General features: G+C 40.9%; 2 long non-coding RNA genes and 1 pseudogene across 2 annotated transcripts; 2 read left to right on the top strand and 1 right to left on the bottom strand.

Annotated features, from left to right (window-relative positions):
- Positions 1-5679: 5679 nt before the first annotated feature.
- LOC138915537 (uncharacterized) lies at positions 5680-8750 on the bottom strand. Its single transcript, XR_011421588.1, has 2 exons — positions 8561-8750; positions 5680-7750 (listed from the first exon to the last, which is right to left on the bottom strand). It is a non-coding gene; the product is annotated as an uncharacterized lncRNA (long non-coding RNA).
- Positions 8751-26527: 17777 nt separating this feature from the next.
- On the top strand, positions 26528-29096 carry LOC138915540 (uncharacterized). The gene is made up of 2 exons (XR_011421591.1): positions 26528-26735; positions 28851-29096. It is a non-coding gene; the product is annotated as an uncharacterized lncRNA (long non-coding RNA).
- A 28916-nt stretch (positions 29097-58012) lies between these two features.
- Positions 58013-60948, top strand: part of LOC138915531 (ligand-dependent nuclear receptor corepressor-like protein pseudogene) — a 5919-nt pseudogene continuing 2983 nt past the window's right edge.

The following is a 60948-nucleotide window of genomic DNA, read 5'->3' as shown; positions in this document are numbered from 1 at the left end:
AAATTTAAAAAAAAGAAGCTTGTTTATGATATAAAGGTGGAGTTGAGAACTGGGATATAATGCAGGTAAGTCATACCCAATGGAATTTACTGCAGAGCCGTGTGTTTTCATCCCGCCATTGACAAGGTGGACATTCACGCGGGTCCAAGTCAGGCTGAGTTTGCCTGGTGACCAGCTCTTTCTTCTGACCATCACCTCTGGGATGTGAGTTGCTGTCAGTGGCCCTGCTGTGGGGACCAGGGCCGGTCACAAGGTCTGCTGCAAGCCCAGGAGAGTCCCCAGTGATCCTGCTCCAGGGCCAGAACATCAGCATACCGGTGACTCCGTGTGGCTTTGTTTCCTGGGTGTATCTTGTAGGTAGCCTTGTAGACTCATCGGGTCATATTCTGATCCCTGGAATCTATGACCACGTGGCTCCTCTTACTGAAGAGGAAAAAAAAAATGTACGAAGCCATTGACCTGGACCTAGAAGAATACCGGAATAGCAGCCAGGTTAAGAAATTTCTGTTTGACACCAAGGTATGATCACAAGTTGATGGATAATCTGAACAAAGAATGATGGTAACAAATATTTTCCCAAGGCTTAATTTACTGTGTCCTGTTTATCTGCACATCTTAGAACTGAAAGCAGATGTTAATTCCAAGGGGGACTTTCACTTTCAAGGCCACTTCCCTGTGGTCTAGATCAAGCAGACCTTTATCTGGGGTCCCACTGGCACCGGACTCAGGCACCTAACCGTGGAGCAATTGCTCATTTCACAGATGCGTTTTTCCAAATCAGTTTTCTGGACTCAATCCCAAGCCGGCCTGCAGCCGGTGAGCTGGGCTCCCTAACTGTTTAAAGATTGAGGATAGTCTGAGGTTATTCCAGCTCCATGACCCTAATTGTTCATTTTTCTAGACAAAACCAAGAGACTTAGGGGCTAATCTGTAGACTGCCACGTCACTGCTGCCTTGGTGTAATAAGTAGACCCAAAGCCGAAAGCGTTACTGGCAAATTTAGATTTTTTCCTTTTCCCTTCTCCTCCTCCTCCTCCTCCTTTCTAAAACGCTTGCCTGCTAGGGTGTTTGCTAGCTATGGCTGGTTCCTGGGGGAACAGCCAAGAGAGGGAGAAGCATGCAGAAGAGAGCGATAGAGTTTCTTATCATGAAGTGTAGCTCTTCCTCAGACTAGCTCTACAGCGGCCATAGCAAGATTGAAAACTGGCTCAAACATCTGCAGAGTTCTTTGAAGCCTTCTGAAAAATAAAATACATTTAGCACACAAATTATCATCGCAATGACTGGGATAGAAATTTATAAATGAACCCAAGTTTCTGAAAGGGCCCCTTTGCCATCTAGTAACTGCAAACTTCAGTGACGAGGGGCCCTCGCCAATGGGAGTGGCTTGGGCAGGCGAAGGCAGCAGAGATCTCGTGTCCTGAGGGGAAAGTCCACTTGTACTGTTTGTCCAGACATATCTAAGTGAGGCGATAATTAGCTTGCCATTAACCGTGTCACAGATGTACAGAAATTGGTGATGCAAGCAATACAATTCAACTGAGTTTTAATTAAACATTCTTTCATATAATAAAATACTTTTATTTCAATTTAGGAGGAAATTCTAATGCACCTATGGAGGTACCCATCTCTTTCTATTCACGGGATTGAGGGCGCCTTTGAGGAGCCTGGAGCTAAAACAGTCATACCTGGCCGAGTTGTAGGAAAATTTTCAATCCGTCTAGTCCCTCACGTGAACATGTCCGTGGTGGAAACACAGGTAACAAACGTGCATTGTTCTTCTGTCCAGCAGCGCCGTTCCTGAGAGCCACATGCCACACAGTAGTGAGCAACTCAGTTGTTAGCATTGAAGTATCACTTTTTTCCAATACAGAAGGGACTGGAACAAATGTCAAGAAACCAACAGGATTTTTGTTCAGTAAAAATCTCTTCCCTCAATTATATGCAATTACAGTCATCAGACAAATAACCATTTGGAGTTGGAGTGATGGGAAATTTTTGAAAACTAAATGGTGCATAAAAAGGCAAGATGGGTTTTACACACAGACGGAGAAGCTACTTGTCTACGGCTGGACTGAGCCGGAAAATCTTTACCCCCAGCGTTGGTTTGTCCATGATGTCTGAAATGAACCCCCTGAAAGCAGCCACCTTAATGAAAATGTTTGTGTCTGGAAGGAGGTGCGTGCCTGAAGTATCGACCTATCATCAGTGTACCTCAAGTTGCACAGAAGGTAGACTCTGAAGAAGGGAGCTCAAGGAATACCTCGGCGCCCTCTCTCCATCCACTGTCCGCTTTTATCGTCGTCTTAGCGCTAATTACATTCTCAAAGATCCTCCTTCCCCTCTGCGTCCCTCCGTCTTTTTGTTTCCATCTTCCTCCCTCCTTCCCTTTCTGGATGGACTGTTCCTCCTCCTCACAGCACACACTTTACATGAGCGCAGGACGGTCTTCGTCTTGCTCACAACTATGTCCCAGCACCTAGAACAGTTCCTGCCACGTGACAGGTGTGCCTTAAATCTTTGTCGAAGGGATGAATATTTCAGAGTATGGAGTTTTTCTCTGGTGGATTTCCATAATGGCAACCGGAATGGAGCCCAGGGGAGAGAGAAAGATGCTGTCAATGAGCCTCCTTCACAGCTTAGCGTGAAATTGCTCCCACTTTTTGGAAATTTCCAAGTGTGTAATGTTCCCAAAATATTCCTTAAGATACTGATAAGTCCAAAAAGAGGGATATTCAAATTGAGAAGTTCTACTTGTATTGTGTTTCATAATTACCTCAAACATTCATCATATTTGTATTACCCACAATATCATTCAAGGTTTCATAATTACCCAAATTCATAATAAGCCGACATTAACAGTGAGACACTGTGGTCGGGGAGGGGTGGGGACGGGAGGGGGGATTGGGGGGTCTCGGGAGGGGTGGGAGTGAGAGCAAGCATTCCTCACACTGGGCGCAGCTCTCCGTCCTGGAGACCCGGCTCACTCCGCGTCCTCCCTCTGGAAGAGCTGAGGGAAAATCAGAACGCTTGAATGCGTCAGCTTGGGATTCCAATCAGTTTCTTGATACAAGGCTATGAGAGCTACTCAAAATTTTCTCTTACAACTGAAAATGTTACCTTTAGGTAAAGCAGCATCTTGAATATATATTTTCCCAAAGAAATCGTTCCAACCAGATGGTTGTTTTTATGGCACTAGGACTACACCCATGGATCGCAAATATTAAAGATAATCAGTATCTTGCAGCAAAAAGAGCCATCAAAACAGGTTAGACTTATGCTATTTTGATTGCTGGTTTACACTGGGAACAAGGGGTGGTACCCGGTGGGGCTGTAGATAAAGCAGACACTTTTAAAACTTCACTGTGGACTCTCCTTTTATATGGGCTGCATTACTGACGGTAAACGGTGTGGTTCAGGGCTCTTTACACACGCTGTCTCATGAATCCTCCCAACAGCCCTCCCCGGGGTGCAGATTAAGGCGAGAAGAGATTAAATAATTTGCTGGAGGGCACTCAGCTAGAAGTAGCAAAGCCAGGGTTCAAACTCACGTTCTGGAGACCTGAATTTGGGGGAAAATGATGGACTTGGAAACCTCCCAACCCTCCTTCTGCAAAACTCATGGAAATATTGGCCGATACATAAAAACTTTTAAAAGCACAGCTGAACTTGCACGAAAGTAAAGGAAGTCCTCTGGGGTTAAAAATGAAGAAGCTAAACTGTAGTGGAGCGAGCAAGCTGGCACCGGGCTGCCCTGTGGGGACTTGCTCTTCCCGGTCACAGAGCTCTGGGTTTAATGGCCTCCAGACCTCCTTGGAGCACTAACTCTCTGCGTCTATGAGTACAAGGGACACAGACATCAAAAATTAGAGGACAAGTCCAACACCGAGAGCCATACTTCTCTACACAATCATCCCCACTGCCCTCAATTGTAGCAGTATTTTACCAGTAAAATTTGGGGGTGAAGAAGAGTTAGGAAGTTAAATGGAATGCCAGCTGAAGAGAGATGTGTGATTGAAATGTCAAATTCAACAGTAAAGACATGAAATACAGGAAAATGCAGGAATGCATAAGGCACCTTTTTGTCTGTCTGTGTGCTAAACCAGTCCTGCCAACAAAGGACAGTCGTCTGCCACATAATGAGTTTTTCGTCAACAACGGACTGCATGTATGACAGTGGTCCCATAAGATTAGCACCATATCACCTAGGCGTGTGGTAGGCTATACCACCTAGGTTTGTGTGAGTACACAACAATTAAACCATCTAACAATTAAATCACCTAACGATGCATTTCTCAGAATGTATCCTGTCGTTAAGCAATGCACGAGTGTACATCATCTTTATTCACATTCACGCCTTGCTCTGTGGATCCAGAAGACACGGCATGTTCTCTTTTGTGTCTTCATTTATTTTTCATTCCCACTCCATCTCTGGCAACTTTCCCTATAGCCTAGAAGGTTTCAACTCATCTCTTTCTAGACCCCAGGATATCCATTAAAACTGTTTCCTGGGATACCTTGAAAGTTGAGTACAAACACTGCAACATTCAGGTGAAAGTTGAGTACAGCGATTTATTCATATGTTGGTTACAAAAGAAACACAAAACACCAAAGAAATGTGTTCCTAATATTTAATATTAGTGTTTCTAATACTTAATTCGTGAAGCAACCATAAAAGTAGGTAGGTACATCTTCTGTGGTACTCTGGCCAAAAACACATGACCTCTTCCAATCGTGAAAAAACGTCAGATAAACCCAAACTGAGGGACATTTTACAAAACAACTGATCAGTACTCTTCAGCAGGGTCAAGGTCATGAAAGACAAGGGAAGACTGAGAAACAGTCACAGACAAGAGGAGACTAAGGAGCAATGACAAAATGCCGTGTGGGATTCTGCATTGGATCCTGGTACAGCAGAAGGGAAAGAGTGAAATTCAAATAAAGGCTGAGTCTAGTTAATAATATTATCCAATGTTAATTTCCTATTCTTGATAATTGTACAATAGTTATGTAAGATGTTAACATTAGGGAAAGCAGAGTAAGGAATATATGAGAACTCTCTCTGTACTACTTTTGCAACTTTTCTGTACGTCTAACGTTAGTTTAAAATATTATTTAAAAATATTTTTTAAAAGTAGATAATAGTAAATAAGGCAACCACAGTTTTCTTCTTGACTCTATTGACTATTTTAGAATATAAATTGCATGATATCAGGACGCTTACTTATCCCAGCCACCAAATTTCATGGTGGGAAAAAAAAAAAAAAAGAAAGAAAGATAAAGTGAACACGACATTTGCGGAGATCACTGGGGGTAGTCTTCTCATTAATTTATTCAATGCCTTCTTTTCCTGTGTTTCAGTGTTTGGAACAGAACCAGATATGATCCGGGATGGATCAACCACACCAATTGCCAATATATTCCAGGATGTTATCCAAAAGAGTGTGATGATGCTCCCGCTGGGCACTGTGGACGATGGAGAGCACGCGCAGAAGGAGAAAATCAACAGTGAGCAGGTTCTTGAGGGGGCTGATCTCTCAGTGTGCAAACCACAGGGTGTCCACATCAGTAACCTTCCGACATGCTGCATATTTTAGATTGAATTTATGTCATCAAATCTTCCTGTTTAAATTGTAGACTACTTTTCCTCCATTATTTGAATGGAAATAACAGTTTCTCTTTATTTCTTCTTTTGTTAGGTGGAACTACATAGAAGGATCCCAATTATTTGCTGCCTTTTTCCTAGAGACGGCTAAGCTGCATTAACAACGACGGGAACCTTCCAGCTTACATCTGAGCTGCTGACATATCCCCTCTCTCACATCCCTGGACAGGAATAGAATCTAAATATCCAGAGAATTTCTGTCCAGTAAACAATATTTTCCCTCTTTAATACGTCTTTGGACATTTGGACCAGTAATAAACTATTTTAAAGGTAGAGACACTGGAAATGGCTTAATGTCTCTGTTGCACACCTCTCTAAAGTCACAGCTACCTTCAACAACTTGATTTCCCCAAGTCTGGCCCCAGTAGTCCCCGGACTGGACTCATTCTGCCCTTCCAGCACAAGGATGGTTCTTCGATTAGACTTCTCTTGCCATTTGATTGGTGGAATTGCTCTAGTTTGCTGTGTCCTGAGGTGCTCAGGACACATAATCATTCATCCACTGACTGTCAGTACTTATGTCACCGTTGCTTTCACCACACATTCCTTTTATATTGTTAATAAAAACATTGGTCTACCCCACCGACTACCATGATTTCCCTGGGGGTTCATTTTCAGATGAGTTATTGAAGCGTGATACATATTCACTTCTTGCCTCCCCTTCACTTTTTCCTTTCTTGAAAAGTTTTGAAACAGAAATGACCAATATTCACACTCTTATGCCATTTGGGATTCCTTGTGAGAAGATGCGTCTATCTTTATTCTAAGCCTCTTTACCTTTGCTGTGAGTGACGCCAGCCCACCGCCCCTCCTGCATCCTGTTCTGTCTCACTACCCCATCGGGAGAGGCCACTCTCCCTCTGACACCTGCGCACATGGAAATTCACCACAGCAGAATCAGCCCTGATGGAATTCTCTCACCCCGTTGGGATTTTACTCAGTGACTACATCTAAATTGTTCAAAGCTTTAAATAGCATCAATTTTAGACAGAGAACTGATCAACCTGACATCAGTAACACATCCCAAATTTAAAGCTGTCAGCTCAGGTTGCATTCATCAGTCATTTCAGTCGACCATCTTGTTTGGCTTGATTGGATTTGATGGTGTAAACAAATAAACAAAAGCACGTAAGTTTTCTACAGCTAAGTATAAGTAAACAAATCACTTCAGTCTTTATGAATTCACTATTTAAATAGCATTAATGGAGAAGAAGTTAAGGGTTTATTAAAAATGTTTCTCTTATGATTCCAAATAAAAACAAAGTGCCACACATTCCATCTCTTTGTGGGTGCTTGAAATGTCAGTTTTAAAGCTTGCTGCGTCATGTCTAAAACGGCTGGATCATGGGGCCAGCTTACCCTGCCTCTTGTCACAGAAACGGGACCCACCTGTGGCATCAGCCTCGCTGAGGCATCCATAAGGAGCCACTTCTTCTCTGGTGCTGGACAACATCAAGTCCTCTTGGTTAAATATTCGCAGGTGTTTGGTACTCGTCACTATTTAAGCACAGTCCATGCTCGCCAGATTTGGTTGAATCTTGTGAGGTTTTCGGATTCCGTGGACCTACCTGATGTATTTGGCAGAGGTCCCAAGGACTAACTGTACACGAGGTTTCTGACGCCAATTTATATTTTAACAAGGGTGTTCATAGTAGTCAATTAACAAAAGTTGGTTGTAAAATATAACCATTTCTGAGCAAGGGAACATCAGTTTTACCAAGTCACTAAATAAGAAGATGTATTTGCTGATCTGCATTCCTGCTGAATCTCTGAGACCTGCAGTGTCTTGGTCAATTATTCAGCTGCCACCAGGTGAGGAGAGGAGGAGGACGAATGAGGTCATTGAATCTAGGAGATTCCAACCCTGGGATGCCTGAGTCCAGAGCCGTGGTTTTCTGCCTCCCCGGGTCATGATGGGTCTCCCCAGCTCTCATTGATGGGTCCACGTTTTCTACCCAAACCCAAGCCATGTGGCTACCTGGGTCTTGCTGTGGTTTGGGAGCCAGATAGGAAGTATTTTCCGGATAGATTACATTCAGAGGGATGACAGAAATCCGCCCAGTGATTAGCCAGAAGACCAATTAACTAGTAACAAGAAGACAAAGAGGTTGGGGATAGAGAAATTTAAGTATTTGCTTTAAAAAATTTTACCAAAGAAGCATATGCACATGGATAAAGATGACCACCCAGTATACTTATTGGGAGTATATAGTGACATGATCAGGAGGGGACGTCATCGTATTGAAGGAGGGCAACATGTCAGGTTTGGGACTGTCCAGGTTTGGACTGTCAGTTAGATTTGGTAGATGCTCTTATGGAAGATAACGAGGACTGGGAATGTTCTTGGTTTTATGTTGTATTCATAAAAATAAACCTTGTGTGAGTGTGTGCTGGACAGTGCAAGAGCCCTGTGGTGACACACGTTCTCTGCACTTGCAGCTGGAGGAAGGCAGTCGGCCACAGACACACAAAGAACCTGGTCTAGGCTTCTTCTCGCTCCACATGTTCATTCCAGCGCATCCCTCCCTCAGCCTCTGTGTTAGCCAGACACCAGCCCAGCCCAGCGCAGCCCAGCCCCCTCTTCTGAGAACTGGACCCCGATCCTCCTGCATTTTTCATTAGAACCCGTTAGAATCCGAATTCGGCTCGTGGCTTCCTAGGGTCTGCGACTCTGAGGACCCCTGCTAGGAGCATCCAGAGGCTGTTCTCCTAACCCGGAGGTGCGCACGCGCCTGGCACAGCAGGAAAACCTCGCTCCGTTAGAGGAGGCCTCAGAGGCGCCGGGCATCGCTTGGGCCGTTGGAGGCGGAGGCCGGCCGCCCGGCCCGCAGGCCTCCGGCTCCCGCCCGGCCCGGGCGCGTCCGTTTCTCCCGCACCGCCCTCGGGGTTCTTTACCGCGGGCGGGCGAGCGAAGGGGTGGAGTGAGGAGGGATGGAGAGGGAGGAGGCGGGATCGCCCGGGGGTTACCCGCTCGGGGAGCCGCTGGAAGTGCCAGGTGGCCTTCCCGGTCAGACGCCGCCAGGCTCTCAGCCTGACGCGCGTCTCCCCTTCCTTAGATTGACTCCTTCGGCTTTCCGTTTTCCTCTTGGGGAGGGGTGGGACTTCCGGTTTCATCACCGGAAGACGACGAGCCGGAGGAGTCCGTCAGAGGGGCCAGCAGGAGCGATTCCGTCGGCAAACGGGTAAGTTCTTCTCTGACCGGGCCGGGGGGGGGAGGTTTGGAGGCGGGGACCGTCCAGCGTCTGCGCGGGGCCTGGGGGCGGTGGCTTGAGGGCTCGGGCCGGGCAGCTGGGCGCCGGGAGTCCCGCCAGGGCCCTAGGCTTTTCCTCCTCCCTCCTCCCCCCGCCTCCGCCCCTCCCCCGCTCGCCGGTCCCTCCCGACGCCGCCCAGACTCGCCCGACACCCGCCCGCCGCCCGCGCGGCGTCGCAGCCGCCCTGCCCCCGCCGTCATCTGCTCGCTCCGCGAGCCGGGCTCCCGGGGACCCGGCGGGCCTCCGTTTCCCCGCGGGCCCGGGCTGTCGGCTCGGGAGCGGCTCCCCGGGCGCCCCACGCAGCCCTGCACGCAGTCGGGGCGCTTCCGACCGCCTGGCTTCTCCGACTGGAACGCGGGCGCCCAGGCGGGGAGCTGCCCGGTGTCGGTTTCTAGTCTGGGCGGTGGTGTGCGTGGCTGCCCGCCCACGCCCTGTTTTCCCCAGCGCACCGATGCGCTGCTGCCACCCGCGCCTCCTTCGGTTGAGGATGCTGGTGCCCGAGAGCACCACGCCTGGAAGTGGACGGTCCTGGCCACTCAGGGTCCAGCTGCTCTCAGCAACTAGCGGGAGACCCCAGGCTGCCGCACGTCGCTGTTGGCAGCAGCGGGATCGTCCCTGGAGATACCCACCTCTTCCTAGTGGGCGAGCACGGCCTGAGTGTGCGTGCCCGCTTTCTGGAGCTTAGTCGGGGGGAGGTGGGTGCCAGGAGCTGCTGACCCCTGCGCTTGCGTTGAGTTTTGAATAGCCTGTTTATTGGGTTGGGGGGTTCTGGACTAGGACATCTTGGCAGGGTTGGCATCTGTGGACACATATGTAGGATTATTTTCTAGGTAATCATAGCCCGAATGGTGATTGTGTCGGGACTTTACAGTCCGTGCCGGTGGAACTAGTTACAGTATGCACCTGGTTTGCGGTGAAGCGTTAGTCCAGATGCAACACTGCCTGGGGAAGGTCACTAACACGTATTGATTAGAACATCGTTAGGAGAGCTCATTTGATGTATACTCTGTAGACTTCATGTAGCACGGCAGCCGTGTAGGGTCCGAATTACTAGTCCCTTTTCACAAACTGAGACTAAAGTTAAACAGTTTGACCAAAGTTAAGGTCAGGATTAGCGTCTCAAGTGTTTGTTACTCATTGTTTTTCAAGTTTGCTACATGTAAGGTTACTGACTCCTGCTGGCACGTCTGAAAAACACTGAGGCAAGGCTCTCTAGTAGCTGGTGTCTTCTTGCGTGACATGTAAGGCAGGTGTGATTATTACTGATAATACAGTGGCTCCTGGTGCCTTTTTTAAAAAACCTGTTTATTTTGGAATAATCTCAGATTTGCAGAAAAGCTGTGAGATAGCACAGAGAGTTCCTCTTGTATTCAGCCAAGCAGAGTGGCTCCACTTGAGCAAACTGCTTCATGCCAGTCACCATTCTAGGTGCTGGAGAGAGTAACACGCTGCCCTAGATGATTTCAAGGTCTGGTGGAAGAGACAGATCCATAAGCAAGTATAGTGCCTTTTGCTCAGTGCTGAAATGGAGAAAGGGGAGCACAGAGTAATTTATGTCTGACTGCCTGGGAAGGAGTGGCGCGAGCTTGCAGGATACAGCATTTGAGTTAGGTCTCAAGGATTAGTGGGTATTCACTTGATTGATGGGACATTTCTGCCCACATTCGTGCTACCTAGGTTTGTGTTCGAAGAGAAAACTCTAACCTTTATAAAACGGACTCTTCTTATTTGATTCTCCTCTCTCCCTCTTTCTCACATCTCCTCTGAGAGGTTTTTGTCATAGTTTCCACAGGCTGTGAGAAGAATCGCGGTTTATAAATCCATGACTAGGAGATGAAATTAAGCTGTGTTTCTTAGTAATGGAAGTATCTAGATCTGTACGTTTTAAAATTCTTTCTCTTTCATAGTTGCTGAGTACTTCAGTGGTCTGATCACACACATTCTTTATGCGAGGTTGGAGCACAGTTCTTCTGAACTATGCCCACAGCAGAGGGGTATTTTGAGTGAGTGTGTTGGTCATTGTGGGCTGCTCTAGGAAAACACCATAACCCCAGGTGGCTGAAACAACAGTCATTTACTTCTCCCAGTTCTGGAGGTTAAGTCCAAGATCAAGGTGCTGATTCCTGGTGAGGGCTCTTCCTTGCTTACAGACAGCCACCTTCTTGCTGTGTCTTCACATGGCAGAGATGGAGAGAGAACTCTGGTCTCTCTTCGTCTTCTTCTAAAGACGCTGATCCCGTCTTGGAGACCCTACCGTTCTGACCTCATCTAAACCTAAGTACCTCTCAAAGACCTCATTTCCAAATACCATCACATTGGTGATTAGGGCTTCGGCATCAAAATTGTGTGTGTATGTGTGTGTGTGTAGGGGGGGGTGCACAATTCAGTCTGTAGTAGGTGGGTTTCTTGGAATTTTTGTTATTATGAGGAATTGCTCCAAAATAGGCTTGATAGAGAACTAAATAGGAAACTGTAAAATTAGCATTTATATGGCTTTTGCTACAGCAAAGTAGTAAACACAATTTTATTTAAAATCAGAAGAAATTATTGTAGCTATGTTAAGTCTGATTCAGAGGCTGGTGGATGCCAAGAAGAAATTTTAATTGTTTCATTTGGATGAAAGAGAGAAATACGTGGTGAAATACTGCAGTGGTGTTTTCACTTTTAGGCCTTATACAAATGAATGCTTTCATGGTTATCAAATTAGGGTGTAAGGACTGTGGTAGTGAGCTGTTGCAGTTCCCTCACTGATCAGGAGGCTGAGCCCCACAGAAGCTGAGCGGCTAATGCATTGTAGAGGTGTTAGTGGCAGAGCAAGGATTGGAATCAGGCCTCCGGATTCACGGGGCCAGTCTTTCTGCTGTTCCATCAGTGGTTCTCAAACTGATGGTGCATCAGAGTCAGCTGGGGGGGCTTGTGAAAACGCAGATGCTGGGCTGGGTCTCTGAATCAGCGGGTCTGGACTGGGACTGAGAATTTGCATTTCTGACAAGTTCCTGGGTGATGTTAAAGCTGCTGACTCTGAGGGCACACTTTGAGAACCCCGGCCTTCTGTGATGTTGCCTTTGACCTCTTCTAAGAGGATAGTAAGTAAACGTCTGTGGGTTTATACCAGCTTGACCCTTCCTTGACGTTCAGAGAATCAAGTTCTTTAATTTTGTGTTGTGTACTGTAATGCACCAACAACATAATGATTAGATGGAAAAAAGTACTAGAAATGGAGTATGTTTTAGAGTCATTTTGGCATCTTCAGGGATAATTTTTGGAGATAATTGTAGAGGTCAGAACCGCTTATGCTGAAGGGGATGCACTTGAGCTCCTAGCAGCAATCACACTAAAAAGGGTGCCGGTATTGATTGCTAGATTGTATGGGAGTGAAAAGTTCCTTCCAGTTTTGTTACTCTCTGTTTTTCTTTCTCATTTTGTGTACTGAAATGTTCTTAATGTATCAAAATCTGATCAGGCCCCAGCACAGTTCCATGCCCATAGTAGATGTTAAATAAATATAAGTTGAATTGAATTAAAAAAGATTAATAGGGAAAATGAGGTAGATTATTTATCTGGAGAGACTTCAGTGCCCTAGGAAAGTTAGTCGGCTCTCTAGATTATCCCAATCACAGGTTTTTAGTGAATACTTACAGATTATTCTGGTTTACGCCTTATTTGCAATTACTGGGTTTTTTTTAGCACAATTATTGGAGGAGGTAGCATATTTTTTTTTTCCTTTTTCTCCCCAAAGCCCCCCAGGACATAGTTGTAGATTCTTCGTTGTAGGTCCTTCTAGTTGTGGCATGTGGGACACCACCTCAGCGTGGTTTGGTGAGCAGTGCCATGTCCACGCCCAGGATTCGAAGCAACGAAACACTGGGCCACCTGCAGTGGAGCGCACGAACTTAACCGCTCAGCCACAGGGCCAGACCCGAGGAGGTAGCATATTTTTATGTAAGAGTTATTGAGTGATCCCCCATATCTCTTTATCATTCGTCTGAAGTTACTTTTACAAACTTTTTACTTTGAAATAATTTTAGAAGTAGAAAGAAATGGCAAAAATAGCCCAGAGAATTCGTATATACCTTAGAACCAGCGTCCCTTTGTTAGCATCTTATGTAACCATAGTGTGGTTATTGAAACCAGGCAGTTGATAGAGTTAATCTAAAGTCTTTATTCGGGTTTCACCCCGATGTCTTTTTTCTGGTCGAGGATCCAGTCCAGTAGCCCACACTGCATTTAGTTATGGTGTCTCCTTGGTGTCTTCCAATTTGTGACAGTTTTTTATCTTTCGTGACCTTGGTACTTTTCCAGAGTACCGGTCAGTTATTTTGCAGAATGTCCCTCAGTTTGGATTTATCTGGTGTTCTTTCATGATTAAATTGAGGGTTAAGCATTTGTGACAAGAATACCACAGTGGTGAGGTTGTTCCCTTCTCAGTGCATCATATTGGCACATGTGTGATGTAGATAGGTCTTATCGCTGGTGAATGTTAACTTTTGATCTCTTGGTTGAGGTGTCTGACATGTTTCTGTGCTCCAAAGAAAAAAATTTTCCCTTTGTAATTAATGACTCTCGTAAGTTTACTGATTGTAGTGCAGATGTTTAAATGAAATGAATATAGAATGTCAGAATCCTTTGAGCCTGACCCTAATTATGAGATCTTTCTTATCTTGGAGGCTTCATTATTATTTGTTAGATCCCAACATAGTAGGGAAGGGTAAAGCTGTAGACTTGTAGAAGAACAGTTATTTGTTCAAGAACTTGTACCTGATCTTGGTCAGTCTTAGTCTTGAATTGTCAACAGCGGAAGCTCTTTGTTCCAATTCTTTTTCTGTGGTTCTGCGATCTGTCTCGCATCTGTCTTCCAGTGGATGACTTTCCATAACTACATTGCGTTTCTTAAGATTCTCCCTAGAGCATTTTTGTAGAAGATTTGTGTGCTTCAGTTCATCACAAGGCAGTTGCTCCAAGTATCCTCTTGTTGACCCACTTCCTAGTCCATACGGCTGAGTGTGTGTGTTCTCTTTGTAGACTATGCTGATGAGGTGCTGCAGATATTACATAGATACACAGACACATAGAAATGGTCTGTATTTTCAAAACGTATATCCCTTTAATATCCCAACAGGAGTCAGTTGGAAGATATGTATGTGGCCTGTCTCCCTCCCCCTCATCCCCCTCCAAAGCTTGTAAGCTCCTTAGAAGCAGGGAACAGATCTCTTTTTGTTTACCAGTCACTTGCTTGGTGCTTGGCATACACAAGGCTCTCCATAAATATTTGAGAATAAAAGAATATCATATGTGCATCTTGTTAACTGGTTTTGGAAATTACCAGACTATTAGAAACATCTTTCCACATTAACACAGCTATGTAATCATCATAGTATTCCACTATAGTCATGCCTTGCTTAACAGTGGGGATACGTTCTGAGAAATGTGTAAGTGATTTTATCATTGTGCAAACATCATAAAGTGTACTTTCACAAACCTAGATGGTCGAGCTGTTGACACGAATAATCAATAATCATTCTACAGCGGGGAGTTTTATTCGAGCCAAGCTGAGGACTGCAGCCTGGGAGTGCAGCCTTCGTAAGTGCTGTGAAGAAGAGTGATTTTTCAGCACCATTATATACCATTTCCAAACAGACATACATCAAGTGTGACAGGGGTACATTCTCTCAAGGGTTCAAGGAGATACTTTGTTATAGATGAGTACATACACAGTGGGTCAGCATGACCCCAGTGTCATGGGAAAGGACACTTATCTTCAAAAAGTACTGGTGTCATAAGAAGAGAGGCATTGGTTCTTACCTTCAAAGAGTACATTCTGGGGCCGGCTCTGTGGCTGAGTGGCTAAGTTCGCGCACTCCGCTGCCGCGGCCCAGGGTTCGGATCCTGGGTGTGGACATGGCACCGCTCATCAGGCCACGTTGAGGCGGCGTCCCACATCCCACAACTAGAAGCGCCTGCAACTAAGATATACAACTGTGTGCGGGGGGGGCGGGTTGGGGAGATAAAGCAGAAAAAGAAATATTGAAAAAAAAAAAGAGTACATTCTTTATTTTGGGACAATATACAACGAACATTTGACAGGCTGTAAGTCAGGCTTCTTTGGTTTAAATAAAATTTAGTCCAAATCGCATTTAAACCACAACGGCTTCCCCATACACCTCAATATATAAAATTTTCTTCTATCATAGCCTCCTACACATGTAGGCTCTGTGGTACTAATCTCATGGGATGGCCATCATCTACGTGATCTACTGTTGACTGAAACGTCCTTAGATGGCGCATGACCATATATGGATGTGCTGCAGCAGCTTCGTCTGTAACCCATCCTGCGTTGTTGGAGATTAGGCTGTTTCCAATTTTTTCTATTAGAAAGAGTTCCATGGTGAATATTCCTAAATATGTATTTTGTTCAGTTGTTTCCTTAAGATAAGTTCTGTAAAGAGTCATTGATAGCTCAAAGAAGATATGTATTTTAAGGCTTTTGATATATTGCAAATAACCCTCTAGAAAGTTTGTATAGATTTATATTCCAGCCAGTACTGTTGAGAATGCTCATTTTGCCACACTTTCCCCAATGCTCAACTTTCAGTTTTTTAGAATAAGACTAAATTTAGAGTTAAAAAAATTTGTTTTTTGTTTTTACGATTTGCACCTTTGTTTTTCTTCTTCTTCTCCCCAAAGCTCCCCAGTGCATAGCTGTGTATTGTACTTGTAGGCCTTCCTGGTTGTGCTCTGTGGGACGCTGCCTCAGCATGGCCTGATGAGTGGTGCCATGGCCCTGCCTGCAGCCAGGATCCGAACTGGCAAAAGCTGGGGCTGCTGAAGCCGAGTGTGTAAACTTAACCACTTGGCCACAGGGCTGGCCTCTTTTTTTGTGTGTGTGGTATTTTTAAGGATTCTTCCTGGAGTATGGTGGGGTGGGGATCATAGTCTGACTAATTTGCTAATAACCCTCCAAGTTTTCCGTATTGAAATTATCCAGTTTTTGGTTTGCCTCGATGAGAGAGCAGAATAAACCTCAATAAGGTAGGGGTTAACAGGAATCATTATCCTCTCTGAAGTTATAGTTGGTCATATCTGTGGGCCTTAGCCAATAGGAAACTCCTTGAGAGTGGGATACATTTCTAATTCATATCATTCAGAAAAATCAACTACAGGTGAATTAAAGGCTTAAATACAGAAGGCAAAACTATGAAATTTTTGGAAGACAATGTAGGACAGTAATTGTGTGAGTCTAATACAAGGAAGAGCTTCTTAAACAGATCACAGAAGGTGTAGACCATAAAGGAAAAGATTGACCGCTTTGACAGCATTAATTTGACAGCTTGTGGTTATGAAAAGAAACCATCAAGAAAGTGAACAGACAAGTCACAAGTGAGAATAGATATTTTCAGTACGTATTATTGAGAAAGGATTGTATCTAGAAAGGTAAACAGTGACAAATCAGTAAGAACAATAGAAAAATGGGCCTATGACCCAAGTAGGCATCTCACAGAAGAGGAAACCTGCATGCAGAGATTCTCGACTTCATTAGCAATTAGGGAAAGGCAGTTTAGGACCAACGTGGTGTATAGTTTCATAACATTGGGTTGGCAACAGTGTAAAAATCTGACAATGTCTGCTGTTTAGGAAGGTCGGAAATAACTGGAATGCTTACACACAACTGGTGGGATTGTAAATTGGTACCATAACTTTGGGATTACCTAGTAAAGTTAAAGATGGATGTACACTTTGACCCAGTGATTCTACTCCTGGGTCTTTATCCTGGAGCAGTGCTTCTAAATTGTGTTTTCAGCATCTCACAGGAACTTCTTGTAAATGCAAAATTTGGGGCTCCACCCTAGACCTATTGAATCAGAAGCTTTGGGGATGAGCCAGCTTTCAGTCTTAACAAGCCGTTCAGGTGGTTTAATGCATGCTAAAATTGGCAAACTGGTGCCCCAGAGAAACGCATGTATGTGAGTGCCTGAGGACATGACAAAATGCTCACAGTTGCACTGTTTGTAAAAGGCAAAAACTGGAAGCAGTGTCCATCCGAGGAGAATGGATAAATTGTATTCCTATAGGAGTGCAACTGAATGGATTTTAGCCACCTGCACCACTGAGGATTATTGTCAGGAATATCATATTGAGGAAAAAAAGCTACTTCCAGAAGAATGCACATAGTATTTTTCCTTTTTTAAAGTTTTGAAACATGTAAAGCAAAAGTCCATACTGTTAGGAATACAGATATGGCAAAGTAATAAAGCAGATTAATTACAAACACATTCAAATTAGTGGGTAGCTCTATTAGAAGAGAGAAGGTGATAGGGATCCCGAAACGGAACTGAAAGATAGGAATTTAATTTTTTTCTTTTTTTTTTTTTGGTGGGGAAGACTCGTCTTGAGCTAAATCTGTTGCCTGTCTCCCTCTGTTTTGTGTGTGGGATGCCCCCACAGCATGGCTGATGAGTGGAGTAGGTTTGTATCTGGGATGCGAAGCTGTGAACCCAGGCTCCTGAAGCTGAGTGTGCAGAATTTTAACTGCTTGGTCATGGGGCTGGCCCCCTGAATTTAATTTTCTTAAACTGTGATCTGTACTCGGGGTTTTCTTATGTTATGCTTAGTGCCTCGCACATATTCAAATTATTTTTTGTACCTGCCAAATTTTTAAAAAACATACACTTATGTCTTTTCTTTTTGCGAAGTCTGTCTACAGAGGGACTATTCAGTTTGTATGAAAAAGATCTGGTGGGGGTGATGGTGGAGAAGATATGTTCTTGCAGCATTATGGTCTGAAAGTACTTTCAGCAGTAGGGATATCAAACAGAAGGTTGTTTTTGATGATAATGATGGTTAATACTTGCTGAGCACTTGCCAGGTGCCAAACACTGGTCTAAGGACATTACGTACTGAGTTTATCCTCAGTTAACTGAGGATTGAGCCTCACAGTGAGCATATGGGGGTTGGTACCACGACTCCTCCTGTTTCCTAGGGGAGGAAAGGTGTGTGTGGATACAGAGGTGAAAACGGTAGAGGCTGGCTGACTCCTAACACTCTGTCAGACCTGGTCAGAGGGAGAGGACAGCCAGACAAGACTGTTATGCCTGAGAGCGTTGGAGTTTCGAGATAAAAAGGAAAAGTCAAAATAGGAATGGGAGTGTGGAAGACTGTGGAGAGGGAAGGCTGTATATACCCGCATTTTTGAAGTTGCTTTCTTTTTCTTAGTAGGTTTGTTTCTAAACCAGCGTATATGAGTGTCATTCTAGCAGATGCTGAGTCCCTAAAGCAGAAAAGTAATTGGATTTTGTTTTTAGTTTTAAGGATTGCATCTTCCAGTTCATTAGAAATTGGTAAGATCACACCATAGGATTTGGGAAATCTTACTTCTTTGCTTAGGCAGTTTGGTTGCTAAAAAGGGCACTTTTGGGGACTCTCCCTTTGCCTATTGTTTTCTAGCCTTTGATAATTGTTTTTGTATCATAATTATCTCATATTATGAGGACTATTTCTTAGATACACATTGGTTATATTGTAAACTTTATTTTAAGCCACCGTAGTATGACAGTCACTCCTTAAAATTAACAAATACAGAAAAAATTAAAAGATGTTCCAGAAGCCATAAGTCAAATGATATGAAACCAAATAGCACTACTGTTTTTGTTTGGTATTCAATTCAGAGTGCTCAAATTGTCTAAACCACATGAACTGTCAAGCATTTGTAATTGTGTAATGTCATGCTTTCCAGCAGAGTCAGCCCCTTACTAAGCTGACAGCCAGGAGAGTCCTTCCATAGCAGGGATGTCTGCATTTGAGACACATGTAGTGCTTGTTGGAGATCCGAACATAGGCTTCTTAAAACAAATTTTAAGTACTTCAGCTCTTCTAGTTTCAGATGCATTTTGCTGAAGCTGGATAATCTCAGTCTTAATTGCCAGTGCTTTTCAATGTGTTTCATGTTCCTATTTCTCTTTTATTTTCTCTTATATGCGTTTTTCCCCCCTTTAAACAAAAACACGAAAAGTTTTAAATAAAAACAAGTAAGGTAATAGGAAGCCTAATAGGAAAAAGATATTTATTGTTTGATGCATTTGGAATAATAGCAGTGTAATCATCAAATGTAGCCAAAGCCCAGCATGCTTGTCAGTTACTAAGGATAATGGAAACTTTGTGTTTTAAACCTAGAGCAAGCAACAAACCACTTCTTTCAAAGTGTGTAATTCACTTGTGATTTCTGCTGATCGTGGATTCCGGACCAGAATTTGATGCGTATTATTGGATCAATTATTCTAGAATGAGAAATCACAGTTATAGAAGTTCATATAACTATAAAACCATTAGAATTTAAACTAAGGTGGTAATCTGCTTTTACAAATAGCTTAGACAATTTAGATCATTCAAGGAGAGGTAGTAGGAATTATAGTCTTTGAAAAAATGAGACCAAATGGTTTTCATTAAGAATCTTCAGGGTCTGTAATCTGGTTTTCCATATGGGTGGTGTTTAACACCCTAGGATTTCAGGGTGGGAGGTGGAGGCAGTGTTTGCTAAAAGTGACATTCCTCAGAGTCATTTTGCATGAGAGATTGTTTTGGAATCCCTGTGTGACATCCCTATTGAGTGCGTTTGTTTACTCTCCTTCCTCATTCACCTTTCTTCTCCTTTTTTCCCCTCTTCTCCACACTTCAGCTCTCTGTCTAGTAAATATATGTTAGGTTTATATTATTTTTTTTGAAGTTAGAAGGGACTTTACTCCAGGGGGTCCCAAATCTGGCTCATCAGAATCACTCAGGGAGCTCTCTGAAACTACAGATCCTTGTCCTTACCCCAGACTCTCTTAATCAGGATCTCTCCATGGGTGGGACCAAGGGATTCATGTTTGGCTGATTAGCTAAATTGATAAATGATTGGTATTGTCTGTGGCTCCGTTGTGTTACAGACGTGGAGGTAGTAAGTCCAGGCATGCTCTTCCAGGGACAGTTGCGTTTCTCAGAAAAGGTTGTCGAAGGTCTTGCAAAGCCTTCATTAATGGTAGAGTGACAAGCGATATGATAATTTTTGGGCATTGGTATGTGGCAGAGATGGCTAGCTGTCCATCTAAATCGGTTCTGTCCTTCCATAAGATACAGTTCTACAGCTCCAGGTTTCACTTTTCAGATTCCCTTGCGGCGAAGCAGGTATGAGTGGAAGTGGTAGATGCCCCTGTCCGGGAGGGGGAAATTTCCCCCTTATTCCTCTTGAGTTCTTGTGGCTGGCCTCATAGTAAAATGAACACAAGACAGATTAAAGAGAAAACTCGAATGTAATGCGTACACGTGGGAGATCATAAAATTAACGCTCAGAAGTGACCAAAGCAGGCAGCTTTTATACTTTTTACACACAGAAACACTAAATTTGTGAGGATTTGACAGGACAAAGATACTTAGGTTTGGGTGCTTCATTAGTAAGCAATCTAAGCAGAGTTTGGACTTGTGGTGGTAAATTAGTAAAAAAGTAACAAGGTGTGTTTATACAGGCCTCTCCGCCCTGAATTCCACCCCCTCCCAGCCCCACCCTTTTTGCTTGAGGAAGATTGTTCCTGAGCTATCATCTGTGCCAACCTTCCTCTGTTTTATGTGGGATGACGCTGCAGTGTGGCTTGATGAGCGGTGCTAGGTCCGCCCCGGGATCCGGACCTGCAAACCCTGGGCCGCCGAAGCAGAGCACGCCAACTTAACCCTTATGCCGTTGGGTCAGCCTCGTGAGGAAGCTGTTTTTCACATGGGAGATTCGTTTGCTGCTTTCAGGGGGAAATGGAAAGGGTCAAAGTGCAATTTTTGCATCAGCTGCTTCTCAAATAACTAAGTCAAAATAATCAGTGTGCCATTGTAGCATATTTTGGGGGCAGTCTGCCCTGGGTCCCAACACTGCTTTTGAGTCAAGATTGCAAGACTACTGTTAGTTATGTCTGACCAGATACTGAAAGTCAAAGGTCAGCAGATGGAAGCAGAGCTGGTTGGGACATGGAGAATTGTCTCAGAGCACGTCTCGATGATACTTCATCAAGAGTCTGCTGCTTCCAGGCTTGCTTTCTTCAGTCAGCTGAATGCAGGGAACGAGGAAGCTCCAGGGCAGAGCTGCAAGATGGAAGGAGCCAGGATCCCTGAGTCGGCCTGCAACAGACCGCCTGCTGACCAGGAACACCTGCCGTGGAAGTTTACCAGAGCGAGAGAGAGACTTCTGTTGTGCTTTGGCCAGTTGTAAGTGCACGTTTTATACCAGTATGGTATTAGGGCATTATCTTCTTGTTAGATGGATTCTAGCCACTGTATCCAAATCTCAAAGGAAAGGCAGGTTCTGAGTATGTAGAAAATTAGTATTCTGCAGTTTTCCTTCTCCACGTGTATAATTCTGTTATCTGTTCCTCAGAATGTAGACGTGTGATGTGACAGAGTTGGGACGTTTTATTAGGCTGCAGTACTTTCTTAGAGGTGTAATCTGAAGGAGGCTACTACTCAGGTGAAAACTGGTGAATGAGGATTTGTGATGCCAACTATGAAGGTTGCCAGCAGTGGAGGAGAGACTGATCTTCAGAGCACTCTCGTTTAATAATGATCTTAGGGCTAAGAATTATTAGTTTTTATTGATTTCCTAGAATTTATATAATTGAAAAATTAGCAAATGTATAAGGTATGTATGATGTGGCATTTTCCAAACTTAAGTCATTTCCCTACTCCTTCATTGTTTTTGCTGTGTTTTATACCACAGCATTTTATCTCACTCTTGTTTTTTGTTTGTTGTTCTGTTTGTTTGGTAACGTCTGTTGCCAAGCTTCCTTTTTTTGCTTGAGGAAGATTCTCCCTGAGCTAACATCTGTGCCAGTCTTCCTCTATTTTGCATGTGGGATGCTGCCACAGCATGGCCGATGAGTGGTGTAGGTCTGCACCTGGGACCCGAACCCACCAACCTGGGCCACTGAAGTGGAGTGTGCCGAACTTAACCACTACACCACAGGGCCGGCCCCTTTCTCACTTTTTTCTTTTTAAACTTAGCATTGTCATAAGAAGTAATACATGTGGAGTCATAGGTTGGTGTGTTATTTTTTCCTAATATCTATTTGAATAATACATACTTATTTAAAAATCCCAACATGTGGTAGATAACTTTATTTTAAACGCCACTAGTGATATTTCTATCATACCTGGGAAATGCTGTTCACATAATGAATATTATTTTTTAGGATCTTCAGTGCTTAATCCATAAAATTCTAATAGAAATAGATGCAGTCACAGGAACTAGCGGACGTACTGTGTCTAACAGGGCTTTGGTTACAGCTTTTTCCTATCACAGATTAGTATTCTGTTTGATTAATATCTACATTTGTTTGTGACTGAGGGACAACGAAAACAGTGTATTTAAATAATTTTTGAACAGTGTTAAGCAGGATGTGCTTCTAAAGTTAGTGAGGAATGGGCCTAAGGAAGTGCTAATGAACGTGACATTAAGATACAAAAATCTTGGAAAATACTGATACTTGTGGTAGAGAAAGAATTGGATAATCCCGTGATCCGAGGGTGAAGAAGATAATGAGGCTTGACCGGCCCCGGGGAAGCGTTGTTAGATTAGTGACTTAAATTTCAGGTATTGAGGAAAGAATTCCAGTAGGGAAGTTTTTCGCATTTTCCTCTTCTTCTCCTTTTATTTGCCCATATCTTTTTGTTCACTTGAGAGTATGTAAGATGTTGTCCTGGGGACATTTCCTATCAGTGTCAGCAGGAAAGAGTACTTTGTTGGAGGGGTGCCCTGGCGATCCTTGGTAGCTGAGGAAGTACCCACGTGCTGCTTCTCTCCCCTCTCAAATGGTTTTAAAGTTCTAGAATTTGCCTAAACCATTGGATTTATATATAATTTGAATGTTAACTTCTTCCGTCATTTTGGTAAGTTTGTCCCTTGGTGTATAAATTAATACTTTAAATTTGTTCTAAAACATCTGTGTTTAAAGTTGAAAAGCAAGTTGCTTATTTCAGGTGTTCCAGAACTTTGTAGATGAGTCTTATACACTATAGACATTGAGCACATTGAAACTTAGTCTTTTTGGTTTTCCTTTTGAAGAGTCTAACTTCATATATAGTCCTGTTTTCGCTCCTGACTTCCTTTACCCATTTTTTATGATTTGAATCATTAACACCCTATACCAGCAGGCAGGATAGTAAAAGCAGGCAAGGTAAATAAAGGAAAAGTGATAGAACTTCAGATGAGTTAATTTTGTAATTTGTGTTAGATCAGTTAAAACAGGAGTATGTTAAAATAGTCAAAGAACAATCGTTTAAACTTTGGAGATTTTTTGCCCTTTTCTCACTTAGAACAATTAATTGACAGTGAGATGTGAGAGACACTGTCAGAGCTTTAGTGAAAAGCAGCAAAATGGAATTCAGAAGGAGAATTTAGAGGGAAAACTTGAAAATGGAAATGCAGTTTTGCTAGGTGAAAACTAAGGAAAAGGGGATCAGGAAAGTTACAGAAAAATGATAGCATTCTCGAATGAATGGCATAACGTTTATAGAGAGAACCTGCTGAGATGGTGAAAGAGTCTAGAGATGTGTGTGATTGCAAACCTCCCCCCTTTTTGAGCGAATAGACCGTTCAAACTAAATTAAGAAAAGGATATAAAGTCTGTTGTTTGTTTTAATATTTCATGACTGATTTTATAGATGAAATTATATTTTACAATAAATAGGAAGAAGAATTTATGTAGCCTGTTCTATTTGATGTGAAACAGCAAATCCCGTCTCTCTGTAGCTGTGAAGAAAATTCGTTATAATGTCTTTAGTTGTAAGAGATGGTTTCATTGTGATTAGTTACATTGATGATAAAACAACCTTTTCAGATGGCATACGACACGAATGATCGTGTGTGTCTGCTTTTAATGGCATTGAAATTTTTCATTTTCTGTTTTACTCATAGAATTTTCCTTTTTTTATGCTGTTTTCCTGTTCCAATAAGAATTTTCTTCCTTTTGAGAAAAATCAAAACAATTAGATGGAAATATTAACAAAGCATTAATTTTAAAAATACATTTTGAAAGGAGATATATTGAATTTTAACTTTTTGTGTAAAATCTTTCCTACTACACAAGATAGCTTTGTCAGAGGTGGTTAAGATCGCCATAAAATTGACTTTATTACTGGATCAATTTAATGTATTTGGAAAATAGTACTTGAAGTGTAGGAACATTTTAATAAAAGAAACAGCCAAGTAAGAAAACTGGGCTAATGTTACAGTTTATTTTTGTCCCATGACTTGTCACGTTATGTTGCTGTTACTACATCCTCACGAGTAGTGTTGGGAAGGGGAGACTCTTTGATAATGAAAGGGGTGAGGTCTGTTTATTCTGTTACAGTCACCATGGCTTGATCCCTATTAGTATGGCTTTTTAATGATTGTTTTAGCTCTAACTTAAGCACTAAACAAATATTCTAATTTTTAACTTGCAGGCAGAATCAAATTAGGTATTTGAAACAGAACATGGGTATCCCCTGGAATAGGAACAGTATTCTCTTCTGACTTGAGTGCGAATTTTTTTCTCTCTGTCGATAGTTTTATTTACTCTGACCATTTGGGCTTAAGAGCACATAGTTCTAGCTTGTCTTGGGTTTGTCCTTGGACTCTGGCTGGGGAAGGTTATTTTTAGAAGTAGGCTAGACATGGCATGTGAGATGCTTTGGAGGTGGAACTTAATCAGATGTGAGTCCTGTGACCAGAGGCCCCTACATCTCCGAAGTTTGAATGCCTCCTGCTAGGTGAGGGTGAGGAAGTTTTGTATTCTGTGTGGCCAAAAGGATTGTGACTCATTCAGCCCCAGTGGCATGTGGCTGTATAGGTGTTTACTGCATGGGCTGCCCCATCAGGTTTGGGGAAGAGTAGAAATAGAGGTTGCTAACATTTCTGAGCTTAGCTGGACAGGAACTCATGGCTACTGTTATCTTTGAGGCAAGTTGTTTGCTATAAATGATTCTAGGGGCCAATAAGAATGAATGCCTTCATCCAAAATGAGGTTTTTCAGGAAACATGAAGACATTTCTTTTATTCCATACAAATCTAAATTTGAAACTCTCTACCTCATGTCTTTGTTAGTTAGCTCTTTAATAATTCTTGATTTTAGTATCCCAGTTTTTCATTGTAAGCCGTGTCAAGTCTGGTTTTGGTAGTGGGAGAGGCATAAATGTAAATGTCAGTTTATTAAGTTTTGAAATCTTTCAGAAGTTTGATGGGAATTCTTCTCTTCAACCAGTATACTTCGTGGACCTCCTCCCGTGTACCTTAATACTATTGTGATAGTATAGAACATTCTTGTTAAAGGTTGGAGGGTATAGGAAAGGAAATCTATGTAAAATATATACAAACGAGGGGTGAACTTGAGCCCTATCTACTCTTGCCAAGGTGCAAAGGAGAGAGAGGGCATTATATTAGTTATCTACCGATGTGTAACAAATTATGTCAGAACTTAGTGGCTTAAAGCAAATAAGCATTTATTATCCCCCAGTTTCTGTGGGTCAGGGTGTGGAGTAGGCTCATTACCCAGTTGGTCGTGGCTGCAGTCAGGATTTTGTAGGGGCTGCAATCATCTGAAGGCTTGCCTGGGGCTGGAGGAGCTGCTCTCCAGGCAGCTCACTCCCATGGCTGTTGGCAGGAGGCCCCAGTTCCTCTTTGGCTCTTGGTAGGAGGCTTCGGTTCCTTGCCCCCTGGGCCTCCATGTGCACAGGCTGCAGAAGTGTTCTTGCGACAGGTCCCCCACTTCCCTGGGCGGAGTGATCAAGAGAGGGGGCAAGCAGGATACCGGCACCTCTGTGACTGTGTCTCCAGAGCCGAAAACCCTCACTGCCACTGTTTTCTGTCCCTTGCAAGCACTTGGTCACCAAGGCCAGCCCACACCAAGGGGAGGGAATTAGGCTCCACCTTTTGAAGGGAGTGTCAGAGAATTTGTGGACTCATTCTGAATCGCCACAGGCATTTTCCTAGTGGGGGAAGGTAGAGTTAACAGACTTACCCTTAGGAATGCAATGCAGCCTGTCCCTGGCACGTTGATGGAGGTGGGTTTGGCTGGACCCGAGTGTTCAGGAGCTGATCCCATTGTGAATAAACAACTATGTTACACATCCATTTGTGGTAAAATTGCTTCTGATGTTACCAATAAATGGTTTTTAGGGTGTTAAATTTTACTCTTTTGTCATGGAAGAAGTTATTCAACTTGTGACTGTTAGCATTTTCATAGAAGAGTGATTTTTTTCTTTGTAGGATCAGATACTTTATTTTGTGGTCTCTGTTACAAAGCGATGTTTCTGATGGGAGAGTGTGGTGAGAGGAGGATTACATAAAGCACAGCTCCCTTTGGTTCCCCTTAGGTTATGCACATGGTGTTTTGTAACGACAACGAATACTACAGTTTTCTCCTGAACAGACTATATATGGACTTGGTGGTACTTTATTAAATCAGGTAATCGTATAAGACATATACTTTCGATAAAAGGTCCAATTGAAAATGGTAGATTAAGAAAGAGATCTGAGCAGTCCGCTAATTTCCGTTTATTCCTGTCTTGCTCAGCTCGCAATAGGCTTGTAGGAAGTCTTACGTGTCCTACCTTGCCCTTCCAGGAGGAGACTGTGCTGTAGGATCTCCACAACTTCTGGAGTTCGTCCTTTTTTGACCTCCTCAAAGGGAAAGGGCAAAAGAGCATTGGGAGCTTTTATAAATGCACGTGTGTGCACGCCAGCCATGCTGCACACTATCCCCTGTTGTGACTTTACCATGGGCCTGGTGCCAACACGTGCTAACTGCACACTGCTTGCACCACTAATTTGGGTAAGTCTAGGAGGGGTGAAGGGTGAGATGGCGTGGGACGGAGGCAGGGAGAAGGTGGTTTCCTGTGTGGGTGGCCTTGTACCAGTGAGAGAGGATGTCTGTGAGTGTGAGAGTGTGTGTGTGTGTGTGTGTGAGTGAGTGAGAGAGGGTGTGAGAAAGAGACAGAAAGCAAGCTCAAGCTGCCTTAATGTCTACTGGTTAGAAAAGAGAGAAGAGATGAAAAGAGAAGTGAAGACTGGAACAAAATAAGTGAAAACTGGAACAAAAAGGAGGGAAATGAGGGGAGAGACTTCATGTGTGCTGCCCATAGTCAAGATAGCATGTGAAGTGGTTGAGAACTGTTAACGTTTCCTGGAATAATTTCTTTAAAATGCTGAAAGAAACTTCCTGTGAGAAGCGGCCACCAGGTGTCATCAGAGGGCTGCTATTGATTTGTTTTGTTCTTGTTCTTAAAGAGTATTGGAGTGTTTCGATTTCTTTCTTGCAAGTGTGTTTTTTTTTTCTTCTTTTTAAACCACAGCAGAGACTGTTTCAGTCAGAGCGGGGACTTTCTTTTGGGAGTTTCTTCCTGGGCTAATAATTTTTTATGGGTAACACTGAAGATCAAGTTACAGGTAACTTTTTAGTCAAGGAACAGCTAGTTGAGAGTTTGGATAAGAGTTGATAGTCTAAGTGGAATTGCATATTTGAAAATCTTTGTGGAGTTGGATGTTGTTGAATTTGCATAGGCAGCATGTGCTTTAAGATTTGGGAATAACATATCTCATTATTGTAGTCTGAACACCTGCTATGTCTTGTGAGTCTTGAAACCTGACTATGGGAAGAAATTCGAGGCTCATTTTCTTTCTCCAGTGGAACAAGTCCCAGTTCTTTCAGAGAGGACAGAGATGATGCCTTTCTTAAGGGCCAACAGTGAATCCCCTGCTTGTTCTGTTGTTTGCTTTGTTCTTGAGGGAATTAACGATGCTTTCTGGTACACAGTAGGCTTGCAATAAGTGTTTGTTGAATGAGTAAACGAAATCTGTCTCCAGAAGAATGAGCCCTTAAACTGTCCGTCCCAATTGGGTGATTTTTGAATTCTTCTTTAAGAAAGACCCCATCCCCTGTCTCCGTTGGTTACAAGGTACTTGTTCGAATAAGCTTTCTGATGAAGATTTTTCCTTTTAATTTATATTTGCATAAATTTCCTCATTTCTGTTTCATCTTCTGTAGATCACTATAAGATACTTTTCTAGATCACTTTAAGATACTTATTAAATCACCTTGCACTCCCGCTTACTGACATCATTCTAGTTCTGGGCTTTATCAGTTAAACTATTAGAATGTACTTTTTCTGTCTCGAGGCTTTCTCGACCTATACTATGTCCTGTGTACTGAAAAATTAACCTTCCTTAAGCGGTGCTGTGTTTTGGTGACTCCCCACTGACGCTACTGGATAAATCCCAGCTTTGAAGTCAGAGCCTTCTGTGGTCTGGTCCGGGCTGGTCATTTGCCTTTGTTTTAAGTTGCTGTGCAGTAGACAGCCAGTGCTGTCGCTGTCTGGACTGCTCACGGCCTTGCACACTCACTGTGTGTGTTTTTGGCTTTGCCTAATCCCTTCCTTCTACTTGAGATGTTTAACTCTTCCTATCTGCTTCTTCAACAGAAGACAAAAACGGTTTTAGTTTCTTCAAGGTTTAGCTGAAATAACATTTCTACTATTTTAGCCAGCTATTCTACTTGGGAGTAGGATCTCTTGCTCATTATACTGCTATAGATCTTGGTGTGTATCACACACGTGATCCTATTTGGCCTTGTGTGAGTTCCTTTGCGTATATGTCACATGGCTTCTAATAGAATATGAGGGCAAAGAATGGGTTCATATCAGTGTCCTTCCTTTCATATGCTAGGCACTCAATATATATTTGTTGAATGTTTGTTCTTTCTTGCTATAATGAGATGATGAATTGACGACCTCAGATGTGTATGGATGAGATTTGTGCACCATACAGCTTTGCGAAATGTGAAATTGCCCTATAGATGAAGCGCAATCTGTTCTTTTGTGTATTTTACTAAAGAATGTCAACTGAATTCCTGGGGAAGGGGAAATGCTGATATGTCCTCCCCTGTCTTCAGGACACAGATGGCCCAGACGTGTTTGTGGCTCAGTGAAGGTGAGGGAGCTGCTGAGCTGCCAGTCCACAAAGATTGATGAAATCTGAGAACTTCAGAGGAAAGAGCTGGCGTGGCACCAAGGCCATTAGCATATGGAATCCTTATCAAGTGTATCTCGGCTTACTTGCACATTGAATTTTCAGTTAGACTTCTTTTAGTTTACTTAATTACCTGCTTATAACAATTCAAATAAATCCTGAGAAGTTATGTTTTGTGTAGCTAGGGAGCTGACTTCATGTAGATTAACACTGGAGTCCAAAATCGGAGAGAAGGGAAGAGTCTCACGTATAAACTTCACATTGTGTCTTTGTACTCAGTTCATTTTGGGTTCTGTCTAATGGAATGCAGTGCCTTAAAACGTTACATGGTTGTGTTTTCAACTAGTTTTATCTTCTGTAGTATATTTATTTTCTAGAAGGATATATTTTAAATGTTTTGGCACCGATAAAATGTAGAGAAATGTAAATATAATGGCAATTAGACAGTTTCATTTTTAAGATTAGTAATTTCTCTTTCAGTGAAGAGAAGGTGAGTCAGGTATGGTAATTTTTCTATTTAAAATGGGGTACTAGCATTATAGCATATGCATATATATTTTTCTTTAAAATCAATGAGTATTCAGTATTGGTACTAAATTTAAACCTGGTTGTTCTTTAACATTTTCTAAAATTGATCTTCCCTTAATGGGCTTTCCGTAGATAGGACATAAGTTGAGCCTCATGTTCAGTGATTTCTCTCCTATTTCGGAGCCCAGTAAATCTTCACTATGGCCATCACTCCGTCACTTAATCCACTTCATGTACTTACACTCTCAGCGATATCCTAGATTCAGTGTTCAAAGCCTAAAGTTCAGCCAAGTTCCCTCATTAGAATTCCCACCTTTGGTTAGTCTCGTCATAGAATTTTGAGAGAAAAGACCCGAAGCTCACTCTTCTACATGAACCTCATAAGAGTTAGCATTTCCTAGCTTAGAATGGAACCAGGGACACGGTATGAATGTCAGAGCCTTAGGACTTCTCCCCTCCTCACGCCTGAATTGTTGTAAGTCATTCTAGTTCTTCCACGTGGGATGCTGCCACAGAATGGCTTGATGAGCAGCGTGCAGGTCTGCGCCCAGGATCGGAACCGGTGAACCCTGAGTCACCGGAGCGGAGCACGTGAACTTAACCAATCGGCCATGGGGCTGGCCAGCTAATTTTGTATGTAAACTTAATTCTCGGTCAAGATGTCCTGGATGCTCTTGGTATTTTTAATCTCACATTGTTCATTTTCACTCTTAACTTCAGTCTACAGAATATGTCAAAATGGGGGCCCACAGAGAAGCTTTCTACACTGAAGTTTTTTTTCTTGGACTGATTCTTCAGGCCTAGAAGCTCTCTTTATTGGGCAAGTGACAGGGTAGCAAGTTCCTCTCCGGCTCTCAGTATCAAGAAGGGTTTGATTATAAAAGAGAGCTTCTCTAAACCTGTTCAGGAAAATAAATAGTAAAATATAAGTCTATCATTTTCATAGGACTACCTCATTGCCAGAAAGAGTCCTACAATCTTTTCCGTGTTGTCATGTACCTCTACTTAAAGGGCATAAAAGAATATCAGGAATCACTTTGAAGAATTAATCTAGCCCAACTCACCCTTATAAAGAAGATTTAATAGTTTATTTAATAGTTTATTTGACCACCTACTCAAAATTTGTTTATCTTCAGTTTTCCTCTAATTCTGCAATGTTGTTACAGTTTTACCTAAGTTTCAAACAGATAATCACAATTTAAATTAAAAACAAACACTTCACAATATAGGAAAAGCCTGACTGAAAGATAAATTGTACATCTCAAGTTAGCACAACAAAATGTGTTTGATAAACTGCCAAATAAATCTTTGAGTTGCCTCCCCGACCCTTGAACTGATTTTTTCTCTTAAGGGCATAATTAAGCTTTCATTCAGAATGCCGTATACCTCACATTGCGATTATTGCTCTTATCAAAATCAACCAGTTGTTCTCCTCAACTTGCCCTGAAATTTTAACTCCTCCGGAAAGCTCTCAGTTGCACACTCTCTACAAACATTCCACCCATCTCTGGTATCCAATGCCCACAGCAACTCAAGGAGGCGTTTGCAATTTTAATACGTTCCAGAAACAGGAGTTGAAAAATGACGAATTCACGATGATGAGAGGAAATTCTGGAGGTTTTTAAAAAAGAAAAGATTCTATCATATTACTGGACTGTAAGAAATATCACTAGCAATCTTTTTTCATACAATCCTAGAGTTCATTAACATTAAACCTTTGATCATGTAAGTAGAGTTGCATGACCCCATTTCATTACTGTTATTAAAAATAATGGTACCTACCCTGTATCTCCCAATCCATGAAGGAAAATCACCTACAAGAGAAAAAATTAATAAACAATGCCCAAATAAACCCACACAGAATTGATACACACTAGCGTTGGTCAATTCTGGATGCCAGAATTTCAGAACACTACCTTCAGCAAATCAAACTCCATAGAGCTCTCTTCAGTGGGAAAAATACTTAATTTCTCTCACTGTAGTTCCGAAGATAATTAATGTGCGGCCTTAGCACTTAAAGAGGTCCCAGTTAGACATTCTTAAGTGCAAATAACATTCTAGGAAAAATAGTTTGTTTCAAGTCAAACCATGCAAGTCTCATGTAAACTGTAGACTTTTTCCATCACAAAAAGGAGCTTCCGGGGTTAAAAAGACATTTGAGCTCCTCGTACACGGTTTTCTAAAAAACAGCACCCTGTGATGTCATAAGTTGCCAATCTTCAAACTTCTTTAATTCAGGACACGAGTGCAAGGTAAGAAAATAAAGTCATTTTCTTGAGGACTTCAGACTTCCCTCACCCACAAACAAGAGAGAAACGAGCAACGGAGCCACCTCGAGTTAGGGTGCCTGGCCGCTAACGCCGGTCCCTACAAGCTGGGGACTCGCTCCGCAATGCAGAGGGCTCGGGGCTGACGGGGGCGGGCGCGCTGATCCTCCGGCCCGGCCGCAGCCCCGGCGCCCTCCCGACACCGACCACCCCACCCCACCCAGCCCACCCCGGACCCGGCGGAGGGAACCCACCCACCGGCCGCCAGGCGGTCAGCGACGCCAACCCTGCGCGAAGGGCAGTGGTGAGCAGCGGGCCGAGGGTCCCCTCCGAGCCCCGGCTGCCGCCACTCACCGCAGCAGTGGCCTTCCGGGCGGCGGGGATGATGGCGGGAAGCGGGGCAGACATGTTATTACCGCACATACACCGGCTCGACCGACAACGCGCGTCGCAGGCGGAAGGGAGAGAGGGCTCCCGGCCCGCCCCACCGGGCGCGCGCTCAGGTGTCGGCGGCCCGGCGGCGCTCTTTCCTGCCGGGCGTCCGGGACACCCTGGGGGAGACGCTCTCAGCCCCAGCGGGACTGCGTGGTCCCTGGAGCCTGGGCTTGCCTTCCGCTCCTGGGGCGCTGTAGTGAAAAGAATGAGCCCCAAAGCCAGTCATCCGCAACCCCACGTACTCCTTCGTTTCCTGAAGCTGGGGTGGACTCGTTTGCGCTGGGAGAGGTCGCTCGAGCTTTCGCTGTATTTCCGTTTGGGGCTACACCAGTGTGCAGTTTTGGAGTCGACTCCCCTCCTCCTTTAAACTTCAGCTGAAAGAGAAAACATTCAGTTGTCACCGAGAATGCACAACTTATTGATCGATGGATAGTGACATAGTACTGATTTAAGCATGAGACTAGACGGTCCCTTTTCTGCACAGGTGGGTCAATGCATATTAAATACATGGTATGATCTGGGAAAGCGCAAGAGATAGAAACCCCGTAGAACCAAAATGGCCAGACCTTCTGAAGTTTATCGTTCAATGGAGAAAGTTAAATGATATACACAGTCCTTAGGGAGTACAGTGTAAGATAGGGAAAGAAGCTGGTGAACAAAAGGCTTTAAAACACACACACACACACACACACACACACACACTCACTCACACTCACTCCACTTTAATTCATAGGATAACCAGAATGCAGTCGTACTGTTTTTTATCTTTCTTGTCTTGGATTTGAGTGCTGAGAATTTGGGGGGCTCTCCGAAATGTTAAATTGATGCTGATTTATTGAAAATGATAATGTGACATTTCACTTATGAGTCTACAATTATGTCAGGCTTTTAAGTACTTGGTTGTGATTTAAGTATTTGGTTGTGATGTTAATAGAGACTAAAACTATCTTTAGCTGTTATGTCAACCTAAATGAAGCTGTCTGGGGGGCAAGCTCAAAAAATGAGTTTATTTGGGACTAGCCGAGGAATTGCAATTCTGGACGTGCAAACTATGGTGAACCATAGGCAAGTTGGAAGAGACAAGGGGAAAGTTAGTTTTTATTAGGTGTTAGGAGGAAATTAAGGAGGGTTATCTAGAATAAAAGTTCATTGGAGAAGAACAAGAGTGTAAGGTTGTGACAATGCGTTGTCGCTGCGGCAGGGACGGATCTTCCTTCCTTTTCTTAAAAGCAGGAGATGAAATTCCTAGGTGAAGATGTCCTCCGTTGCACCAGCAGAAAAGTTACATTCTTATCATCACGGATAAGAAGTTGGGACTGAGAGAATTTTATACAAATAGGCCTGGTTAAAATAATTCTTATCGTCCATCTTCCTGCCAGTTAGGCAGGCAGCAGTGAGTGGTATGTACGTGAGAGGTCCCCCTTCAGGGTTTCATGACTCCATTTTAAAAGAGGTTTTCCTTTATTTTCACACTTACTATGAACAAAACATGTTCCAAGACACTACTAGTCTGAGTTTTTCTGTGATGTAATATGTAGAGTTCCAGGTGCCACCAGCGGTTCTATCAACTGACTTCCGTTAGTTGGGAGTAGGACAGCTCAATTTTATCTAGAGACATGCACAGCATAACAGCGTTTGGGTCAAGGACGGAGGGCATATAGGAGGGTGGTCCCGTAAGATTAGTACCATATAGCCTAGGTGTGTAGTAGTCTATACCATCTAGGTTTGTGTGAGTACACTCTATGATGAATTGTGTAAGTACGCTCAATGATGAAACTGCCTAACACATTTCTCAGAATGTATCCCCATCATTGAGCAATGCGTGGCTATATTTCTGTCATCCTCCCCTCTTAGCCAGTCCAAATGCTGCTATTCCTGCAAGATTCACCGAAGTCTTTCATCCTCTAAGGAACCTTAGTGTTCTAATTAATCTCTTTGTCCCCCAGATAAGAGAAAGAAAGAAATATAGTAATAGAAAAAAGACAAAATTAGCATTATTTTCAGAGGATGATGATGCTAAGGTGTTTAAAGCAAAAGCCAACTGAGTAAATTTGAAGATCGAATTGGCTCTATCCAACAATTCATGAATTGAGCAGCATCCCAGCTAGCAAATAGAAGGGAGGTCCAAGGAGCTATGCAAAGTGGAAGGCTGTTATGGGCAGAAGGGACGGAATAAAGGAAGTTTCTAGCAAAGAGCAGATTCGGGCAAGATCACCTTCCTTTGGGGAAGAGTAGTGTGGGGATCTATGAGGCAGATTACTCACTCATGCCGACCAGGTAATTCCAGATTGACTAGTTAAAGGTCACATTCCTGTGAGAGACTGAAAGTGCAATTAAGTCTTGATTTATTGATGTGGGACTTAGCACAAGTGACACCATTTTGTTCCTGTTTTTTCTTTTTTAACAGTTCTCCCCCTTTGCGTGAGACTCTTAGCATAACTTGAAAGATGTGATCAAAATTTAAGGCATTAGTGCCACTCTCAGCTACCGCTCTGTTGGTCTCGCAGCTTTTACTGTTTCTCCGTGTTATAGTCACAGGTCATGAGGTTTTCTGCCGAATCCTGTGGTATTCACAGGTCACGACTTCACATTCATTTGCTTGATGGTTAGCAGCTGCAAACACGCATTTAAAGCTTTTGAGAGAATACGGTGCATCAGGGAGATTACTATGACTGTTACTGGTAGGATAATTCCCATGTCTGGAGTGCACTTCAGAGCCATGGTCCCCAAGACCCAAACCAATCAAAATCCAATAAGTGAAAGAAATACTCTGTTGAAGGAGTCACCTTTTTAAGCCAAGTGGCGCACTCAGTGATTTTATGTAACTAAATTTCAGCTTCCCCAGAAGTGTTAATCCAGGTGCAGCGGGTGGTGGCCACAGCACAGACACATCCTTGCTCAGCTAACAAATGATCAAGGGCTGTCATATTATCAAGAACTACTTTGAGCTGAGAGTCTAGAGATTTTCATTGGGCAGCTATTGCTTTAGCAGCGAATTCTGCAATACTTTCAAGAGTTAAGGAGGGATTTCTGATCACAGCCTCATTTGTACTCACTCCTAACAAAGGAAGTAGGGACCTGCCGAAAGAAGCACATCCTGAATCATGAAGGCCTCCTGGCAGGTCTTTTCGAATTGGATGATTAGGGGAGTTGACCAATGAAGTGTCTTAGCCTATTTGAGAACAGTTGAGTGGCACAGTTAGATAACCTAAGGGGCATTGCCCAGTTATGTGTTAGCCATCTAAGCATTTATTGGTCCAAGGAGAATGATCACCACCACCGATGAAATTAAATCCTGTTGGGGCGTAAACCATTACTGCTCAGGTGGCATTGTTCATGGGTTCCAGCATCATGAACAGATTGGAGTTTTTGATGATGAATCCAGCTGTCTGAAAGGTTGCTCTCCCTTAGTAATGGCTTGGGAGATATGATGGTGACATTATCTTGCCAGGCCAATGCCAGAGTAAAGGAAAGAAAGAGAGGAAGACAGTGTTTCATGTTTAGTTAAAATGGGAAATCTTGATCTGGTGTCTTGGGTGGAAGCAGTCTACGTCAATGTCAGCTGCTTCTCCTGCTCATCAGTTTGATTCAGAGGTCTTCAGTGTTTGTAAAGGACCAGAGGTCAGGAGGAGCTTTCTTCCACTGTGAGATGTGTAGCCAAGGTTTAAGTCCTGGAGGTTTGGCTGCCATCTGGGTCGGGAGGAAGACCTAGTATATTCCTTTCCAAGGAGATTCAAGGACAGTCTTTGGTCTCAGTGATTCCAAATCAGAAGGATGGGAGGAAATAGGAAACATTCGGTTGGAGAGTGGTAGCCAGATATTTGAGAAAATTAGAAGAATTTAGGATCCAGTTCAGTTTACAGGTATATAACAAAACCTCAAAGACAATTAACAGGGTTAGAATCTAAATATCTACAAAGGTGCAAACATAATTTTTCTCTCTACAATTACCCCATTTTTTACCAAAGATAATCACAGTAAAACTAATTTGTTTGTATTAAACTTGGCCTGATTATTTACATGAGTGTAGCAAGAATGGTGATTGACCACATAAGCTCTTTTAAGACTGCTTTGCTGGAACTTTTTATAAGGAATCTCAGATTTGACTCTTTCAAAGCCTCTGAGGCCAGGAAGCCAAGCCAAGTTTCAGGCAGTTCCTTACAGCTGTCTGGTCATGTCTGAATCTATGCATATCTCTCTCAACTATGACATTCCAGTCAAAGCCTTGGTAACATAGCCAATGTTTTCAATTGTACCCTGTTAGAAGGAGAACAGATTCTTATTGAAATTATGCAAGTAACTTACTGTATTGCCATGAAAAGAACACTTGAGTTTCTAAATTCTGGAGGGATCATACAGGGAGAAAAAGTAAATGTTTCCTCTTTGTTTACAAAAGTATACTTTACCAATTGTAAATCATAGGTAGCTTAAGAGAAAAAGTTTCCTTAAATCTGGAAAAACAAAACACTAAAGAACCAGAAATGTTTCAAACAAGAAGTCGTAAAAATTGTAACTATCCTTCTCAGCTTATTCAGTCCCAGGTTATTAATTCTTGTTCTGCTTGAACCCAGTTGTTTCTTTTAGTTCTGGAAATTCTTTTAATCTTAAAAACTAATTCTAAAATTCATAAACATGTAGGAGTATCCAGGAATGTTAAAAAAGAAATAGAGTAATTGGCAGTTTATTGAAGGGGATTAGAATGCACCACCCAAAATATGCCATATGGATTATTTTGAGGTAAGGCCATTGAGAATCAACAGATACAGAAAGAAGCCTTCTTGGAGATTCTTTATCTGACTAAGAGCAGAAACTTCTAAAAACTGAGGGCTGCCATAAGTCTCTTCTCCTAAGGGAGTTTTATGGCTATGAAGAAGACAGAAAATCGGCACCAACATGAGCCTGCACAAACAAATTTTAATAAATAACCTTTATCTTTCCTTAGTTTCCCCCTATATTTACCTTCTCACAATTTACCACCCTTAGAAGCTCAAACCTCTTTTCCTTTGTCTTGTCATTTCTTCACAAATTTATTTCCCTTTGTGAAAATGGTAACAGTCTGCCTCTTTAGGATTTTCATGTCATTTCTGAGGCCCCTCCACCATATGCATATGAAATAAACCTTTTTCTCCTGTTAATCTGTCTTTTGTCAGTTCAATTTGCAAGACCCCAGTTATTGAACCTGAGAAAGTAAAGGAAAAAATTTTTTCCCTCCTCATCAACATCATCTAGAATTACAAAAATTGCAAGAGTAAATTACCAATGTAGGAAAGGATAAGCAGATCAGGTCATTTACTGAATGCCCTTAGTTACTCAGATTTATTTCTAGAACAGAATTAAAACTCCAGGAAAAAAAAAAAAGCACACGGGAGAAATAAGTACATATTAGAGGTGGCATTTCAAATCAGTGGAAAATGATAATTTTTCAGCAAATGATATTAAAGTAATTGGCTACATTTGGGAGAAAATTCAGGTGGTTCCTCCATTATTCCTCCCACCAAATTTTAGTCAGTATCCAGAAATTCAAATGACTAGCATTTACAAGGAAGTGCCCAACTTTTCTAATAATTAAAGAAGTACAAATTAAAACAATTTATTACTTTAGATCCATGATATTGGAAAGAGTGGAACAAGCTTAAATTGCGTACACTGCTAATGGTGTGTGGTATAAAAGGGAATGACCCTGAAGAACAATTTGGGAAGATCCAGTAAAGTGGCAGATGTGCATAGCTATGACCCAGCAACTCTACTCTGGGGGCCTACTTTGGAAACCCTCACATGTACGTACACAGAGAGACATATAAGAATATTAACTGCAGCGCTCTTTCTAAATTGAAAACTGAGAACAACCTAGACACTCATCAACAAGAAAACGGATAAATTCATTTATATGTGAAAACACATTAAAGTACCATATATTGTTTCTTTCCGATGTTTTAAGATATGTGATGTACAATGAACTGCACATACCTAAAGTGTACAATTTGATAAGTTTTGTCTTGTTATATACTACTCAAACTATAACCACAATCAAAATAAGGAACATATCCATCACACACAAAACTTCTCTTGCTCCTTTGTAGTCTATCCCTGTCTCTTCCCTCTGTGCCCCATCCCCAGGAGACCTCTGATTATTTTGTCACAATAGATTTGTTTGCATTTTCTAACACTTCTTTCTCTCAGCATCACTGTTTAGAGATTCATCCATGTTGTTGTATCAGTTGTCATTTCTTTTATTGCTAAGTAGCACCCATTATATAGATATAACGCAATTTGTTTATCTGTTCCCCCGCTGATGGGCTTTTGAGTTGTTTGCGGTTTGGGGCTATTACAAATAAAGCTGCTATAAAGAATCTTGTACAAGTTTTCATGTGCATGTATGTTCACATTTCTCTAGGAGTGGGAGTACTGAATCAACTGGAAGGTGAAGTCTTGACTGTTTAAGAACCTGCCAAAATGTTTTCCAAAATAGTTAGTTTAAACATCTGATCAAATCTTTTGCCCATGTGATAAACTGGATTGTCTTATTATTATTGAGTTGTAAGAATTTTATGTCTATTCTAGATACAGTTACTTTGTCAGATACATGTTTTGAAAACACTTTCTCTCAATCTGTGGCTGGATCGTCTATTTTCTTATGTGTCTTTTAAGGAACAAAAATTTTTAATTTTCATGAAGTCAAATTTATTGACTTTTCTTTTATAGTTTATGCCTTTTATTTTAGTTTATGCTTTATTTAAGAAATTTTTGCTTAACCCAACATCACTAAGATTTTCTCCTATATTTTCTTCTAGAAAATTTATAATTTTGGCTCTTATATTTAGACACTTATTATGATCCATTTTGAACTAATATTTCCATATGGTGTGAAACAACGATTAAGACCTTTTTTTGCGTATGGCTCTCCAATTTCCTATCACCATTTATTGAAAAGATGATCATTTCCTCTTTGAATTCTCTTGGCTTCTTTGTCAAAAATCATTTGTCCACAGGATAGCCACATAAAAAGAATGAAGTTGTACAGCTATCTCATACCATATACAAAAATTTACTCAAATGGATCAAAGAGCTAAATGCAAGAGCTAAACCTATAAACTCTTACAAGACTACGTAGATTTAAATCTTTGTGACCTTGGATTAGGCAATGGTTTCTCAGATTTGAATAGACATTTCTCCAAAGAAGATATACAAATGGCCAATAAACACATGAAAAAATACTCAACATAATTAACTAATAGGGAAATGCAAATTAAAACCAAATGAGATACCACTTCACATCTGCTTGGATGGCCATAATCACCAAAGACAGGTAAGTGTTGGCTAGGGTGTAGAAAAATTGGAACATTCATGCTGTTGGGAATGTAAAATAGCGCAACTGCTTGGGATATTTTCCAAAGTCTGGCAGTTCTTCAAAAGGTTAAGCATAAAGTTACCCAGCAATTTCACTCCCAAGTATATAACCAAGATAACTGAAAATGTACGTCCTCGCAAAAACTTGTAAACAAATGCTCATAGCAGAATGATTTGTAAAAGCCCCAAAGGGGAAGCAAATGTCCATCAACTCATGAATAAATAACCAAAAGGTGGTATATCCATACAATGAAATATTACTAAGCAAGGAAAAGAAATGATACATGCTACAACATTGAAAGCATTAAACTAAGTGAAGAATCCAGTCACAAAAGACCACATATTGTATGATACCATTTATGTGAAATGTCTAGAATAGGCGAGTCCATTGAAACAGAAAGTAGATTGGTGGCTGCCTAGGGCCAGGGTAGGAGGATTCAGGAGGAAATGGGGAGTGACTGCTAATTGATACAGGGTTTCTTTTGTGGGTGACCTAAATTTTCTAAAATTAAATAGTAATGATGGTTGCGCAACTCTCTGAATATACGAAAAACCATTTAATCGTACATTTAAAATGCGTGAATTGTATTGTATGTGAATTATATCTTAATAAAACTGTTATTTTAAAAATCTATTGTCCATAAATTTGTGAGTCTACTTCTGAACTCTCTATGGTGTTCCGCTGGCCTGTGACTATTCCAATACCACGTTGTCTGGATTACTGTCTCTTTATGATAAGCTTGGAATCAAGTAGTTTTAGTCCTTCTACTTTGCTCTTCTATTTCCAAGTTGTTTTGGCTATTCTATATCCTTTGTAGTTCCATATTCATTTTAGGGTTGACTAATGTATTTCTTCAAAAGAACCTATTGAGATTTTCATTGAGATTCTCTCAAATCTACAGGTCAATTTGAGGAAAAATGACAACTGAGTCTTCCGATCCATGAACCAGTATCTCTCTCCATTTATTAAGGTAATCTTGGATTTCTGTCAGCAATGTTTTACACTTCTCAGTGTATAGTCCTGAATATCTTTTCTCAAATTTATTCCTAGAAAATCCATGTTTACGTTATTGAAAATGGTACTTTAAATTTCAGTTTGACCATTTCTTGCTAGACATAGAAATGTAACTAATTTTTGCATATTGACCTCGTATCTGCAATGTTGCTAGACTCACTTAAAAGTTCTAGTAGCTTTTATTTGTAGATTCCTCAGGGTTTTCTTAGACAATTATGCACTTGAAAATAAAGACAGTTTTACTTCTTTTCCAATCTGCATGTTTGATTTTTTCTTTTGCCTTACGGTACTGTCTAGGACCTCCAATAGAAGTGGTAGGTAAACATTGTTGCTTCATTCCAGATCTTAGGGTAAAAGCATTCAGTCTTGCATCCTGAAATATAATGTCAACTGTAGGGTTTTTGTAGATACTCTTTATCAGGTGGAAAGAATTCCCTTTTATTCCTTGTTTGTTGAGAGTTATTGTACTGAATGAATCTTTGTGCATCGAATGTTTTTATATATATATTAAAATGATTATTTTTTCTTTAGTTTGTTGACATGGTAAACTATATTAATTGATTTTAACATTAAGTCAACTTTGCATTCCTGGGTTAAACCCCACTTGGTCATGATATATTTTGTTTTTTCACTCAATTCATGATAAGTTGTTTGTTCAAAAATTGTGAAGAATTTTTCCATCTATTTTCATGAGGGATATTGGTTTATAGTTCTTTTTTCTTGTAATGTCTTTATCTGGTTTTGGTATCAGGATAATGTTGGCTACATAAAGTGAGTTGGACAGTATTCCTTCCTCTTTAAAAGTCTGGAAGATTTTGCGTAGAACTGGTATACTCCCTCCTGGGATGTTTGGAAGAAGGTGGGGGGGGAATAGGGAAATGCTTGTCAAAGGGTACAAACTTGTAGTTATAAGACAAATAACCTTTGGGTCCTATTGTACAGCATAGTGATTATAGTTAATGATACTGTATTGTATACTTGAAATTTTTTAAGAGAGTAGTTTTGTTTGAGGAAGATTAGCTCTGAGCTAGCATCTGCCACCAATCTTCCTCTTTTTGCTGAGGAAGATTGGCCCTTAGCTAACATATGTGCCCATCTTCCTCTACTTTACATGTGGGACGCCTGCCACAGCATGGCTTGATAAGTGGTTCCCATGTCCGTGCCCAGGATCCGAACCGGTGAACCCTGGGCCGCTAAAGCAGAGCACGCAAACTTAACTGCTATGCCACTGGGCCAGCCCCAAGACAGTAGATCTGAAGTGTTCTCACCACACACAACAAAAAAGTAACTGTGATGGATGTGTTAGTTAACTTGACTGTAATAATCATTTCACAATGTATGTGTATATCAACGGTTTGCATTGTACACCTTAAGTACATGCAATTTTTATTGTCAATTATACTTCTGTAAAGTTCGAAAAAAAATGTTTAGTAGAATTCAGCCATAAAGTCATCTAGGCCTGAAGTGGAAATCAATTTCCTTAGTAGGCATAAAGCTAGTTATGTTCTTTATATCTTTTTATTAAGGGTAAAAAACAGCTTTATTGAGATATAATTTACATACCATACCACTCACCCATTACAAGTGTACAATTCAGTGGGTTTCGATATATTACATTATTGATTTTTTAAAATTGTGGTAAAATATATTCAACATAAAATTTGTCATTTTAACCATTTTTAAGTGTACAATTCAGTAGCACTAATTCCATTCAAAATGTTGTGCAACCTTCACCACTGTTTTCAAAACTTTTTCATCACCCCCAACAGAAAGTCTGTAATTGTTAAGCAATAAGTCTCCACCCTACCCTCTCTCTAACCCCTGGTTATGTCTAATCTACTTTCTATTTCTATGAATTTGCCTATTCTAGATACTTCATATAAGTGGATTCATACAGTATTTGTCCATTTGCATGGCTTATTTCATTTAGCATAATGTTTTCAGTGTTCATCCATGTTGTGTCATGTATCAGATCTTTATTCCTTTTTATCATTGAATAATATACCTTTGTACATATACACTACGTTTTGCTTATCCTTTCATCTGTGGATGGACACTTGGATTGTTTTCACCTTTTGGTTTTAGTGAATAATGCTTCAATGAACATTGGCATAAAAATATCTGTTTGAGTCCCTGCTTTGAATTCCTTTGGATATATACTTTCAGCTTTCAACATCTGACCATGATGCGTCTTGGTGTAGCCCTCCTTTCATTTCTCCGACTTAGAGTTTGTTGAGCTTCAGGGATATATATTGTTTTTATCATATTTGGGAAGTTTTCGATCACTACATAGTCAATATTTTTCTGCTCTTTTCTCTCTCTCCTCTCCTTCTGTTACTTCCATTACACATAGGTTGGTGTGCCTAATGGTGTTCCACAATTCTCTAAGGCTCTGTTCATTTTTCCTCATTCTTTTTTCTCTCTGCTCCTCAGATTGCATAATCTCCATCAGTCTGTGTTTAAGTTTTCGGGTTTGTCCATCTTTCGGTTCAGATTTATTGTTGGGCTCCTTTAGTGAGTGATTGTCCAGCCACACCCTTGATGTTCTCTCCAGAACAGATTTTCTCATTTTTTTGTAATGTAGATAGGTTGAGAACTTTCAAATCTTCAATTTTGGTTTCTTTTTCTAACTTGCACCTCAGAACTCTTCCAGCCTCTACCCATTCCCCAGTTCTAAAGCCACTTCCACAATTTTAAGTATCTGTTACAGCAGCACCCTACATCCTGGTACCAAAATCTGTATTAGTTTGCTAGGGCTGCCTTAACAAATTACCACAGACTGGGGGGCTTAAACTACGGAAATTAATTTTTTCACAGTTCTGGAGGTGAGGAGTCCAAGATCAAGTTGTGGGCAGAGCTGTTTCTTCTGAGGCCTCTCTCCGTGGTTTGTAGGTTACCGTCTTCTCCCTGTGTCTTCACGAGGTCTTCCCTTTAGACGAGTCTTTGTCCAAATTTCTTCTTCTTGTTTGGACGCCGGTCATCTTGGATTAGAGCCCATCCTAATGACCTCATTTTAGCTTAATTACCTCATTAAAGACCTTTTCTCCAAATACAATCACATTATGAGGTACTGGGAGTTAGGACTTCAACATACGAATTTTTCAGGAACACACTTCAGCCCGTGACATACTTCCTGGTATGGAACCTGCATCCTGTCAGCAAGCTGGGGTGTGGGTGCTCAGGGCCCAGTGTTTTCAACCTGCTCCTACCTGTGGTAGAGTTCCACCTTCCAAGTAGGGGCTACTTGGGGTAACAGAGCCCCAGTCCTCTTGGCTACATTTGCCTGGAATAGAACTTCTGCAACATGAAGCTGAGAACGTTAGACACTGCAGCAGCCTGCTCTCCCAGGGAGAAACTCTCACCCTAGACTGCGAGCTAAGAGGAGAGAGAGGGTCTCATTTTCTTGTAAAGCTGGATCACTCCGACTTGTAGGAGGGGTGGAGGTAGGAGTGGGACATGGCTCAAATGGCACAGACTTGCTGTTCTTACCCAGATTTACTACATTTTCCTGAGTAAATGTTTTTTAATTTGCTGTATGCCATTAGGACAATTTCCAGAAAATTTAAATTTAAAAATAATAATAATTTTTACCATTTTTTTTTTGAGGAAGATTAGCCCTGAGCTAACATCTGCTGCCAATCCTCCTCTTTTTTTGCTGAGGAAGACTGGCCCTGAGCTAACGTCTGTGCCCATCTTGCTCTACTTTATGTGTGGGATGCCTACCACAGCATGGCTTGCCAAGTGGTGCCATGTCCACACCCAGGATCCGAAGCGGCGAACCCCGGGCCGCCAAAGTGCAATGTGCGAACTTAACCACTGTGCCACAGGCTGGCTCCAATTTTGATCATTTAAATGATCGTTTCATGGGGAAATGTTCTGCCGAGCTCCTTATACCACCATTCTGGAAGTCCTGTCTCTATTACTTCTTGAGTCAACTTGGCTAGTTTGTGTCTTTCAAGGAATTTGTCTATTCAATCTAAGTCATTAGTTTGTTGGCGTAAAATTGTCTACTCTATTCCCATATCACTTTTAATGTTTGAAGGTTCTGTAGTGATGTCTTCTCTCTCTTTCCTGATATTATTTATTTGTGTCTTTTCTCTTTTTTATCGTTATTGGACTTGCTTGAGATTTGTCAATTTTATTGATCTCAGACAAATCGTTTTTGGTTTAATTGGTTTTCTCTCTTTTTGTCATTTTTGGTTGTTTTTTATTTTTATTGATTTCTTCCTTTTATTTACTTTTTTCCTACTTATTTGGGTTTACTTTGCTCTTCTTTTTCTGGCTTCTTAAGCTTTAACCATAGTTTTGAGAATTTTCTTCTCTTCTGAGTTTTTAATGCTATAAATTTTCCTCTAAGAGCTGCCTGGGTATACCCCACAAATTTTGATATGTCATGCTTTCATTTCCATTCTATTCAAAATATTTTAAAATTTCTTCTGGGATTTCTTCTTTGATGCATGAGTTATTTAGAAATACGTTTAGATTCCATATATATGCGGATTTTTCAGTTATCTTTTTTTCTTTTTAAGATTTTATTTTTTTCCTTTTTCTCCCCAAAGCCCCCTGGTACATAGTTGTATATTCTTCGTTGTGGGTCCTTCTAGTTGTGGCGTGTGGGACGCTGCCTCAGCGTGGTTTGATGAGCAGTGCCCAGTCCGCGCCCAGGATTCAAACCAACGAAACACTGGGCCGCCTGCAGCGGAGCGCGTGATCTTAACCACTCGGCCACGGGGCCAGCCCCTCAGTTCTCTTTCAAATACTGTTTTCTCTGAGTTTGAAAATTTTTGTAATTGAGGTCACATTGGTTTTTAATATTGTGTAAATTTCAGGTGTACATCATTATATTTCAGCTTCTGTATAAGTTACATCATGTCCACCACCAAAAGTCTAGTTTCCGTCTGTCACCATATATATGTGCCCCTTTACCCCTTTTGGCCTTCCCCCACCCTCTTCCCCTTTGGTAACCACCAATCTGTTCTCTGTTTCTGTGTGTTTGTGTGTTTGTTTGTTTATATTCCACATGAGTGAAATCATACAGTATTTGTCCTTCTCTGTCTAACATTTCACTTAGCATAATACCCTCAAGGTCCATCCGTGTTGTCTCAAATGGCACAATTTCGTCTTTTTTATGGCTGGGTAGTATTCCATTGTGTGCATATACCACATCTTTATCCATCATCTTTTGATGGGCACTTAGGTTGCTTCCCGGTTGTGGCTATTGTGAATAATGCTGCAATGAACATAGGGGTACATGTATCTTTTCAAATTAGTGTTTTCGTCTTCTTTGGATATCTACCCCGAAGTGGAATAGCTGGATTGTATGGTAGTTCTATTCTTAATATTTTGAGAAATCCCCATACTGTTTTCCGTAGCGGCTGTAGCAGTTTGCATTCCCACGAGCAGTATATGAGGCTCCCCTTTTCTCCACATCCTCTGCAACTCTTGTTATTTCATGTCATTTTAGTAATAGCCATTCCAATGGATGTGAGGTGATATCTCATTGTAGCTTTGGTTTGCATTTCTCTAATTATCAGTGATGTTGAGCATCTTTTCTTTTCTTTCCTTTTTGGAGAAGATTAGCCCTGAGCTAACTTCTGCTGCCAATCCTCCTTTTTTTGCCGAGGAAGACTGGCCCTGAGCTAACATCCGTGCCCATCTTCCTCTATTTTATGTGGGATGCCTGCCAGAGCATGGCTTGAGAAGCATTGTGTAGGTCTGCCCCCGGGATCTGAACTGGAGACCCCAGGTTGCCAAAGTGGAAGGTGTGAACTTAACCGCTGTGCCAACGGGCCGTCCCCTGAACATCTTTTCATGTGCCTGTTGGCCATCTGTAAATCTTCTTTGGAAAAATGTCTGTTCATATCCTCTGCCCATTTTTTGATTGGATTGTTTGTTTTGTTGTTGTTGAGTTGTGTGAGTTCTTTATATATTTTGGAAATTAACCCCTTATTGGATATATGACTTGCAAATACTTTCTCCTAGTTGGTGGATTGTCTTTTCATTTTGTTGATGGGGAAGACTTTTAGTTTGATGTAGTCCCGTTTGTTAATTTTTTTCTTTGTTTCCAGTGCCTGAGGAGACATGGTATTCAAAAAGATACTGCGAAGACTAATGTTGAAGAGCATACTGGCTATGTTTTCAGCTAGGAGTATTATGGTTTCATGTCTTACATTCATCTCTTTAATCCATTTTGAGTTGATTTTTGTGTATGGTGTAAGATAATAGTCTACTTTCATTCTTTTGCCTGTGGCTGTCCAGTTTTCCCAACACCATTTATTGAAGAGACTTTCCTTTCTCTATTGTCTGTACTTAGCTCCTTTGTCGAAAATTAGCTGTCCGTAAATGTGTGGTTTTATTTCTGGACTCTCAGTTCTGTTCCATTGAGCTGTGTGTGTGTTTTGTACCAGTACCATGCTGTTGTGATTACTGTAGTTTTGTAGTATGTTTTGAATTCAGAGATTGTGATACCTCCAGCTTTGTTGGTTTTTCTCGAGATTGCTTTGGCTTGTTGTTAGTTTCTAATGTAATACCATTGTGGCCAGAAAGCATAGTTTTTATTATTTGAATTCTTTTACATTTATTGAGACTTTCTTTACGGCCAATCTTACAGTCTATCTTGGTCAGTGATCCAGTTGTATTTGGGAAAAATGTTAGGTAGAATGTTGGTTGATAGAGTTATTCGGGTCTTCCTTTACTGATTTTTCTGTCTACTTCATTTGTCATTTATTGAGAGAAGGGTATTGACATCTATAATAGTGGCTATAATTGTGGATTGGTGCAGTTCTTTTAATTTTATCATTTTCTGTTTTATGTATCTTGAAGTTCTGTCATTAGGTGAATATGTATTTAGTGTTGTTGTTCTTTTCCGTACAATTTGACAGTCTCTACCTTTTCATGACAGTCTCTATCTTTTCCTGTTTCAAAAATCTCTGCCTTTTGATTTTTTTTTACAGCATTCACAGTTAAAATGATTACTGGTTGTTGTGATTAAAGTGGTTAAATGTACCATTGTGCTATTTATTCATTCTCTCTCTTATTTGTGATCTCTTTGTATTTTTTTTCTGCCTTCTTTTAGAAGGCAGAAAATTTTACATTTTCTAATTCCATTTAATCTCCTTTATTGACTTGTTAGGAATAAGTCAATATTCTTTTCATGTTATCTGTACTCTTTGTTTTCTTTATTTTATAAGTTGTTTTAGGGTTTATATTAGACATCTTCCACTTATTACGCTCTACCTTCTGATCATATTATTATCCTTCATGTATAGTATAAGCTCATTACAATAGTTTACTTTCATTTCACCTTTCCTAGATTTTAGGTTATTGTGGATATACATTTTATTTCTACATATATTAGTAACCCCACATGCATTGTTACATTTTTGTTTTAACCGGTCAGTAATGTTTTAAAGATGTTTAAAAATTAGGGAAAAGTGTATTTTGTATTTACTCACAAACTTTGCGTTTCCAGTGCTCTTTATTTCCTTGTGTATATCCAGAATTATAGTTGGTGTCATTTTCCTTCTGTCTGGAGGATTTTCTTTAATATGTATTATAATGCTGGGCTGCTGGTGATGAATTTTAGCTTTGATATGTCTGAAATAGTATTTATTTCATTTTCATTTCTGAAATGTATGTTTACTGTATATAGAATTCTGGGCAACCATTATTTTTCTTTCAGCTCTTTAAAGGTGTTGCTCCGTTGTCTTCTGGCTTTCATTCAATCCAGTGAGAAGTCTGCTGTAATTCTCATTTTTCTTCTGTACACGTGTCTTTTTTTGGGCTGCTTTTAAATTTTTTCCTTATCACTGATTTTAAGCAATACGATTATGATGTGCATTGGTGTAATTTTCTTTGTTTCTTCTGCTTGGGGTTCATTGAGCTTCTTGGAAATATGAGTTTATGGTTTTCATTAAATTTGGAAAAATTTCATCCGTAAGTCCTTCAAAATTTTCAGTCCTATCCGTCTCCTCCTTTTTGGGAGTGCAGTTATATCTGTATTAGGGCACATGATGTTTTTCTATAGCTCACTGATATTTAGTTTTTTCCAATCTTTCCTCTCTCTCATTTTAGATGATTTCTGTTGTCTTTAAGTTCATTAATCTTCTTCTACAGTGTCTAACCTGTTGATAATTTTAACCATACTGTTTTTCTTCTCAGACATTGTATTTTCACTTCTAGATGTTTATTTGTGGTTTGTTTTGTTTGTTTCCTTTTAGATTAACAAAGGTTGTTTTACCATGCTAAAAATATAAAATATACCATCTTAACCATTTATGAGTGTAGCACAATTCAGTAGTGTTAAGTAAATTCATATTGCTGAGGAATAGATTTCTTTTACATCTTCCATATCTCCTTAAAATGCTCATCTTTCATCCTTTTTGAACATATGAACTATATTTATACTAAGTGTTTAAACATTCTTGCCAACTGTTTCTGTCATCTCTGGGTCTGTTCGTATTGATTGATTTTTCTTTTCATTTTAGGTCTTATTTTCCTGTCTCTTGCATATCTGGTAATTTTTTTTTGTCAAGTGCCACATAGTGTGAATTTTATTTTCTTAGTTGTTGGAGTTTCTGTATTTTTTTCCTAAAATATTTTCAGGCTTTGTTTTGAGATTCAGTTAAGCCATTTGTAATCAACTCTGCCATTTTGAGGCTTGCTTTCTTGCTTTCTTAGGTGGGTCCAGTACAACTTTTAGTATAGGACTAATTTGGTCCCAACACTGATGTGATACCCTCTTGAGAATGTCCTTGTATTAGGAGGTTTTTTTTATTTGGCTAGTGGGAATATAGAGTATTACCAGCCCTGTGTGAGTTCTGGGATGGCTATACTTGAATCTTTCTCATGGTCTTTCACTGGCCTTGAGTAGTTTCCTCACACACCTGCATTGATCAGTACTCATTTGGAGCTCTTCCTGCGCAGATCTGTCTTCTCTCATACTTCATCCCATAAATGCTCATAAGATTTCCTTGTATGAGCTCTGTATCTTTAGCTCCTGGAACCAGCAGGCTCCGTTTGGGTACTTCCTGCCTGCACATAGCCTAAAAATTCTCTCCAGGCTGTAAGCTGGGGCAATAATATGGCTCACATCTTTTGTTTCATTTCTCTCAGAGATCATTATCTTTCACTGACTGTTGTCTAATATCTGGAAACCACTGTATGTTTTGTCCGGTTTCTTAGTTGTGTGTGGTGGGAGGATAAGTCTTGTTGTTTTCTTTTTAATCCAGTTGTGTTTACCCCATCATTGCTAGAACCCCAAATCTCAAAAATACTACATATTGATAACAGATACATACAGATGTAGTAAAAGTACAAAGAAAAGCACAAGAAGGATAAATTCTAAATTCAGAATAGTGGTTACTTCTGGGGAAGCTGGGAGAAAGAGGAATGTGATTAGGTATAAAAAGAGACCTATAGGGGGCCATCCCCATGGCCGAGTGGTTAAGTTCATGCTCTCCACTTCCACGGCCTGGGGTTCGCTGGTTCGGATCCTCGGCATAGACCTACACACCGCTCATCAAGCCATGCTGTGGCAGCCTCCCACATAGAAGAACTAGAATGACTTATAACTAGGATATAGAACTATGTACTGGGGCTTTTGGGAGACAAAAAAGAGGAAGCTTGGCAGCAGATGTTAGCTCAGGGCCAATCTTCCTCACCAAAAAGCGTGCAAAAACAAGACCTATGACTATTTTTATAATATTTTATTTCATAATCTGGGTATTGGGCACATAGGTATTTGGCTTAGTGTTAGTCACATTTAATATCAGTCCTGAAATATTTCACAATTGAAAGATTTCAAACAGAACAAAGGATTAAGTTTTTTAAAAAGACAAACTGAAAATGCTAGAAGAAAAAGCAGGTATGTCTTAGTGGTGTCTATAACCTTTTACTCCCTCTACAAATGGATGTATAATATGTAAGAAATAGTCTTCAAATTAATATTATCAATCATTCATAAAAAACATTGAGCCGGTCTTGTGCCCATTTCTTTGATTTTTGCTCTGAGAAGTTGATATGGAGAATATATGTATTTCCAGACTGTTCTTGACTTTTAGAAAAGTTTAAGGCACCTTGACTGAAGTGAGCAAACTAGAATCCTGAGTAGGGACAATGAGGTCACATTCTGTGGATTCATTCTTCCAGGTCTGCAAAACAGTAAGAAACCATTTCCTCAGTATTAGAGGGATCAGATAGCAGCAAGACTCGGAAAGCTTCACCAAACTGTCTTCTGTTTCTACCATATGCCTCCCAGAGGAACCAGAACTAGCAATTCTAATGGCCTTGCACAGTTGTAGGAGAACTCCTGCCACTACCATGCATGTATCTATGACTTTCCCTCCTTTATATTTTCCCCTGTGAACATGAAGGACTATAGTAGTAGTTAATTATGTTTTCCGAATATTTCTGATTCTCTGCCTTCCAGGACGTGGTAGGACTGCGATTCCCAGATTCTTGGTTTGGGTGGGGTCATGTGAATAGTTCTGGTTAATAAAGTATAGGTGGAAGAAATCTGTGTCACTTACAGACTAGAGCTTTTCATTGCTGGTGTGAGGCCCTTCAGAATCTTACTTCCTTTTGTCACAGCAACCTGCAAGTTTCAGTTTGGTGGCTGCTCTCTCAGCCTGGGTCCTGGAATTAGATAAAATCTAGAGTTCCCAGATGATCCTTGATGAGATTATGATACAATCAAGAAATAAACCTTTGCTGAGAAAGTGCTAAAAATTCCTTTGTATCATTCAGTTCAAATGTCCCTTCAGAGAGGCAATCCTTGACCACGCAGTCTAAAACCCACCGCAAATATCAGTTGCTGTCTAACACAATCCCCTGTTTAATTGTCTTCATAGTACTCTTTACTTTCAGAAATGGTTTTATTTATCTGCACTTCTTTATTCTATTCCCCACCCCCTGCCAAAAAAAGCCCCCAGATTACTCCATGAGAATAGAAGACTTGCCTGTTTCATTCACTGCAGTATTCCCAGCACTTTGAGGATAGAGAGACATGAAAGAATCAGATTAGCCTAATTTTTACAGGCCATGGTAAGTGCAATGTGAAGTCACTGAAGGGTAATGAGACTCTGACTACTTTTGGAGAATGGACTGGAAGTGGGCAACAGTGGAAGTGAAAGTAGATCAGTCAGTAAACTCTAGCATTGTTCTAGGCAAGATAAAGGGGGGTTGAACAAGTATGGTGTTTGTAGATCAAAAAGATAGGTCTTGTTTATGTGGGAATTAGGGAAGAGAAGCATCAAGAAGACTCTTAGGTTGCTGGCTTTAATAACTAGATAAATGGAGGTGCCATTTAATGAGATGGGGAATATAAGGGAAGAGCACTTTGGGGGGACTGTGGCAGAGAGTTGGATATCTAGAATTTCCTTCTGACTATGTTATGAAGACATCCTAGTCAAGATATCAATTAAACAGCTAGATACTGTCCATGAAAATAATCCATAAGCAATCTATAAACGAAAATATGGGTGAATTTGTTCTGAGCTGAAATCTGAGGACCATGGCCCGGGGCCTTTCTTCCCACAGGAAGAAAGGGCACCAAAGAAGTGAGATGTACAGAGTGGTTATATACCCCCAAGCAGGACGTTTCACATATGATTGAAATGTCCCTCCCACAATAGTCACAAGATTGCCCTGTCAGCACAGCACTTGATGGACACAGCAGGTAGTAGGTCTGCTATCTCAGAGGGCGTAGCAGGAGGCAAGTCTATTGTCTCGAGTTGGGCAGTCACAGGTGAGCACAGCAATCAGTTTCTAGCCTAAGGAAAGAGGCTTAAGCCTTAAGAAGATGCCAACTTTGGGAGAGGGAGGGAAGTTGCACCTTTATCTCAAGGGCCTTTGTTCTTGCCATAGGGAATATCTAAAGCAGATATACAATGCATGCTCAACAGCCACGGTCAGGCCCTTTTGGAAAGACAAGGTCAGGCCGAATTAGGTTTACACCAAATGGCTTCCTCATATTCTCCAATATATCCTATTGCTTGCCATTTTTATTTGTCAATACAAACAAGTTGAACTCAGATTTGGGATGCAGATATAAACCTGAGAATTTATAAACCATTTAAGATCACCTGTGTTGGGGAAGTGGGAGAATTCCCCCCCCGCCTTTTCCTTAAGGTTCTTATGGCTGGTCAAATAATTTAAAAGGCAGGTTAGCAGGAGAAAAATCAAACAAAGTTTAATAGCATGTATACATGGGAGAAACTCAGGAGAAACAGTAACTCAGTCATCTGGCTGAGGCTGCCTGTTTAAATTTCTTCAGCTACAGGAAAGGAGGATGTTGGGGGTAGTGATCTGGAGCTTCAAAGGGGAGGAAGGCAACTCCTGGAAATGGAAAAGCAAATGTTTGGTAAATAGAACTTTGATAAGAATGGGCTTAGCAAGGATCCTCCCAGTCTACCAGATACCCAGAGTCATCTAAGGTGATGGCTTGTCCTGGGGACTGGCCTTTATTTTAAATTTCTTTTAGGCAGTTGGGGAGAAGGTGGAATGTTCTTCCTGAGTCTTCTGAGCTTTTATTTTCTTCAGCTTGAAATAATCCACATACCAGAGTGGTGCATCTTGGGGGGCGGGGGGGGGGGGTCATGCCCTGAACCCCATCACCTGCATAGGAAAAATACATTTCAACATTTTGGGGTTAGATAGTATATGAGGAGCCACTAAAAGTGAGAGAAGCATGGGCTATCCAGAAACCCAACAAGAAAAGTATTTCAAGGAGCAAGTGCTCAACTGCTTTGAATGCTGCTAAGAACTCATTTAAGAGAACAGAGAATTTATATTTTTTTCAGCTTTATTGAGGTATAATTAACATTAAAAAAATATACATAGTTAATGTATACATTGTGATGAATTTGGACAATATGCTTACACCCATGATACCATCACCACAATCCTGGTAATAAATATATCCATCACCTCCAAAAGATTTCTTACGTCCCTTTGCTTTTGTGTGTGTGTGTGGGAAGAACATTTAACATAAGACTTATCCTCTTAAGTTTATAATGTTGTAGATCTCTAGAACTTATGTATCCTGCATAACTAAAACTTGATGCTGAACAGCAACTCTCCATTTTCCCCACTCCGGTCCCCTGGCAACCACCAATCTATTTTCTGCTTGTCTAAGTTTGACTATTTTAGATACCTCCTATAGGAGAAATCATGCTATATTTGTCATTCTGTGACTGACTTGTTTCAGTTAGCATAATATCTTTTTTTTTATTGAGTTAATGATAGGTTACAATCTTGTGTGATTTCAGTTGTACATTAATGTTTGTCATTCGTGTTGTAGGTGCACCATTTCACCCTTTGTGCCCGCCCCCCACCCCCCCTTTCCCCTGGTAGCCACTAATCTGTTCTCTCTGTCCACATTTTTAAATTCCTCCTCTGAGTGGAGTCATACAGAGATTATCCTTCTCTAACTGGCTTATTTCACTTAACGTAATTCCCTCAAGGTCCGTCCATGTTGTTGCAAATGGGATGATTTTGTTCTGTTTTGCAGCTGAGTAGTATTCCATTGTATATATATACCACAACTTCTTTATCCATTCATCTGTTGATGGGCACTTAGGTTGCTTCCATGTCTTGGCTATTGTAAATAATGCTGCAGTGAACATTGGGGTGCATAGGACTTTTGGGATTGCTGACTTCAAGCTCTTTGGATAGATACCCAGTAGTGGAATGGCTGGATCGTATGGTAGTTCTATTTTTAGTTTTTTGAGGAATCTCCATACTGTTTTCCATAGCGGCTGCAGTAGTTTGCATTCCCACCAGCAGTGTATGAGGGTTCCATTCTCTCCACAACCTCTCCAACATTTGTTACTATTAGCTTTAGATATTTTTGTCATTCTAATGGGTGTAAGGTGATATCTCAGTGTAGTTTTCATTTGCATTTTCCTGATGATCAGCGATGATGAGCGTCTTTTCATGTGCCTATTGGCCATCAGTATATCTTCTTTGGAGAAATGTCTGTTCATGTCTCCAGCCCATTTTTTGATCGGGTGGTTTGATTTTTTGTTGTTGAGTTGTGAGAGTTCCTTATATATTATGGATATCAAGCCTTTGTCAGATATATGACTTGCAAATATTTTTTCCCAGTTAGTGGGTTGTTTTTTTTGTTTCAATCCTGTTTTCATGTGCCTTGAAGAAGCTCTTTAGTCTGATGAAGTCCCATTTGTTTACTCTTTCTGTTGTTTCCCTTCTCTGAGAAGACATGGTGTCCGAAAAGATCCTTTTAATACTGATGTCAGAGAGTGTACTTGCCTACGTTTTCTTCTAGAAGCCTTATGGTTTCAGGTCTCACCTTTAGGTCTTTGATCCATTTTGAGTTTATTTTAGTGAATGGTGAAAAAGAATGGTCAGTTTTCATTCTTTTACATGTGGCTTTCCAGTTTTCCCAGCACCGTTTTTGGAAAAGACTTTCTTTTCTCCATTGTATGCACTCAGCTCCTTTGTCGAAGGTAAGCTGTCCATAGATGTGTGGTTTTATTTCTGGGCTTTCAATTCTATTCCATTGATCTGTTCACCTGTTTTTGTACCAGTACCATGCTGTTTTGATTACTGTAGCTTTGTAGTAAGTTTTGAAGTCAGGGATTGTGATGCCTCCCGTTTTGTTCTTTTTTCTCAGGATTGCTTTAGCAATTCGGGGTCTTTTGTGGCCCCATATAAATTTTAGGATTCTTTGTTCTAATTCTGTAAAGAATGTCATTGGGATTCTGATGAGATAGCGTTGAATCTGTAGATTGCTTGAGGTAGAACGGACATTTTAACTATGTTTATTCTTCCAATCCATGTACATGGAATGTCTTTCCATCTCCTTATGTCGTCATCCAATTCTCTCAGAAAGGCCTTGCAATTTTCATTATATAGGTCCTTCACTTCCTTGGTTAAATTTACCCCGAGGTATTTTATTCTTTTTGTTGCGATTGTGAATGGTATTCAGTTAGCATAATATCTTCCGGGTCCATCTATGCTTTTACAAATGGTAGTATTTCCTTAATTTTTAAGTTTGAATAATGTTTAATTGTGTGTCTATCTCGCATTTTCCTCATTTTCTTTATCCACTTGACTATTGATGGACATTTGAGTTGTTTCTATATCTTGACTATTGTGAATAATGCTGCAATAAATGTGGGAGTGTAGATATCTCTTCACAATCCTAATTTCAAGTCTTTGCATATATACCGAGGAGTAGAATTGCAGGATCATGTGGTAGTCTATTTTAATGTGGTTTTTTTTGGTGAGGAAGATTGACCCTGAGCTAACACACCTGTTGCCAATCTTCCTCTTTTTGCTTGAGGAAGATTGTCGCTGAGCTAACATCTGTGCTAATCTTCCTCTACTGTATGTGGGATGCTTTCACAGTGTGGCTTGACGAATGGTGCTAGGTCCATGCCCAGGATCTGAACCTCCGAACCCCAGGTCGCCAAAGTGGAGCACACGAACTTAACCACTATGCCGTCGGGTTGGCCGCATTCTTCCTCTATTTTTTGTACGTGGGATGCCACCACAGAGTGGCTTGATGAATGGTGTGTCGGCCCACACCTGGGATCTGAACCCATGAAACCCCAGCCGCCAAAGTGGAGCGAATGAACTTCGCCACTATACCACCAGGCCAGCCTCTATTTTTAATTTTTCTTTTTTTTGAGGAAGACTGGCCCTAAGCTAACATCTGCTGCCAATCTTCCCCTTTGTGCTTGAGGAAGAGTGGCCTTGAACTAACGTCTGTGCCAGTCTCCCTCTATTTTATATGTGGGTTGCTACCACAGCATGGCTTGACAAGCGGTGTATGTCTGCACCCGGGATCTGAACCTGCAAACCTGGGCTGCAGAAGCGGAGAGAGCTGAACTTAACCACTACACCACTGGGCCAGCCCCTACTTTTAATTTTTTGAGGAACCTCCATACTGTTTTCCATAGTGGCTGCACCATTTTACATTCCCATCGACAGTGTACAAGGGTTCCAATTTCTCCACATCCTTGCCAACACTTGCCATTTTTTGTTTTTTGGTAATAGTCATCCTGACATTTGTGAGGTGATATCTCAATTGTGATTTTGATTTGCATTTCTTATCAGATTTGGCAATATGGAGGTTATTCATAGGAAAACGTATGAATCAAAGAGGAGGAAAAGAGAGTCCACGTAGAACTCTTTCAAGAAGTTTTGCTATGAAAGCTAGCAGAGAAATAGGCTCAGCTAGAGGGATTACGGGGTAAAGAAAAGTGGTGTTTTGTCTTTGTTTTTTTAAGATGAGCGATATTACAACATTTTTTATGATGAAGAGACCATCCAGCCTGAGGAGAGATTGATGATGCAGTAAAGAGAGGGGATAAGGAAAACAACTAAACCCCTAAGTGGGTAGCAGACATAGGAGTCCAGATCACAGCTGGAAAGACTGAAGATCAACAGAAGAAAAGCCACTTCCTTCTCTTTAATATGATGCAGAAGATAAATGCAGTTGTAGGAAGGATTGTACATTTAGTGGTGGGATGTGGGAGAAATTCCCTATCTCGTGACTTTTTTCTGAAGTGTAAAGGAAAATCATTGGCCAAGAGAGAACATACAAAATAGTCATCGCGGAGAGCGAAAAAGTAAGTTTTCTAAAACCCTGGAAAAGGATGACCAGCTTAAGGTTTGTGATCAGGAATTTAAAGAAAGCTTGTCAACCTGAAAGCCAGTTCTTTGTGGCCAGGAAAGAGGGCAATAATGAAAAGTGTTCTAGAGAGAGCAAATACAGTGATTGTTGTAGCTTCTTATTTACCCTAAATGATCACTTAAAGTGTATAAGTACATTATAATCTATAACAATGTTAAAGAAAATATATAGCTAACAGAAGTTGGCAAGTAGAAGGAGCAAAGAAGTGTGAGAGGTTAGGTGTGTGAATATCTTCATCTCGCACAGAGTGAGGAGCTAATGTATAATTTTGAAAGTTGAAAATCCAAAAAAACAGATGTTTGAAGTACTTACCTTACTTAAATTATACGGTTTATCATAAAATAACTAAAATACTAAGAGGAAATAGTTTAAATTATCTAAATCCTCACCTGTCATAAGTGAATCCACAATGTCAAAAATTGATAAAACAATTAGTGATTGAGATCCTTTAATTTATAAATATGGAGGCAGTCACCGGAAGAAATAAAAAACAAAGTGAAAAGTAATTGCCTGTGGAGAACTTTTGTCCCTCATTATTATTTTGTATGACTTGATTTTTTTCATAACAAATGTATGCGTTAGTATACTTTAATAAAATTAAAACAGAAACTATTTAGCTGCGAATGAAGGCCTTGAAGTCAGGGCCAAGCTTTGATACAACTGGGTAGGTTTTGTCGAGGTGACATTTATTTCCAGCCCCTTCCCGTGCCCTCTGATTGGCTCTCTCGGAATTGGTTTTCTCCCAGTATCAAAGGGATTCACTGCCCTCCTGCCCCTGGCTTCCTCCCGCCTTCACTGAGGAAAAGCACATCTCTGGTTGTTTTCTGCTCCTCAACTTTGATCACTACAAAATGAGTCTATTCTTGGTCTCATTCTTAAAATGATTTGTTTTTGGCGCTCCGGGGCTCGCGCCCCTGCCTCGTGCCTGCGCCGCTCGTATGTAAATGAGGGCGCGTGACGCGGGACGCGGATGGACAAGGGAAGAGAGAGAGTGGCCGCTGCCCTCGCCGCCCGGTGCCGGAGCCCTCGGTGCGCGGCGGAGAGGAGAGGATGCCGGCGGGAACTCGACTCTTGGCGCCACCGTCTCATGCACTGTGTAGGTTTTGAGAGTATTTTAGAAGGGCTTTATGGACCACGGCTACGAAGAGCCCTGAGTTTATTTGAAGGATTGTCTACCATCTCTTGATTCTTCACAGTCAACACCAACAGAGGAACTGTCATCTCAGGGCCAGTCCAACACTGAAAGACTGAATGCCAAGCAGAAAATTAGCTAAATGCACTCTTTCGAAAGAAAGACCTTCCTCAGAACTGTGATCCTAACATTCCCCTAGTTGCTCAGGAATTAATGAAAAAGATGATACGTCAGTTTGCAATTGAGTATATTTCAAAAAGTGGTAAAATTCAAGAGAATAGAAATGGTTCAATTGGACCAAGTCTAATATGTAAAAGTATTCAAATGAATCAAGCAGAAAACTCCCTTCAGGAAGAACAGGAAGGCCCCTTAGACCTCACTGTGAATCGAATGCAAGAACAAAATACTCAGCAAGGGGATGGAGTGTTAGATCTCTCTACAAAGAAAACCAGCATAAAATCTGAAGAGTCGTCCGTATGCGATCCTTCTTCTGAAAATTCAATGGCTGGGAGACTACAGAGAAACAGAGAGGACTATGTGGAGAGAAGTGCTGAGTTTGCAGATGGTTTGCTCTCAAAAGCTTTGAAAGACATTCAGTCTGGAGCACTGGACAGAAATAAAGCAGGCATACCTCAAAAAACTTTACTTCTCCGCTTCGAAGCCTTACCAGCAGGGAAGCCTGCATCTTTTAAAAACAAAGCTCGAGATTTCAGTGATAGTTACTCATATAAAGACAGTAAAGAAACTTGTGCAGTGCTGCATAAAGTAGCCCTGTGGGCAAGAGCTCAAGCAGAGCGCACAGAAAAAAGTGAACTCAATCTAATTTAAAGAAAAAAATGAAAGCCTACAATATGAAACTTCACGTCCTACTGTACAGTTAAAAATTCCTCAACTACGAGTAAGTTCTGTTTCAAAACCACAACCTGATGGTCCTGGTCTGCTGGATGTTATGTATCAAGTTTCCAAAACCTCTCCAGTCCTAGAAGGATCAGCTCTCCAAAAACTGAAAAATATACTCCCTAAACAGAAGAAAATAGAATGTTCTGGGCCCGTAACTCACTCAAGTGTTGACTCTTACTTTCTACCCGGGGACCTCTCTCCTTTGTGTCTTAATTCTAAAAATGGAACAGTTAATGGAACCTCTGAAAATACTGAAGATGGATTGGATCGAAAAGATAATAAGCAGCCCAGGAAAAAAACGTGGCCGTTATCGGCAGTATGATCATGAAATAATGGAAGAGGCTATTGCAATGGTAATGAGTGGCAAAATGAGTGCTTCCAAAGCACAAGGAATTTATGGGGTACCTCACGGCACTTTAGAATACAAGGTAAAAGAAAGATCTGGAACACTGAAGACTCCTCCTCCGAAGAAACTCCGAGTACCAGACACTGGGTTATATAATATGACAGATTCAGGGACTGGCAGCTGCAAAAACAGCAGCAAGCCTGTGTAGATTACTTGTTAGGAAAATGTTTGTACGTGTGTTTGTGTGTGTGTGTATGTGCACAGGTGTGTGTTTGTGTGTCTATATACACACACGTGGGAATTACAGATGCTCACTCTGACAGGAGACATGAAATTTTGCAGTTCAAAAACCACTTACATGCCTTTTGAAAAAAAGTTTTATTCAGGGTTTTCACTGTGGACAGAATTATATAGTTGCTTACTTAATTCTGATAGTTTGTATTTAATCCTTGTATAAATAGGTGAAAAAGATTGAGGTTTTCTTTAGTAGTCAATAGCATAAAGCGTTGTGGGAAAACAAGTAATTGTCAAGTGAAACATTTTTATAGGTGAAAGACCACCCCAGCCATTCAGTTAAACCATCTTATAATGGAAATATGATATTAATAGTTTTTAAACATTTTTACCTAACATACTTAGAGTTACTGTAAGTACGTCAACCAACCAATCAGAGTTTAAATACGCAGCTATCTCCATACTAAGAAAAATTAATATATACAGTATTAGGACACTACAGTGCATTCTATGAAATATGAAATGCACTCAAGTGCATCCACCAGGAATAGACAAGAAAACCTTAAATGATATGTATAATGAAATTTAATATTTATCATTTAACAGTTGTTGTAGCAGGAAGTTGGGGTTTATAAGGTATACACTTTTTGAAAAAAACTGACACATTGTTAACCCCAGGAGCTATAAAATCCTTTAATATAAGATGGAATACTAAGAACAAAAAGTAATTTAAATTTAATTATTAAAATAATTTAATTTTGTTTTTCATTTGAAAAATAAGCTAATGTGTAAGATTAGAAAAGAAAGTTGGAATGCAACTTAGAGCATGTTTATAATGGGCACAGAAAAAGCTTGAGAATGATCATTTTGGTTTAAATGTGCTGGTTGGTTGATGTTACGACTACTTTAAATTTTAAGGATTGTGATAGACTCCTACTATTGAAAAACCTCAGTGTAACTTTAATATATTTGCTGCTGTGACATTTCAAAACATTTTCAGTTTATCAAAAATGAATTACAGATTTCATTTTGGTGGGCGATACATTATCATTTTGCTAATAACCAAATTTGCAGTTTGTTCAGGGTCTTAAATGGATTTACAGATATTTCACACTGAAGCTGTTTTGAACTTTCAGTAATGTAAACTCTACTAA

The sequence above is a fragment of the Equus caballus genome, chromosome 9 (genome assembly GCF_041296265.1).
Source record: "Equus caballus isolate H_3958 breed thoroughbred chromosome 9, TB-T2T, whole genome shotgun sequence".
Classification (NCBI taxonomy): domain Eukaryota; kingdom Metazoa; phylum Chordata; class Mammalia; order Perissodactyla; family Equidae; genus Equus; species Equus caballus.
This window is presented reverse-complemented; position numbering and strand designations above follow the sequence as displayed.